Raw genomic sequence first — 72,089 nt, forward strand, 5'->3', positions numbered from 1 at the left:
TGTTGCAAATAATTTTCAGTATTAATGACAGGGAAACGCTTATGAAATTATAAAAATTAATAATAAAATTTTGAACGGTCATTTGGAGCGACACGGCACGGTTGGTGCTGACGAGCTATAAGAGGTCGTCAATATTTTTTAACGATTTATAAAAGTTCTGAAAGTTTGGTCTGAGTTGTGTAATTATAAAATTGAATAGAAAATGCAACGATCGTGTCACGTGGATATAAAACAGGAAGAGGTATATCTGAATGTATTTAATGTTTAATTGATTATTAATCATAATTACGATCATGATATAAGACTGTGATATATGAGTATACACAGGCCTAGAGGTGTAATATAATTACTTATATCACATGTTATATCCTCTAGATATATGTATTTACACTATCTACATCATTATAAACTCGTAAAATACTGATATATCCCATATAATCATTTTATAAAAAGCCCGCACCTTAATTTCCGTAAAATTAAAATAAATTGTTTTTTTTAACTTAAAATTGATTTAAGCTAATACGACTTATCTTAAAGAGAGAAAGTGAGAAATGGGGTTTAACGTCCACTCGACACAAACTAGGTCATTTCGGGACTAACATAATATGGTTTAATTTTTTTATTTCAATAATTCGCTTGCGCTTAGGGGTCTTTAGCAGTGGGAGGAAACCGGAGGACCCGGAGAAAACCCACGAGGTTGGACAGGCGACCCTATTCCTTGTCACGTACAACCGGGGAATCGAAACCTCGTCAGTTGACTCAATAGCAGACCGTATGATTCAGCGCGCGCGTGCTAACCATTCGCCCCCCCCCCCCCCCGACTTATCTTAAAGGTACATTAAGCAAGATCTAAATCTGCCTATTGCAGGTGTTTGTTCTTGGCTCCAAATGTTATGTATATTATTAATTTGACACTTATTCACATCGCAAGTCTATAATCAATTCTCTAGGGCATTGGATGGCAGTGATTTAAACGGATTAAAATGCGATCGCCATTTAATGATTTAAATAAAAAATGGAGAAACGATAATAAAAAATATATGCCACATCTTGTCAAAACTTCAGTGATAATGTGGCTCAGAATAAAGTAATTTGAATGAAACTTTCAGTATATTCATTTTCATTATCTAGCAAGAACGAATATCTCTCAATCTAAATCTTACATAATGCATATTTATGCGAACTAAGTCTTGACGAATAGGGCGTTTTAAGATATGGTATACATATTCGATAAATTTGATTTTTTTAAGAAATCGATGTGAAGGATTTTAATTCAAGTTTTCGTGTGTATGGAACCTGGTTACACATAGAATGAAATAGGGTTACCGTCCACTTAACACAAACTAGGCCATCCCGGGAGTCGGGACTGGCATACGATATATGTTTCGATCGCGAAGTCCGCTAATTGCTATAAAATTATAATTTTGGCGATTAAATGTGAATCTAGAAGTATTTGGGCGATAACTTTTCCCTGTGGCGATCGTTTATTGGATGTGGCGATATTTATTTTCCACAAAAAGTTTTCTAAGCTTAGTTTAAAATTCTTGTCTGTTTTTTTTTATAAACAATATTTTATTCAGATTTGTATCTGAATAGGGATTGGGGAACAAATATACAAATAAACATGTCAATATAAGCTATGGTTAGATAGTTGCCCTTGAGATGACCTCTAGAGATCACAATCAACATGCCACATGTAATATTATTGTTTATTTGTTTATAAGATCAAGAAGACACCTGTAAATATTTTCACCTGAGCTTGAACCCGTGCTGATCATTTATTCGGTTTCTGCGGCTTTCATTTAATATTATTGGTTTGTTTATGACCAAAATGTTTCTGGCGTGGTTTAACCTTGTCAGTGATGCAAGACGGAGGGCCTGGCAAGGGCAGCGTCTAAACTTAGGTCCCGTATTGTCTTACACGTAAAAGAATTGAATTGCTGTCCGGCCAGAATTAGCGCAGTAGGTCTAGAACAGTAGGACCCCGCCACCACTTAATCATTCATCCATTATGACCAAAAGTTACAAATATGTTGGATGTTTAATTGATATTTTCCAGGTGAATTATGTTAAGATACCCAGAAAACAAACTTGTTAGTCTCGAAATATATTATATTCATATACGTAAACAATATATTATCCAAAAGATTGCGACAATGTTTTTGAAGTGTCATATAGGCCGTTATAACCCATTTCATTTTATTTATTGGCTTGTTATTGTCATTCTGACCCCTTTCTAGGGATTTTCTAGCGTTGTTTCCGCTTGTTTAGTCGTTCGGATGGGGGATGAAGAACCGTAGGACATTAAATCCCATGTCATCATTTATTACTTATACAAATTGAGTTCCCTTTTTATTAAAAAATAACAAACATGCCAAACGCATTTAAATCCATCATTTACCCACCCATTTATAATTATAAACGAATCCAATGCCGGATTTACAATAGGCTTGACAACCCTCAGGGTCTAGGGTGGTTCCCCCTTGTCAGTGATGCAAGGCGGAGGGCCTGACAAGGGCAGCTGTATAGTCGTTCGGATGGGACAAAAAACCGAGGTCCCGTGTACCCATTGGCGTGCACGTAAAAGATCCATGAAATTCGATATAAGAGTAGGCCGTAGCGCCGCTGTCCGAACAAAATTTCCCCCATAGCACACTATATGGAGTATGCCCGTCTTTATTAGCTCAGTTCGGGGTAGAACAGTAGGACGTTAAACCCCATTTCATTTCATTTCTCAAGATCCAGGGCCACGTGATATAATAAGCCTTACTTACACACACTGTAGTCTTAACACAACCTTCATCATCGTCCGCTCTGCTCAGTTGTATTTAAAGGACAATATTGGTGCCAGTCATTATCACATATGTGATAGAACTGGTTAAACACATTCCAAATATAATTTTAACACAGAGATCATTGCTACGATAGCTGAGTAATACAGGTTTCCTGAATCGGAAGTGACGAACGCCAAAGGAAAACACGAATCATCCATCTATATTACTGACTGATGTGACGAGTGATAACAGATACACGGTCGAATTTCTGCTCACTAATAATTCCTTCTAAGACCAAAAGTTGTTATATGGGACTGTAAGAGGATACCTGACCATTCAATACAGTAATTAGATAAGAGAACACGAGCAAAATAGAAATAGTCCGTACATTCCCTTGTTTATATTCATTCTACACCTTATAAAAACATGGTAATGCACGGACTTTTTCTGTTTTTCTTTCGTGTTCCCTTATCTAGTGTCAGTCAATTCTTTTTATGAATTGTCAGATATCCTCTCACAGTCTCACACAACTTTTGGTCTTGGAAGGAATTATTAGTGAGCAGAAATTCGCCCATGTATCTGTTATTACTCGTCACTTCAGTCAGTTATATAGAGGGATGACTCGTGTTTTCCTTTGGCGTTCGTCACTTCCGATTCAGGAAACCTGTATTACCCAGCTATCATAGCAATGGCCTCTGTGTTAAATTTATATTTGAAACGTGTTTAATTAGTTTTATCACATATGTGATAATGACTGACACCAATATTGTCCTTTAAAACACACTCTCATCTGCCTCTAGTTGCAAGGGTGGGGGATTGGGGGGGCCTTATAACTTATAAATGGAATAGCCTAGGCCCCCCACCCGCTTTATCTACGGAAATCAGGCACTATCAATCCAGGCCCGTAACTAGGGAGGGTGCAAAAGGCCCCCCCCAACGTGAAAAACTGTCGACCATAAAAACAATAGATACAGCACCCCTGAGAACACTTCCCGCCCCCTCGTTGCCCTGAGCTAGTTACGGCCCTGTATCAATCCATTTGGTTTTTCATCCATGATCTATAAACCAGTGACGTTTTATTTTCCATCCATTCACCCATCCATTTATTCATAACTAGCGGTTGACCGGGCGCTTCACGGGTTGTGCCCGTAACTCCGAAACCGGAAGTAACATCAAGCCTATACTACTCCCCGTTCCGAGCTACCCCTACACTCCAAATGTCAGCCCCGTGACATCCCTAGTGTAGTCGCCAATCCTGAACAAACAAACAAACGACTGTCACAAATATTAGTATAGATTACCAAACTCCAATAATATTAATATTTTTCTATATTTACAGATGCCCCCACCCTTTCCGAATCGGTTGTTCAACCACCTAAAACAGAGGTCAAACCCACCATGGGTGCTCCTGTTACAGAAAACCCATTTACATCGGCAGCAGAAAACAAAAATCCCTCATTTGGCCCGCTGCCCGGTATGCCACCAATGGGTGGTATGCAAAGACAGAACGGTATACGATCACCCATTAACGGCATGCCACCAATGAACGGTATGCGACCACCCATGAACGGCATGCCACCAATGAACGGTATGCGACCACCCATGAACGGTATGCGACCACCCATGAACGGCATGCCACCAATGAACGGTATGCGACCACCCATGAACGGTATGCCACCAATGAATGGTATGCGACCACCCATGAATGGTATGCCACCAATGAATGGTATGGGCGGTATGCCCGAACAAATGGGCGGTATGCCCGAACAAATGGGCGGTATGCCTTGGCAAATGAACAACGGTATGCCCGGACCAATGAACGGTATGCCCCCACAAATGGGCGGTATGAACGGACCAATGAACGGTATGCCCGGACAGATGAGCGGTATGCCCGGAGCAATGAACGGTATGGAAGTTCCTCTACCAAATCCTTCAGGAAAATGGGTTGATCGGTCTAAAATGAATTTGGCACCCACTGGTACCCCGACACGTGGCGATGCAGATAGCCAAAGATTCAATTTGGAAAAAATGATGGCAATGAGAAGAAATCTTGAGCATAGTCGTCAGAACAAAACAGTCAGACTGGGAATGCCTCCACAAGGTCATATGCCACCTGGAATGGGAATGCGACCTGGAATGGGAATGCGACCTGGAATGGGAATGCGACCTGGAATGGGAATGCCACCAGGAATGGGAATGCCACCTCAAGGTCAGATGCCAAATGGAATGGGAATGCCCCCTGGAATGGGAATGCCACCACAAGGTCAGATGTCCCCTGGAATGGGAATGCCACCTGGAATGGGAATGCCGCCACAAGGTCAGATGCCACCTGGAATGGGAATGCCACCACAAGGTCAGATGCCACCCGGAATGGGAATGCCACCAGGAATGGGTATGCCACCTAGAGGTCAAATGCCACCTGGAATGGACAAGAGTCACAATAGCGGTTTCGCTAACGAAGGTTCGTACATTTTTAGATAGAGCTAAAGCTGCTTGCTAACGACAACGGCTAAAATATCTTCACTTTGCATACACGTGTTTATTGATTGTCGAATACTTCATTCTGTAGTCGGGTTTTGCATAGTCAACAAGCTATGTAGACAACTTCCCCACCCCTTTCCGGTTCAGACGGTCACGTGAGACCAAGTTAAAGCCCCTATGGTTCACCAACAACATTTATAAAATCAATAGCCATCATAACATGAACTTTATGATATCTACTGTAAACTGCTTCTCAGCGAGATAACGATCGGCGAACAATTATATAGGCAACACGATCTAGGTTCTACTAGGGCGTTCAAGTGTTAATGCCAGTACTTTGTTGACATCCATTTTGGGATGCGACTGGGGTCAACCCCCAAGATCCCCCCGCCCCTCCACCAACCCATCTCTACAGCTTTTTGTCGTAACACAGTATTTCCTAGTGGTGAAATGTATAAACTTGTGCTATATTTACAGTTAAGTCTATGATGACGCAGGAAGCTGGTAATATTAAAAGTATGGTTGAGTTTGAAAATCACCTGAGTACCGCCAGAAGAGAAATACTGAAAGAGTTTTATACAGATCTGCTTACTAGGTAACTACAGCCATGTAATAGGGTTTAACGTCCTACTGTTCTGCTCCGACTGGGCTAATGAAGACGGGCATACAGTGTGCTATAAGGACATTTTGCTCGGACCGTGGCACTACGGCCTACTTTTATATCGAATTCCAACTGTCAAGGAACCTCACAGTGTAATAGACTATAGTAACTGTTATCCACAGTGTTTTATTTGACTGTTTCTCGGTCGTTTGATAACGGCGCTGTATAGAACTTGACAGGGAACTTTCTTTAGAACTTGTCTTAAGTATTAGGAAATTTTGATTTAGAACATGGGCCGAGGAAAATGATCTAATTTAGCTATTCAGCTTTCATACATTAATCCACATCAGTCGTTTATTGTCCAAATCAGCGGCGCTATAAGCCACGGGGCTTATTCTATTAAGGCAGTCGAACCCGTTAATCCCGTTTTCCACTCGTCAGGGATAGTCGTTCTGATATGACACCAATCCGAACTTTAAAGTCCACCGTGTAGAGATATAACATCAGGTGCGTGTCGAGAAAGAGATTGCGAGGTATTGCTGCCGTTTTGGCTCACCCCACTGTATGCACCTAAAAGAGCAGAAATATTGTCTCAAACCCAGCCCCGTAACCAGCCCCCCCCCCCCGCCCTGTCAAATACAGTGTCCGTAGATATTACAGCAGCCTTGAGAACACATTCCGCCCCCCCACACCCCTTGTTGCCCTAAGCTAGTTACGCACCTTCTCAAACCTTCAGATTTTATGAAATTCGCGGGTACTTCCCCGTGACCTGACATCACACTTGTCGCTGTCTCCACCTTGGACCCCCTCAAGTTCCTGGACATGACTATATTAAGTGTAATTATGAAACGAAAATAGAAGTGAAATAAAATGGGGTTTAACGTCCTACTGTTCTTCACCAACCGGGATAATGGACGCGAGAAGCAGAAAAAAGAATGCTACAAACTGTTTTGTGTAACGTGTAGGCAGTACTGATATATACCCGCCTTTCTGTACAATTCCCCGGTTGTTTGTGACAAGGATCAGGGTCGCCTGTCCAACCTCCTGGGTTTTCTTCGGGTTCTCCGGTTTCCTCCCACTGGTAAAGACCCCTACGCGCAAGCGAATTATTAAAATAAAATTAACCATATGTTAGTCCCGGAAATGCACTAGTTTGTGGCGAGTGGACGTTAAAACCCATCCCTCTCTCTCCCTCTCTCCCTCTCTCTCTCTGTACATACGATTGTCACTGGTGGGTTTGATATGAACAATAACACTCGGAAAGAGGTTTGCCGAGTGGAACAATAATACACGAGGCCTACTGATATTAATTTTATATTGATGAAGACACATATTAATTTTATATTGGTCTTTGTTTTTTTCCAGTCGTGTTATTGATAATGTTTATAGAAAGAAAATGACCGATGAACTGAACGCTATAAAAGCACTTGACAACCAAGTTGGCATGGTAACTAGAAGTGCTATGGCCGGTATGGGTGCGCTAGATTCCGGTATGATGGCTGGACCAGAGGGCATGCTAGCTGGACCACCAGGAATGATGGGCCCACAACCAGGGATGATGGCTGGACCCGGAGGAATGATGATGGCTGGACCAGGGGGAATGGTGATGGAGCCACCACATGGATTTTTGGGTAAACCACAAGGGATGATGGGGGGACCTCAACCAGGGATGATGAGGCCACCACCAGGTATGTCGGGGCCACTATCAGAAATGATGGCATCACGACAAAGGATGATGGGACCACGCCCAGGCATGATGGGACCACGACCAGATATGATGGGACCACGCCAAGATATGATGGGACCACGCCCAGGCATGATGGGACCACGCCCAGGCATGATGGGACCACGCCCAGACATGATGGGACCACGCCCAGGCATGATGGGACCACGTCCAGGTATGATGGGGCCACGCCCGGGTATGATGGGACCACGCCCAGGTATGATGGGACCACAACCGGATATTATGATGGACAAACCCACTTCTACTACTGGAAATACAGAATCAAAACCCACAGGAGCCCAAAAATAAATCGCATAATCTAGATATTTGAAGGCAATTTTGTTTTAAAATCTCAAATTTTGGCATTTTATAACACTGTACGCATGTCTCGCTATCCAAAATGACATGGAAATTGAGTAATTTACAAAAAAAATCTGCAAAAACCCCAACATGCAGGAATAAAAATTATCGAAGTCTATCAATTCCAACTTAAATTATGACCATTTAAAGTTTTATGCTGTGACGATTTTACCATTGATATCACGCCACCATCTTTATCTGTCTTAGACAAATAAAGTAATAATAATTGTAGGCCTATTATCATTCTCGTTCTCAAACCAGTTTTTGACTTTTGAAATATCTGGTGCTGTTAATTAACCTCTTTGTCCCAAGATGAATTGATATGATTGGCTGTAAAACAGACGATATAATAACCATAGTAACTGGTGAATATATGTATTAACATATTGTAAATAGTCACTAACAAAAAATAAAACAAATATAGTACCACGTCCGATTTATTATATTTTATACTATATTTTATAGTTGTTTCTCTGGTTACCATAGGCGACAGCAGTCCTCGTATAAACGTGTCCAACGATACGAATTTCAAGGAGAGTAAAAGGGGTGTTGGCGGGGAAATTAGTCCTAAATAGCTTAAAGCTGTACTTTGTAAGATTTAAATACAGAGCTGTAAAATTTCAAAAATAGAATATATTGAAAATTTCATTCGAGTTACTTATTTTGAGCGAAGTTATCAATGGTTGTAGCTTTGACAAGACCTGTTCATTGATCGTAATCGCCGTACTGGTCATTCAAGTTTTAGCCTCGCTTCTTCTTTTTTGAATTAAAATTCTTTCAATAACGCATAACTTGTGAACGCAACAGTGGCTACAGGTTTTAACAAATATTTTCTAATTTTATTCGACGCATGACAATGGGAGGATGACCGTATATTGATTTTCTCTGTTCTCCACCCATCTACTGCCAAATATGGATGATTGTTCTATGTTTATGTATCTCCTCAAATATGTCTTATAGTTGACATTAAGATACCTTCTCACGTACAAACTTGTAAATAACTTTGCCCCCATCGCCGAGAACCATTGCTAGGTACACCACTGTTCAGTACTATCAGCATGATCATTGTTAATGCGTTAAAAAACTGATAAAATCCAATTACCAACTATTTTATATTATGAAATATATTATCGTGCTTTATTATTTTACATTATTTAGTGAAGTAAGGCAAATACTACCGATATCAGGGTGCCAAAGGTGCCTTGCACAGCCCCCCCCCCTCCCTCGATATCAGTGTGCCAAAGGCGCATCCCCCACCCCCATCTCCCTGGCTGCTATTCAGCACATTATGTCCATGTGTGGAGCATAATACATTATAAATTGGACATAAACAGGGGCAGAGCCAGTGGGCGGGGGGGGGGGGGCCACCCTGCTAAGCTACATAAAAAATATTGTAAAACAGTACTTTATGAGAAAAGTGTAACGGTCATGTGCTTTATCCTTTATCATCAGATGGTGGGATGGGATAGGCATTCAAAGCGCTCAATAATAATATAGACATGTGTGATATCACAATTAATGCTTTGAATCAATGAAATTGAATCACAATGTGATCTTATTACTTCACAATAAAAATTGAAATCAAACAGGTGTTGGATTTTTCTCTTTAAAAAGCTCAATGTTTGTATGCCTACCTAATTTAGTGAGGATGATGGCATCTAGTTACTCTAGTAACGAAATATGAGAGTCCTAGTACCTGGACTCTATCCGTCCAGGTCTTAGGACTAACTAGGACTATCATATTTCATTACTAAAGTAACTAGATGGCATCATGCATTGTCAACTCTTAAATTTCCTTAACAGGACCATGTCAACCTGCCCCTGATAAAACAACTTTTTTTATATTATAAAATATATTTTTGTTTTATTATAAAAACTTTGTACATGGATGATCATATCAAAATCTATATAATATTCTCTATATCTATATAACATATATATTTATAAAAAGCTTTAATTGTGTTAAAGAGACATTTAATTTATAAAACAGAATATTAAAAAAAAACGATATCTGTTAAAAAAAAAACCTAAGATATATTTTACAGTCAAACATCACAGTTTTATGTTATATTATGACACGTTGCTATAGCTACAGAGGGGTAATGTTACAGGTTGAGTTGCTATAACTATGGAGGGGTAATATTATGTTGAGTTGCCATAGCTATGGTGGGTGGGAGGTAATATTATGTTGAGCTGCCGTAGCTATAGGGGTAATATCATTTTGAGTTGCCATAGCTACAGGCATAATATTATGTTGAGTTGCCATAGCTACGGGGATAATGCCTGATCAGTTTTTCAATACTCTCAATTCTGCCAAGTTGAAAATACTTATGGTTGAGGAATCGAGGACAGGACATACCCAATCAGTGGTTATTGTTGATTTAGGCCTATATCCAGTTGTTGTTGATTTAGGCCTATATTCTGTTGTTGTTTATTTTGGCCTATATAGTTTATTAAGGCATACATATATATACAGTTGCAAAGCAGTATGAGTGAAGGTACATTAAATTCAAATAAATTGCAATAAAGCTTTTAAATTTGTTACACTACAGCGAGAGTCAAGTATTATAAAGAAATAACTGTTCAAGTCTATTGTGTTTCAATTCAAATATTTTTTTAAGTCACACTCCAATAATTAGTTATAAAGGGAGTAAATGAGACATGTGGTCAGTAAGTGACAAAAAATACACAAATACATAAATTTATGTAATGTTGACGTCTTTAGCATTTAGAATTATTTTTACAAGTAAAATTTAAAATTGGTAGTAGCCTATATATGAAATATAAATTTTTCTATGTAAATAACATGTTGAGATTCTTAGAATAAACAAATATAAATCATGTAAAATGTGATACGGAGATGTACAATATTTTACATGTGGAATGTACAAATATAACCATATGATATAATACAGTCAAGAAACAATAACAGATCATTTCATTGGTCTATAACAACGACCTTTTTGATTTTACTGTAAAAATTACCCAATCAAAATCCATTTAAGTATTTCCAAATCCTTATGTACATGATATAGAAATATTTTAGACTTGATTATACAAAAGTTTGATTAGATAAAAATTTCATGGACAGATTATTAAAATATAATATTGGAATGATTGTAGTACAAATCATTGAATCAGCAGTTTGTCCCACGTTTATTAATATGTCACTTATATCTATCTACATATCAAACTATCTAATGTTGGATTTTCTTCATATATAAAGTTTAAACATTATTAGTAGAATAGAATAGTCTGTTCCCCAATTCAAATTCAGATTTACTGAATAAAAAGATTGTTTTATTATAAAAATAAAAAATTGATATAACATACATTATAACACATTTTCATGTAAATTCATAAAGTCTAAATGTCATTTAGGATATTATCATTGGTATTTCTCATAAAAATTAATGTTGGAATGATTTTTGTAAAATTATTTAGACAATAGATACAAGAAGGTGAAGTCCTGTGTTTAGTAAAAACAAATGTAATATTGAAAGGCTGATTAGCATCATGACAATCAAGTCCTGTGTTTAGTAAAATCATATGTAATGTGAGTTTATTGTGTAACAATATCAACCTTCAAATACACTATACTAAATACAGGGTACCTGTTAGGATATTACACCAACTATTGTTATTAAGACTTCCATGTTGTGTACCTTGATTTAAACAAGTTGTGTTGATATTTTCTTCTTGTAATTTTTTGAGTAATAAAATAACATTTTCACATAAACTAGAGGACGTCTTCATTCATCTTTAATTCAAATCATCACCTGAAATTATATAACAATATAACCATATTAAATTATCAGAACACTAAAGGGAGGTAACTCTGCCTGAATTTATCATCACTGCTTTATGAATCAAATCTTATATACCCAAGTAAAAGTTTAAGACAGATTTCAAAATCAAAATACATCTGGTGCTATTATTATAAAATGTACAAAGTGTGCAGGAATAAATAGTACAGGTCTATCGGAATTATTTTAAATTCTGGAGACTAAAGGGAAATAACTCTATATCAATTTAATTTCAATAATTCAGTATTAATAACACAGTGCTAACTTGTTACACTTCAAAATACTTATTAAAATAATAATTGTGCAATTAAAAACAAAATAAAAAAATATGGACCGCTTAAGAAGATCAATACAATAAATAAAAATAAACAAACTAATTCTAAAATATTAAAATATCTTTTAAAACAGAAAGCAAACTATAAACATATGTGTTATAAAAAAACCCAAAAAAACTTTCATCTGAAAATATATAAAATCTATTTTAAAAAAGTAAAATAAGAAAATAAACTGAACTAATTGCTATATTTTTTTCTCTAAAAACCTGTTTTCTATATTTAAAAAAAGCAAATAAGTTAAAAACAAAACTAAATAAAATAAAAAATGCCCCAACACATACACTGTAACATAGAGTAAGAAGCACATCATCTGTTTCAAAATATTTCCAGTAGAATTTCTTCCACTCCAAACATGCATAATGAACACTGACACCAACTGAATAAGCTAATATTATGAAATAAGTTCTGTCTTTCAAACCAAGTGAATATATAAACTAACCAGATGATGATCTAACATCAAATATATATTATGTATGAATATATACCAGCTCTGTACAGCCATGCTACTAGTAATTTCCTTTCTTAAAGATGCATTATGTAAAAGCTAAATCTGAGTATTGTAGGTCTTTCGCTTGGACTTAAATGTTATATATATAAACAATTAGACATTTATTCACATGGCAAGCCCATATTCAACTCCTTCTAGATCATCCAATTTAATTTAAAAATGGATAAAGTAATTTGAATGAAATTTTCAATATATCCCTTTTTTATTATCTGTTTTTTTTACTATTATAGCCAGAATTGTCAGCTCTTTATCTAAATCCTACATAAGGCATCTTTAATATTTTGATAAATACAATACTCGGGTCATTTGAGATCGACATATGATAATTCTTATTTCTATGGTAAGGTGCGCAATGTGAGGGAGGAGAATTTTGCCTGAGCAGAGCATTTCCGTCTAATCATTTTCGAACAACATGGCACAAAAAATTGTAAATTTACTTATAAAGGGGGAATATGTGGAAACAGCCCAACCTAAAAAAAAAATGAATTTAACAATCCCAAAGTACAGCATCCATTATAGCGTGGATCTTGTCGAAATAAAGGATTTGGATGGCCCAAGGGGGTGGGTGAGGGGGTGGGGGCATGGTCCAATGTCCTCTATTAAATTGACTATTGTTATCTCTAACTAGTATACTGAAAGAGAAAAATAATTAGCAGGTCTATTTGAAATTTAAATTCCTATTAAAACCTCAACATAGCTACGAATTACTAAATTAAGAATCAAAAAATATCTAAGCAAATAAAAACACATGTACCATACATGCATTGGGAAATCAAGTTCCCAAAAGCTAAATAATGCAATTATTTTTAAAAAAAATATAGAGATCTTTAAAACAAATATCTTTTAAACAAATAGGCAGATCTTTGAAAAAAATAAAGAGATCTTTTTAAAAAAATAAAGAGATCTTTAAAATAATAAACAGATCTTTGAAAAAATAAAGAGATCTTTAAAATAATAAAGAGATCTTTAAAAAAATAAAGAGATCTTTAAAAACAAACAAATAGATTGTTTTAGTTTTAACGAAAAAAGATCGTTCTAAAAAGGAAATAGCAGCAAAAACAATAAATAGCTTTAAATTCATGCAAAAACTGAAATGCGATATTTATAAGGTATTTTTCGCTTGCCCTTCTTTTGACCCATTTTGATATCCATTGACATGACTATTTACCCATGCAGAAGACTAAAATAGAATTCCTCTACCTTTTTCATTCATATTATAAATAAAGTTCCTATTCATGAATATTTTAACACATTCATGCTAAAGCAAACTATTCTGAGATTTAAATTTTTTTAAAAACTAGTCCCTATTCTATACTCTGATCTTACCAACAACGTATTCATACTCCACATGTCTACCTCGTTCTCGCACTTCTACATAAGTAAATATAGTATATACATTCATTCTTTATAAAAACACAGTTACTATATTATATTATATTTGTCCTAAATATCTATATCTATAACTTGATTCAATGTGCATTCCATAAAGACATTCACATGTGCAATTAAATTCCTATGAGATAAATTCAGTGCATTATTTTACTAAAGTTACGTGAAATAATACTTAGTGATTAGAAATAACATTTATGTGAAACAATACTTAATTGAAATAATATTTAGTGATTTGAAATAAAACTCAGTGATTTGAAATAAAACTCAGTGATTTGAAATAAAACTCAGTGATTGGAAATAATATTTAGATATTAGAAATAACATTTATGTGAAACAATACTTCTGTGAAATAATATTTAGTAATAAGAAATAAATCCATGTACATTGGATGGAAATTGTTTTAAAGTATAAAATGTTTTTAAAGCCATAGATCATCCTTTGCATTTTGTATAACTGTTCATGGCTTAACCCATGATAAAATCTACTCAAATTGATTATTTAATTAAGAAAACAAATCAAATATTCGTCCAACACTGTATAACGTCTCAAATTAATCATATCTTTGTAAATTGTTCAATTTACTAAATACTGAATACAACTGACTTGTTTTACAGATTCAATATTTACAATATCGCAGTTGCAACTTGCAAGGAACTTAAAATCCCACAAGTGACAATCAATGGCTTTAAAAATAGGTAAACGAAATACTAACACACTTAAATTAATCATTGATCTAAGAGTTTTGATCGGGAAAACGAACAAATTTACGATTAAATAAATAAGGACACGTCAAACTTCAACTAAAATATTATGTGAAAGGTTACCTTCGTATTCACTGTGTTGATGATATGATATATTAGGTGTCGTAAATCCATTCGTTCTTATAACTAGATGTATACCAATTATAAATATATATATATATATATAAAACTTCTGTGAGATGCATTTAGCAATTGATATACAATGTACATATATATGTAATAAATGCAATATAATATGTAACACATTTACAATTTTAATTAAAGCGACGTTTCATCGAGGGTCCTCTTAACGTTATCGACGTCACTTTAATTAAAATAGTAATTTGTGTTCCATATTAATATACAGTGTTTATCAATATGAAAACTTGCATTCACAAATACAATATGAAAGTAGAGATATTAAACTGCTCATTCTCCAGGATATTTTTATCAATAACCTGCTCATTCCCCGTGGGTTTTATATCAATAACCTACTCATTCTCAACAGTTTTAATATCAATAACCTGCTCATACTCAACAGTTTTAATATCAATAACCTGCTCATACTCAACAGTTTTAATATCAATAACCTGCTCATTCCCCGTGGGTTTTATATCAATAACCTACTCATTCTCAACAGTTTTAATATCAATAACCTGCTCATTCTCAACAGTTTTAATATCAATAACCTGCTCATTCTCAAAGGTTTTTAAATCAATAACCTGCTCATTTTCCACAGTATTTGATAAATAAGACCGTAAATTATATTATTGAACAGAAAATAGCATTATTCATATTTCAGAGAATATTTTTCATCAATAATTGTGCATGTATATTTACCTTGCGATCCTCCTGATTGTCCACCAAAAGCCTCGGACACACTGACCCCACCTCCCGGATGTCGAACTTCAGTGTAGAGACCTTCTGATACTCCGTCATTATCAGCTTGTACTGCCATAGCTCTCATCTCACCTGTCTCATCACCGTGGACTATCATTCTATCACCAGCCATCTCTGCTTCTGAATATATGTTACTACTTCCTCCATGACCTGCTTGACCTCCTTGTTGGACCACCATGGTGCCTCCTTCACCTCCGGAAACAAACGAACTGACACCACCTTGTCCACCTTCCTGGACATGCCTTGCTTGACCTCTCTGTACCAGCATGACGTTACCATGACTACTGCCACCATTGACTATCGTGCCACCACGGGTGCTACCACTTCCTGGAACGGCATACACAACTCCTCTACTACCATTCGTACCTCGACCACTGTGTGCCGTGCTGTAGGCGTAACGGGTGCCATGGAGACTACCGTGCATACTACCATGGACACTGCCATGGACACTACCCTGTCCGTGATGGAATTGAGGTGCATTGTCGTAATGTCTTCCACTGACTGAACCATACGTAGATCCTGCAATATAAATAGAAATGATTTGAAAATTTGGGAATCTCCATTTTTTATTTCAAGGGTGTATGTGTGATTGTCATATAGCAAAAACTTAGGGTAGTTTCAGTTTATTTGGTTGGGTGGTCTAAGGTATGTTATCAAGTCAAGTGTCATGGTTTCGAACCCAGGCTTATTGTAAGTGACAATGGGTAGCATTCACTGCCGAGGCTCAGGGATTTTCTTTGATCTTCTCAATTCATCACACTCCTAAATACTCATGCCTGCAAACAAATTATTGAGATAAAGATACACCATTTAGACTCTATGTAATATCACATTATTAGTTAGTCACTGTGGCTGGCCCACATTATATAGGAATTTTTTTAAAAAAAATTTTTTTTGTACATTTGAAAATATACCTTATATAGATGTCAAGAAAAATATAAACTGACGCCTGTTCATCTTTAAGATTTTGGGCTTACAAAGTTTTGACCTCCAAATTTGTATTTTTCTTACGACATACAAGGATTTTGAACATTTTTGTTTCTGAACTGTGTGATTTACAAGCTTTTGTTTTTGCTAGAGATAAATTGGCACAAAAATGAAGTTATCTTACCAGCTTGACTCTTTCTTTCCTTCTCTAGTTCTCGTTCTTCTTCATCAATCAGAGCAACATATCTATTCAACAGGTAGAGTTTACGCAGTGAGCTACACAACAACATATAGGTAGCATTCAGTAACAGACCTACAGCCACAGCAGCATCACGGTATTTATACCCAGCTAATAATGCTACCAAACACCAGATCACCCACGTTGGTATACTAAGGATTGCGATACCCAGAATCCACCTTGATTCGTAATGATTTCTAGAGCAGGAGAATGTAGCGAAACCGAAAATAACGCACAATACGATTAGTAACATGACATAGATGAGAGACATGATTAGACCAGCATCGTAATAACCGATAGGCGTACATAACGGCCAGATAAAGAAGTTATAATAGATTGTCTGAACTCCGGGGATCTGTAATATCAGCCACTCAGCGTTTATAATCACCTGGACCAACACCAACATGAACACCAGGAAACAGAGTCCGAGAGGGGTTCCGATTTTACTGTACTTCATGGCGGAGATTTCATCCTTATTTCTACATCTCCAGATATCCACCAGCTTTACGAAGAGGACTGCGTAAACCAAAGCGTAGACAAAACCCAGAGCAAATCTTCGTAAACCACAGCTGACGGTAGAGGCGTGGAAGATAAAAGCGAAGACGAGAAGATACATCAGTATTATACCAATCAGTAAGAGGAATCCAAGAATAGTTGTTCCGCTACGAACTGGATAAACCACCAATAGATAGATAAACAAGCATAGTGCTATAAACACTCCAATAGCCGCAAGTGCTGCTACCATCACTCCCCAGATATCTCCAAATCTGTCCGTTCCACTTGGTTCTCCGTTTACAATCAAAATGGCTCCCGTTTTGACGTCCAGGTAATTTCCATCCGATCCTATTACATAACCGCTAGTTGAGGTCACACGAGCGTATTGATAATTGACGGTATTTCTCATGGATGCCATGTCAACTATACCAGTGCCAGCGTCTGTACCAACAGGATATCCAGCCCCTCCAGCACCTGCAGCACCTGCGACACCAATACAAGAACAAGTAACAGTGGTAGGACAGGTTGAAATTGGTATAACCCCAGCTGTTAATATACTAACACCACGATATAATCTACGATCTAATACCAGACTCTGTTGATACAAACCAATCTGAAATATATAAATAAACAGGCCTCAATTATAGGCTTATTCATTACATGTGTATGGATTCCAAGTCTAGAGCCACGATTGTACCTGAAAAGGAGTAGGGTTGCCTGTCCTAAGTCGTGGGTTTTCTCCGGGGCCTCCGGTTACCTCCCACGGCTAAAGACCCCTACGTGCAAGCGAATTATTGAAATAAAATTGAACCATGTGTTAATCCCGAAATGACCTAGAGTGTGCCAAGTGGAGGTTAAACATGATTTTGCTCTTTCTCTCCCTCTCTCTCTCCAAGTCAAGTTGTGAACTTGACTCTGGTCAATCACACAGAGTTACAGATAGATTCAATGTCTGGCGACATGGATTCCATCTCCAACAGGAACAACATGTCACAAATGCTATGTACAAATCAAAATGGTAACAAGCGGTTGCCATACAAGATACCCCCACATTTTGTAAGTGATGGATAGGGAGAGAGAGAGAGAAATGGGGTTTAACGTCCACTCGACACAAACTAGGTCATTTCGGGACTAACATATGGTTTAATTTTATTTCAATAATTCGCTTGCACGTAGGGGTCTTTAGCAGTGGGAGGAAACTGGAGGACCCGGAGAAAACCCATGAGGCTGGACAGGCGACCCTACTCCTTGTCACCTACAAGTGATGGATATGGGTCATAATTCAGAAAGTTACAGTCCGATATGCACAAATATAGACAGAAACCAAGATCTGTTGGATATAAACATACATTTAAGTTTCATCAAAATCAGATCAAAATTGTAACCTCTAGAGGGTCCACAACCTTGATACTACATACTTTTACACTATTTGTGTACATAGAGCAGCCATTTTGTCTGGTAGTTTTGGTCCGATTTTCACGAACTTCGAACTCAACCGTCACCATGGTGTAACAGTGACATATTTGAATGATTTTGTAAATCAGATAAAAATTGTGACCACAAGCTAAAAACGTGATTTTTCGTATAAAAAAATAAGGGCCATAATCCAGAAATTTGCGAACCGATACATCATAAGGAACCAATATCTTTAGGATATGAACATACACTTCAAGTTTCATCTAAATTGGATAAAAATTCTGACCTCTAGAGTGTCCACAAACTAAAAACAAGATTTTTTGTACAATCAAGGGCCTAATTCATGAAGTTTCGATGAAATACATGTCAATATCAAAAGGAACCAAGATCTTTTTGAGATAAACCTATATTTCAAGTTTCGTCAGAATTGGGTAAAAATTGTTACCTGTAGAGTGTCCACAAACAAATTGTGGACGAACGTCCGGACGGACAGGGGCGACAACAATATACATCCACATGAAAATGTGGGTGTATAAAAATGCTAGATTTACGATATGGACGTATAAAAATGCTAGATTTACGATGTGGGCGTATAAAAATGCTATATTTACAATGTGGGCGTATAAAAATGCTAGATTTACGATGTGGGCGTATAAAAATGCTAGATTTACCTGAGAATAGACGTAACGATCTTGTGTTATGTTACGATGGAAGTTGAGAACGGAATAACCAATATCGCCATATCCCGCAGTCGTAAACTTGAAGGTGAAGTTGTTGTTGAGTTCGTCTGGTAAAACGTTAAACTGTGTTCCCAGTACAGTATCGTAGATCAACTGACGCCTGTTGGCCTGTAACGACAAACAAGCTGAAATATCGGCCCTCTTGCTCCCACAGGCTTCAATATTATTCAAACTCTCCGCAATCTGGTAAACGGCAATGATCGTGTGCAAAACAAATGGATCCTGGGTAATCATGGCATTTGTGATTTTCTCGTCGCCATTACAAATGGACGGATATTCTTTACGCACTTTCGAGGTCAGCAGACGACATTTGTGTATCCTCTGGTAAAATTCTTCAAACCAATCGTCAGGGATACCTTGTCTATTTGTCAAGGTCAAACTCATCATGTAGTTTGTAAATGATGAAACCATTTCTGATCGAATCTTTATGGTAATGGCTCCCACAGCCTCTTCTTCATATCCTTCAACGATCTCCATACTATTGGCCCAGTAGTCGCTAGCCAGCCAAATAAATCGTCCAGTCAAACCCTTTATTTTAGTTGCCTGTAGCAATAATCGTGAGTGCTGTGGTTCTGTGAAGAGTATGACAACCCTGGATCCCGCCCGGACGCTTAGTTGTTCTACAATTATCTCCGCTTGACTCAGGGTCGTAGATGAGGAGATGGTGAAAGCCGAACCAAAACATGTCTTCAAGTTGGTTAACGCTGCCTTCTCTATCAGCGTATTATAAGCTGTCATACCATAAGCGCTGTTGGTAACAACAATTGAGGCGTAATCCCAGTTGAATTCTTTCATGACCTGCAGCATAACGAGGGCTTGAATATCATCTGGAGGAACAGTGCGAAGGAAATATGGATGCGCTCGTTTATCACTGAGTCTGACCGAGGTAGCACCTTGACTTAGAGAAACTATTTTATACGGCGTAAGCATACGACTCAGTGGTATGGAATTGGCTGTTGTTAACGCATGGAAGGATATAATGGATGACGGTGCTATGATTTGTCCGTTGCTGTTGGCTTGACAGATACCTTCACCACTCAACAAGCTGTAAATATCCTGCCCTATTCTCATTGGATTAGAGCATGTATCAATGGCGAGACCTCCGAGTTTCAGTGACGCGGACAGACGTTCGTTATTATTGACTCTATTAATAGCATAGAAGAACGCGAGCAGAGTCTGGAAGTTACTCATGGACGCCAATTCTCCACACTTGTAGGGATCGGTTGGTGATTGTAAATGGACATCGGCCACGTAAACGAGATTGAGATCAAATGGAGACTCTTTCAACATCAATCGAGATGGTTCATACTCCGGGAATATACACGGACAGTTGACACCTTCTGTACATTGACCAACAAAGTTCATATCATATCTTATATCAATCTTCAAATAATGGGAATCATTATAACTCCCAACCTGTAAATATAACAAACATATCATATAATTCATATATATCTCAAAAATCACAAAAATTGTAAACGCATCCAAATAAATAAAAGAATTCCAGATCATTCAAGATTTTTTGATGGAAAGTCCCGATGAACTTTCTCGCCAACATCTGGAGCGAACCTGCGACCTCCAGGATAGCGAGCCAGCGTCTTACTCTCTTAGCCACTATGGCTCCTAAGATTGTAGTGCAAAATCAGTAGAAAGTAATGCAGACTTATAACAAAGTTTTTATAAATAAATCTGAGACTTACGTTTTCATATGAATATCTAGAAGCTATGTGTTTTGGTTCGTAGATGTGGTAACCACGGTCACTCTCTCCTGTTTCCATGAAGAAAAATGGCTGATATGTGTCGTCTACGAATTCTGCTTGTTTGATTCCTTGGTATATTCTTTGTTTTCTTTCTCCGCTGTTTCGGAACAATGAACAAGCTCCAATGTACGATAGATCGGGAGTTTGGCCAGGTTGGGTGCGTCTAGAACATAGTTCTTGTAAACTCTTGTGGATTCCAAGTGCAGCTGAAAACACAGCATTGATGACGTAAAGAACGTAAGGATCTTGAATATAGTCGGGACTTCGTGAAATACCCATCATGCCCTCTGTACAACTTTTAGTATATCTAGTGGACGAAGCGTCGATGTTACACTGAAACTGTTTCTCGTAATATTCTTTAAACCAAGGGTTACGTTTATAATTTGACGGAGTTTTATCCTTCAGATATTTATCAAAACCAGGAACATCGGCCGTTTCCACGTCAAAGGTGACGGCCTTACGATTTTCAATCAGTCGATTTATTCCAATCAGCATGTCTGCATCCATTCCCCATTTATCTGTTCCAATGAAGAAATAGTTCTGACGAATATCTGGATTCTGATCGGCAGCTTGTAGGATTACTCGTGGATCGTCGACGAATAAGATAACAATTTTTGCTGAACGATTGGATAAAACTTGTGATAAGGCCTGGTTAGCTTCATTGATTGTTATTGGTCCCTTAAAAAAACAAAATACATAGGCATCCTTAAAATAAAGCATTTTACTACAATAATCAATGCATACTAATTTATAATCACAGTTGAATTTGATGGTATAAAATGATATGAAATCAAATGGGGTTTAAGTACTACTGTTCTGCTCCAATTGAGCTAAAGAGGAACAACGACCTACCCTTCTTTTGAATTCAAACTGTCAAGGGATCTTTTATGTGGACGCCAATGTGGACGCGAGAGCTTAGCTTTTCGTCCCATCCGAATGACTATACGTTGTTTCTTGCCGGGCCCTCTGTCCTGAACAACTGACAAGAAGAAACCAGGTCGGAAAATTTCAATGTTCAATGAGCTTTCTCGATCAACGCAGCGAGCAAACACGTGAGCTTCAGGTTAGTAAGCCAATGTCTTACTCAAGGAGCCACTGTGGCTCTCTAAGCAGTTGTAACAAACGTTTCTGAGATTAGGTTGCATAGCGACTGATTGTTAGAAATTTCTGACTAGCAACCTTCTTCAAGTTGTAGACGACTGAAAAATATTGTATCAACTGCTTTAAAGTGGGAATCACACTAGCCAAATCATTCACTACCGAATTCCACCTAAATCCATTGAGTGGACACACCTTTCGATTGAATCGCCTTTCACGTGACAAGTCACCTGATTAAACATGGCAGCGACCAAGAAAAAGAAAAAATAGCTGCAGCTGTGGAAATTTGTTTAATTTTATGCTGTATTTGAATCCTCTCATAAAATAATAAGCTCTGATTCTTTCTCGGAATTTCACGTTTCAGTGATAGTAGCTATTTTGTCTTCAAATAATCATGTGACTTTCTCGGCATCAGTGGTGATTGGTTAATGAATTCAACAATCGCGTGAACGCCTCAGCAACTAAGTGAATGAAAATTCGGCCAAATATCTGACATGTTTAATTTGAGCGAATCATTTGGCATCAGGGCACTGGGTACACTAGGCGAATTTCGGGGGTGATAGATTTGGCTGAATGATTTCGCTAAAGCGTCCACCGCTTAACAAAGTACGAGCATCTGCATATACTTACATTATAGCCCACAACAATATCTTTTTCAACGCAAATCTTGTTGAGCGGTGCCAATCTCATAAACTCTTCTTTGCCTTTAATTCCAACACTATCAAACGTACTGATAATCTGAACAAAATTATTGTCAAAACGTTTCAAATATGAAATGATGGCTCTAGCCTGTTTATCATCGGCAGGAACTGTACGCAGGAAGTAACGATATTTACTCATGTCACCAAGTTCCAGACTTGTTGCTCCGTAGGTAATCTGTGTCGTAGAGTAGGCGTCCAGGACATCTGCTACTCGAAGAGAGGAATCTGTATCAAATGGTCCAACGTAAACGTCAAATCGTCTAGGATTGATGATCGAGCCATCAGGAAGTTGGAGATTAATGTTTTCACTCATGATGTTGGTGACCAGGTTACCGGCACGGCTTGGATTCTGACAAACGTCGAGACCGATTGCTCCTAGCTTCACCCCTGTCAGCGTGTCTTTAAATATACCAGTTTTATTGTTGACGTAATCAACGGCATAATTAAAGGCCTCGAGAAGCTGGAAGCCATGTTTATCATTAAGTTCCCCACATGTGTAGGGCGTGGCACCTTTCTTATGGACATCAAATAAACCTGTAATTACAATCAAATAAACATTGACAAGTGAAAAGAATAACCGGTCTGTGTAGCTGCTGGATCAAACGATGAGGCTGGTGGAGAGAGAGAGAGAGAGAGAGAGAGAGAGATAGGGTTTAACTATCTATTCTTCATCGAATTCTTAGCGTCAAGGGATCTTCTACATGCACGCTAATATGTACAAGAGACTTCAGTTTTTCTTCCCAACCGAATTGACCCTGTTTGCTGGGAGGCTCTCCATCCTGTACCACGCCAATCTGAGGAACTTTCTCAGAGAGAGAAAAATGGGGTTTATCGTCCACTCGACACAAACTAGGTAATTTCGGGACTAACATATGGTTCAATTTTATTTCATTAATGCGCTTGCGTGTAGGTTCTTTAGCAGTGGGATGAAACCGGAGGACCCGGAGAAAACTCCTCGTCACATATAAGCAGAGAATCGAAACCACGCTACTTGACTCAATGACAGATCTTATAATCTATTTGGCCACCCGGGGATTGGTTAGCACGCGAGCTGTATCATAAGGCCTGTCATTGAGTCAACTGGCATGGTTTTGAATCCCCGGTTGTACGTGACAAGGAGTAGGGTCACCTGTCCAATCTCGTAGGTTTTCTCTGGGTCCTCCGGTTTCCTCCCACTGCTACAGACCCCTATGCCAAGCGAATTATTGAAATAAAATTAGTCTCGAAATTACCTAGTTTGTGTCGAGTGGACGTTAAACCCCATCTCTCTCTCTCTCTCTCTCTCTCTCTCTCTCTCTCTCTCTCTGTGTTTGGCCACCCAACCCCCTCATGTTAACTCAGAGAGCTATGTCAACTATATTCCATGGCAGGGGAAGTACTGTGTATTGTTTGTTCTGTGTTATTATTGTCGTGCAGTTTTCCTGTATTTTTTAACTTATTAATCAAACTGTAAAAATTAACTCACCAATTATATACAGGTTACCCCATGTGTACGTAAAATCTTGAAAATTATTGGATGATTCTGAGCAGACTTGACAGTTATCACTGCATGATGATTTGACATCACGATATTCTGACTTGAGACTGGCTTCGTCACTATAGGATATAACCTTGTTTATCAGATCACCAGCCTGTTTTAATGAAAAAAATTCAACTCTCAAATCTACACAATTTAATATCAACAAGCCAACAGTGAGATTGAAATTTAACAAATTCAACTCTCCGGCCAATTCTGACAATTTAATATCATCAAGCCAACAGTGAGGCTGAAATTTAACGTGCTAATGAAGACAAGGTGTGATATGAGATAAATTTTGCCCTGATAGCGTCGCTACAGCTTACACTTATTGGCATTGTCAATGGCTTAGATTTTTATTTAAATCTGTTGCTATATTTCCAATCCTAATATATACTTCTTTCTTAAATCTAAATGACCCCTGACGCGACCTCCCACTACATCTGGTAAGATCTTCATGTAGTGGAGGCCATTGAAGGTATAAAAAACTAAACAAATTATAGATCTGTATTTTAATCAGATTGACTTTGAACATTTGTGATCCCTTATTTACGGTTAACCGTTTTTAGTTTTTTCACATTTTTGTGATTTTTTTACTTCTTGTATGTTTATTTTACCAATTGTATACTAAACTCAGACTGTCTGTCTACAGTTAGCTCCGCTTGAGAACAGACACTAAGCTAGTTGACCAACATTTTAAGCCCTAAATCAACAATTTAAGTCGAAAACACAAAGTATACTTTGAGAATGTTGTTAAGGATTCATTCTGCTTCCATTTAATCAAATAGAAAAGGTTTATTTAGTATTTGTGTGTATGTCAGACATGAAACGGAGTAGAACCGCATTAGAAAAAAGTATACTAATTTTTAGATATGGCGGCCATTTAGGACAGAGATCTATTCTTAAAGTATGAAATAGATGTATCTCTGTGTGTCGAATGACCAATTGTTCATTGTAATCACCTGTAAGCCTTCTTTGTTGGAATTGAGCTATATAAAAATTCTTAAAGATACATTATGTAAGATTTAGATAAAGAGCTGACCATTCTTGCTATAATAGCTCAAAAATAGATAAGGTAAAATGAAAATATTGAAAATTTCATTCAAATTACTTCATCACTGTTTGTAGTTTTGACAAGATGTATGCATTGTGGTAACCAGGGCACTGGTATATTCGAGACTTCGACCTTGCTTTCCCGTTTTTAAATTAAATTTTCAAATGGTGAACTGTTCTAATCTAGTTAAAATCTTGAGTTGATTATGGTCTTGTTTTGTTAATTTTAAATGTCTAATTAATAGTTTATATAACATTTCAGGCCTAAAGAAAAACCTGCAATAGGCAGATATAGCTCTTGCATAATGTATGTTTAATAATTTATATAACATTTCAGGTCTAAAGAAAGACCTGCAATAGGCTGATTTAGCTCTTGCATAATGCATGTTTAATAATAATAACTAATAAATATCTCACCTTTCTCGTGGCACCAGAATAATATTGAGTTATAGTAAACGCTTGATTACTCTCACGTTCAACAAACTCAAACATTGCTGATCGGATATCCGTAAAATTCATGACGTCCATATTCTGCATAACACGAAGATAAGTGTCAGCATCTGTTCTAAACTTGGAACAAATTGTTTTGTAATCATTTGAACATTTCTCCGTCAATGTACGATGGACACCTATGGATAAAAAAATAAAATATAAGATATTGTGGTTGGTAATTATTTTCACAGGTAAATATTTCCGTCAAAAAAAATGAGTTGTGTTGAATTGGAATGGGAAGAGGGAAACAAGAACTACCATACATATTGTGGTTGGTAATTATTGTCATATAAAGATATTTACGTAAAAAAAAATGATGGCCATTTATTGAGTTGAATCGGAAAGGGAAGATGGAAAAATATTGAATTGATGAAACAACAGCAGGAGCCACAGTGGCTCAGTGAGTAAGTTGGTGGCTCGCTACCCTGGAAGTCGCATGATTGATCCCTGCATTGGCAGAGAAAGTTCATCAAAGATTTTCCGGTGTGGTTCCTCCTTGTCAGTTATGCACGACAGAGGGCCTGGCAAGGAACGACATATAGTCGTTCGGATGGGACGGAAAACCAAGGTTTCATGTACACTTTGGCGTGCATGTAAAAGAACCCTTGACATTAAACACCATTTCTGTTTCTCTCCCATTTAGAAATGGCACCATTTCTGTTTCTCTCCCAGTTAGAAATGGCACCATTTCTGTTTCTCTCCCAGCTAGAAATGGCACCATTTCTGTTTCTCTCCCAGTTAGAAATGACACAATTTCTGTTTCTCTCCCAGTTAGAAATGACACCATTTCAGCACTACTCCTGATTACTAAGTGAATGTATTTTAAGATAATTACGGAGAGCTTACCTTCTGCTAACGAATAAACAGCATTAATGGTTGACAAAGCCCACATATCTTGCTGGAAGACAGAGTCTATAATACTTCTATCAGGATTTGTACACACTTGTTTACTGGTCGTCGGGAGAATGGTTGATAACTGACAGTTGTATTTATTCTCGAAATACTCCCTGAACCATGGATTATTGACAAGGTCATTCGGGCGTCTGTTTCGAAGATAAGTTTCGAACTGTGCAATAGTTGGGGTATTCATATCAAATGAAAATGATCTATCGACAGCAGCGTTTGTTCTTATGGTAAATCGACGATTGGATATAAAGACGAACTTGACACCACCATACATGGCAGCTTTATCCTGTAAAAATCTTTCGATATACATTCCTGGCTCCGCGAAAACGGCAACAACATGGGTAGTTGACTGGTTCATAGAATTCAGAATCAGGCTATTACTGCCGTCTGTCCCAAACTCATACGACGATAAAATACATATCCCATTAGCCTTCAGATATTCTCTATAAGCATCACGTGTACTTCGACTACCAGAGTTAGGATCGTTCAAGGTCATTACATATCTAAAACCTAGATTGTTTGTTAAATCGGCCATACCCTTAGCAACAACAGAATCCGATGGGATGGTTCGGAAGAAAGTATTAAATTGTGTTTTGTCGTCCAAGATGGGAGATGTGGCCCCGGGACTAACTAACGGTACTCCCATTGAACCAAGTATTTCCGACATGTCGATTGTAGACTGGCTGTCATAACTCAACCAGGCTAACGTCTTGTTAGAATGAATCATGGCACCTTTACCGTTATCAAATCTGATGGATGACGATTGGAAAGCGTTGGTTATCGTTAAGGCTCGTCGTGGGTTCATACATCCGTCAAAAGCTAAACCACCAAGTGTTATATTATTGTTAAGTCTAACAGACGACCGCCCGCTGTTTATTTCATTTAAGGCAAAATTAAACGCTTCGACATACTGGAAGCCATTTGTGCTTCTCAAAGATCCGCAAGCAAATGGTGATGATCCTTTATTGTGTACATCAAACATGGCTGGTATGATCAAGTCTCCATCAATGTACATGTAGTCTTGGGACTGGAACATATAGAAACATTGGACACACATGCCTGGGCAAGTAGAAGCGTAATCTGTAGCTGGTGTGTTGTTATAAAACATAACGGTACCAAGCATATCTAACTGTTTGTTTAAATCTCCATATTCTGCAACCTGTAATATACAAAATTTCCTCCATTGGAATATCAGAGTCTTAAATCCTTAAAATTCACGATTAAATTATAGAATAATATGGCATTATAGTGAGAGGGTAAATATAGCCTAATGTGGTATCATTTGCAGGGTAATAATGGTATTATGTGAAGAGTAAACATTATAGTCTAATAATGGTATCATGTGGAGGGTAAATATTTTACCCTAATATGGTATCATGTGGTTGGTAAATATTATACCTTAATATGGTATCATGTGGAGGGTAAATATTATACCTTAATATGGTATCATGTGGAGGGTAATAATGGTATGACGTGTAGACTAAACATTATAGTCTAATATGTTATTAAATTTATGATTTATCTTACCTGTTGGAACTGTTGTCCATTGTAATTATAAAATATATATGGTTGATCTACTTCTTTACCGTTGAATCGAACGATATAATCAGCGTTCTCCGCTGTGAGCGTCACTTTCTTAATATTCTCTAACAACGTGATGCCCTTGTTAGGATCATTCTGGAACTCTCCGCACACGCCCTGATAATTGTCTCCACAGATATTGGTCAGCGTCATGTCGATGCCCTTGGCGATGACATAGATAGCGTGAATGTTCGTCTCAGTAAAGTAAGAGAGTACAAAGTTTGTAGAATTTGTGATGTCATTGGTTTGCGTGTTGTTACACGGACTAACGAAACCTTGTGGATTGGTTGATCCGATGTAACATTGATGTATCTGTTGATACCATTCAGTAAACCAGGGATTAATCAGACTCTGAGTTCCAACTCTTAACCCCTTTAAATAACTGAAATATACAAATATAACATAACCCTTTAAATAACTGAAATATATAACATAACCCTTTTAAATAACTGAAATATACAAATACAACATAACCCTTTAAATAACTGAAATAAATATAACGTAAGGAGCTAAATCGATATTATTTGGGACCTAGAAATTGACACAAATGGGTCTCACTCTCAACGTATATAATAATTTAATATGAATGTATATAAACTGATTTACATTCAAAAGTCTCAATCGAATGGCAATCTCTACTGTCTGGTTATTCCAGTCTACACCAATAGTATTTATTGTGCATGCTCTCCAGATATGAATATGCCGTCACCGTTTGACATGACTTGTGAAATATGTCTAGCCTCGTTCTTCGATTCCCTTGTTACAAATAGCGCTGGAAGGCAATTGTTTTGGTTTTTACTGGTGAAATACGCCAGAAGTCTCAATCGAATGGCAATCTCTACCGTCTGGTTATTCCAGTCTACACCGATAATATTTATTGTGTATGCTCTCCAGATAAGAATATGCCGCCACCTTTTGACATGAAATGTGAAATAAGTCTTAGAGTAAGTTTGTTGCTAGGCGAATGATAAATATCAAAATAACTTACTTTTGATAATCTATAAGGGATGAATGTTTTAATCCAATAGAAATAACACCATTAGCTACATCTTCCAAACCCTTGACGACTGCTTCATCCTTACCAAACGTATGAATACCAAATAAGGCAAATTCACCAGACGCGTTCCTATCTTTGACACCCTGCAGAAAGTATCTATTGTATGTTGCGCCCATATTCAGAACAACAGGTTTAACGCCGCTATTCATTCGCAACTTGTCGATTGTTTTACCACGGTCGGATTCGGCCATGATTGTCGTAACCACACAGATTCCTTCAGCAGCTGCTATTTTGCGGAACTCCTTATTTCCTTTTGTAAAAAATTCATGATCTTGATACACGAGTTGAACATAATGAAAGCCAAGATGTTTCAGCATCATTACGATAGCCCGGAATTCTCCTCCCATACCGTACGACATACGGGTATAATACTCATAATCCAGCAGATCGTCGTCAAAACTACCATATGACACCAGAGGGCGTTTAAAGGTATTCATAAGTTCGGCTATCGGGAAGGTGAGATCAGATGTATGTGAAGCGTGATAGACAGCCAGTTTCCGCGGATCAAGTCTATTTCCGTTTGAATCTTTAATAACTAGACTTCCTTCCTTCACCTGAAATAAAATATGGATATAAAATTTTCATCCTTTGGTCAGGAATTTGGAAATGAAATGAAATGAGGTTTAACGTCCTACTGTTCTGCTCCAGGAATTTGGAACTATAAGAGCAGAATGCATAGAGGTGGGTGGGTGGGGGGTTACATTAATCTTGTGTGAGCGACAGAGAATGTCCACTCGACACAAATCAGGTCAGTTTTCGGACTAACATATGATACAATTTTTTTCAATAATTCGCATGTGCAGACACCAGAAGACCTGGAGAAAAGCCACGAGGTTAGACAGGTGATCATACTCAGGTTGGACAGGTGATCATACTCAGGTTGGACAGGTGATCATACTCAGGTTGGACAGGTGATCATACTCAGGTTGGACAGGTGATCATACTCAGGTTGGACAGGTGATCATACTCAGGTTAGACAGGTGATCATACTCAGGTTGGACAGGTGATCAATTAACTGATCATACTCGGGATGAAAACCATGGCACTAGTTTAAGTCCACTCGACACAAACTAGGTCATTTCAGGTATAACTTATGCTTCAATTCTATTTCAATAATTTGCTTGCGCGTAGGGGTCTTTAACAGTGGGAGGAAACCGGAGGACTCAGAGAACCCACAAGGTTTGACAAGCGACCCTATTCCTTGTCATGTATGGGTCAATGACAGACCTTATGATGCTACACGCACTCCTTTACCATTCAGCCATTACCCCGCCCCCCCCCTACGTTTCTGCACTGAGTAGTATAATGACGACAGACGTACCTGAAATCAAATTTAAAACCCACAATACCTGTGAAAGGATGGTTGTTGCTAGGATACCGCTATTACAATCATCGAACGCCAATCCACCAAGTTTCACCCTCGGTAGCATATTCTGACTTACAACTTGATTTAAAGCGTAAATCATGCCCTCCATAAATTGTAGACCTGATCTTGCACCCTTATCATATTGACCACACGTTAACGGACTCACTCCCTTTTTATGGATCGAGAATACTCCAGTGACAATGATATCTCCATCAATAAAAACATACTTTGTCTCTGGGGGAACACCCAGACAAGGCATACATGGTTGACTTGGACATTGTGATCCCGGAATGGATGTAAGAGGGGATCTTCGATCTGTACTATACATTCTAATATTGTCGACATTCATATTCAGTCGACCACTAACATATGTTCCAACCTGGAACAGACATGAAATTAGAAAGTTTAAAGAAATCTACTGTTATTGTAACAGGAATGTAAATATGTGTAATTGTTTGTATATCTGGGGATGTAAATATACGGTGGTTGCATATCTGGGGATATAAATATATGGTGTGCTGTGATTGATTGCATATCTGGGGATGTAAATATATGGTGTGCTGTGATTGATTGTATATCTGGGGTTGTAAATATATGGTGTGCTGTGATTGATTGTATATCTGGGGTTGTAAATATGTGGTGTGCTGTGATTGTAGAAGAAATGTAAATATGGGGTGTAATGTTTGGTATATCTGGGGACACCGAGTTCGTTGTGTTCTGTGGCATCAAGAGTTTAAATATAATTCCTACTGACTTGGTCATGGGGAATTCCCTTTGCCTCACTTGATAGATGTGTATAGTTTCTATACCTGCGGCAGTATACCCATACGTTAAGAGTATAGTGCCCTTTGCCTCACTAGGTAGAGGTGTATAGTTACTATACCTGCCGTAGCATATGTTAAGAATATAGTGCCTGTTGTCACGGGTTTGATTCTCAACAATAGTATTAAAAGTATTTAAATCAATCTTTGAGGCAGACCAATATATCAATAAATAAACCGGGCTAATGAAGACGGACCAATGATATGCAGTGGCCAGTGAGGTAAATTTTGCCCAGACAGAGAGAGGGAGAGACAGCATTTAACATCCACTTGACACAAACTAAGCAATTTTATTTCAGTGATTCAGGGTCTTTAGCTGTGGTAGGAAACTGGAGAGCACTAAGAAAACCTACGAGACGACCCTATTCCCTGTCACATACAAACTGGGAATCGAAATCATACCACTGGACTCAATGATATAACTTATGATCAAAACCATTTGTCCACCAAACCCCTAAAATGATCTGAGAGTTAATATCATTTACCGGTAATTTTAATTCTAAGTCCATCGAAGGAAAGTAATATTAAAGTTTTCATAATTACCCGTCTGAATCTATATCCGACACTGCCACCAAGTTGAATGTCATTATAATTCCAGATATCGTATGCTGGGTTAACAATATCTCCGTTGTCATCGAACTTAACTCTAGCAGCTGCAAAGTAAGGAGCATATTGATCCGAGGCCAAACTTGGAACTCTTTCTTTCTTACCGTAGATAAAATCAACTTTTTTCAAATAATCCGTGAAGAATTCTTGTGTTGTCATGTTCCTGAGAGCCGGACACATCCCCACAAAGTTGACACCGCATTTTGCCATCTGTGCTTCTCGTAGTGCGTAGGCGTAAGAGAACACGGCATGAATTGCCGGTTCTACGAACGGATCCTGATTAAAGGTAAGACGTTTTTCCCGTTCGGTTCTTATCTGACAGGGTGGAAGAGAGGCTGGCGTGTTAACACCAGTCAAACGGCATTTATTTTGCTCCATATACCAAGCTTTAAACCAGGGGTTTTCAGGTGATGGATTATTCTCGTCAATCCTCACCCAATGATCTTCAAACTCCACGATATATCGTTGTGTTGCTATGATACTGATGACACCCTTCTGGTAAAGTTTCGTCTGGAAATCTTGATTAAACGAAAGACTGTCTGTAAAAATCCACTGAAGTTTTCCGGCGCCTGTCTTGGTTTCCCCCGCATCTAAGATCTGTGTAGCTAGAACTGGACCTCCGAAAAATATGACCCCTGTCGTGTCCGTGGCAATGACCTGATCCAGAGTATCGCTGACATTGTCGTCAGCTGCGTGACGCACAGCTTTAGTGAGACAGATTCCAGCAGCAGCTAATCGTGAGCGTATGGCATCATATGACGCTGATCCAAACGCTGAATCTTCATAAACAACAACCAAATATTTCCAGTTTATTTTCACTAAAACTTCAACAATTACCTAAAAATAAAAATAATCATCTCAGGGGCGGATCCAGGATTTTCAGAAAGGGGGGGGGGATGCTGCCCCCACATGGGAGTGCGACTCACGGCACTCAGTGGGCGGACTGACGGGCAATCAACCAAGTCACCAACCGACTCGTTTCGGAGTAAATTACGATTTCCAACCTAAACTGAATGTTAATTCCTTTCCTGCGAGAATATTTAGGGTAAAAAATTGTTCGCCACCGCACCCTGGCACACACCCCCCACTCCCCACTCCCCATGACCTGTACCTGCATCTTCAGAGACTTAACCCTTTCTACTCTTTTCATCCCATTACCAAAAATTTATTGGATATCGAAAAATTAACCCTTTAAACTTCCCTCCCCTGCCCCCATAATTTTATAAAAATTCAAAACATTTATAGGACATCAGGTCCTCATTGTGTGAAGAATTCATAACTTTCTATGTATCTATGTGTTTATTTTATCGTATGACAACAACACATAATTTTGTAGGAATATTACTGACATAAATTTGAATACCGTACAGGAATTAAATTGGAAAAATAACGCGGTGCACCTATTTGAATGTCTTGTTGACACATGATTTTTTATTGTGTTTCAAAACCGCCAGTTTAAATAACGAAAAGAGTTATGTCCCATATATTCATTAAAAATTGTGAAATCCCAACACTGATCTAAGCCCAAGTGTTATGACAACTTTGAACAGATTTACAACCACCCTACTACTGAGATAACCTAGTATTGAGTATTCTGACATGCTGTGTAATCTGGCAAATTGTATCAATCCCGCACGATGTTGGAATTGACTGAGTCCACGGTATATCAGTGATTCATACTTACATCCATAAGTGGACCATCTGGTGGAACAGTTCTCATGAACGAAGGATATTCAGTATTATCACTCAGAGACGGTGCAGTGGCAGCATGGGATATCATTGGAATATTGAACCGTTCGAAATATTTGGCTACATCCATGGTTGTTCCACTTTCACTGGTACCAATAGCCCCTGTAGAATAAAAGGTAGACATCTAAGTCTCTAACTCAACATTTTCCATAATATTCAAAATTAAAAACACAAATTAGAATTCAATATTGGTCCATTTCAATCCATATTGATGTTTTTATGTTGTCATGAAAATGTGGGAAAATATTTTCCATAATATTTGAAATTAAAAACACAAATTAGAATTCAATATTGGCCATTTCAATCCATATTGATGTTGTCATGTTGCCGTGAAAATCTGGGAAAATATTTTCCATAATATTTAAAATTAAAAACACAAATTAGAATTCAATATTGGTCCATTTCAATCCATACTGAGGTTGTTATGTTGTCGTGAAAATGTGTGATCCTAAAATCCAATATTTAAGACACAATTAACGTTTTAAAATATGGTACACAAGTCTTGTACTTAATTGTTTCGGGCGAAAAACCAATTAACATCGAAAGAATTAAAAAACAAAAGAAATATAGATCTGTATTTTAATCAGATTGGAGAGTGTTAACATCGTATCAACACAATATTTCAGTTAGTTTGACGGATATTGGTTTTCCTTCCACCAATAAAAAAAAGAGAATTTTAATACCTTGTCAACGCAATACCCCCTATAAGTCTAAGACTAACAAATTGGTACTGTTATTTTTGTTTCTATGGTAACATGTACAATTCTAGGGAGGAGAATTTTTTTTGGTTAACAGAGTTCCATTTACTTACCTAATAATAATTTAGAAGGAGAAGAAAGATTACATGCACTGGCCTGAGAACTAAGCTGTGGATAAAATTCTGTAGCAGCTGATATAGCCGCCTCTGTATTACCACATACATTCTTTACTCTCATACCTGATAATATAATAATATAAAATCACTTTATAAAACTATTATATATAAACATTTACTGGAACACCCAGTACTTTACTGGAACACCCAGTACATTACTGGAACATGCTGTACTGTGGAACACCCACTACTTTACAGCGGAACATCCAGTACTTTACTGAAACACCCTGTACTTTACTGAAACACTCTGTACTCTGTTGGAACACCCAGTACATTACTGGAACACCCTGTACTTTACTGTGGAACACCCAGTACATTACTGGAACACCCAGTACATTACTGGAACATGCTGTACTGTGGAACACCCACTACTTTACAGCGGAACATCCAGTACTTTACTGAAACACCCTGTACTTTACTGAAACACTCTGTACTTTGTTGGAACACCCAGTACATTACTGGAACACCCTGTACTTTACTGGAACATCCAGTACTTTACTGAAACATGCAGTACATTACTGGAACACCCCATACTTTACTGGAACATGCTGTACATATGTACTTTACTTTGAAACACCCTGTACTTTACTGGGACACCCCATATTTTACTGGAACACCCAGTACTTTACTATAACACCCAATACCACTTATGTACTTACCTAATTTAATACCAGGTACATAACTATGGTTTAAAGTCTCTCCCCTCAAGATTGTGTTTTCTTTATTCAGTAATTCAAAAGCATATCGAAATGCTTCATATGCCTGTATATCTGTAAATAGATATCATAATAATACAGGTAACTATGCAATACAGGTAAATATACATATAATAATACAGGTAAATATATATTATCACCCAATTATATATTCTACAGAACAGTGGACTCTGTCACATCCGACCTCTGAATACTCCGGCACTCTGTGAAATCCGAAATCATTTTCATGTCCCGATTTATTTCCTTATTATTTCAGCAAAAAAATCGTTGAATAATCCGTACTCTAAATATTCCGAATTACGACATCAATCAACCGTCCCGTCACATGATTTCCATTGAATCAACACTGTATAATCCGACATATTGTAACTATCCCATACGATGTCGGATTTGACAGAGTCCACTGTAGATATCGCTTGTGTGATCAATTTCATATTCTACTGGGCGATATCTACAGTGGAGATATCGCTTTACATGAATTTGATTTATACCCAAAGAATTATATATATTTATTTGTGCATGTTAGAAAGGATTGTGTGATAAATAAATTCTTATACTCGTCTTTTTTGATGTAAAAAAATATCAACACTTGTCGATGAAGTGAAAAAATCTTGACAAAGCCTCGTTCAGGTAAATATATATAATACATAACACAGGTAAATATATACCATATACATCATACAGGTAGATACATTGTATAATACGGGTAAATATGTACCATATATATAATACAGGTAAACTTATACAATATATAATACAGGTAAATATATACAATATATAATAATACAGGTAAATTGGTAGTAACAAGCCCTAGATTAAAGTATTGGGGTTTCAGTACAGCCTAATCAAGTTGAATGGCTAGGATCACTACCTTTAGATTATTTACAATATTAAACTCAGTTTTCAAATGTTTTGAAATCTTAGAATTTCTCACCATACTCTGGTCTGTTACAAAGAATTCCTCCGACCATCGCCGTGGCACCATTTTGAATGACAGCATCAGTGCCATCACTTCGACATGTCTGCTGTATAATGTTATCTTGTCCTCGACATGTGATCACCACAACCAATAATATTACTCCTTCTAATAGCCTCATATTTCCAGACTAAAAATAAAATACAGACTTCAGATTTATAAATTATTTTAAAACATTGTGAATCAGAATCTGTTCATCCATTTTTCTAACAGAAAGTTCCTCAGGATCTTCAAGTCTGATTTCCACTTGGCAGTGGTGCAGAACAGCAAGGAACAGTGTCTAGCTGTTCAGATAGGATGAAAAACTTGGTTTCTTGACAGTTGGAATTTCATGACTGTCCAGACAAAATAACCTAAACTCCAACACCTAATATCTCTCCACATTTAAGTGGGTGATGGGTGATACGGGGGGGGGAGAGAGAGAGAGAGAGAGAGAGAGAGAGAGAGAGAGAGAGAGAAGGGGGACTTAATGTCCACTGACACAAACTAGGTCATTTCGGGACTTACACATCGTTCAATTTTATTTCAATAATTCGCTTGTGCATAGGGGTCTTTGGCAATGGGAGGAAACCGGAGGACCAGTAGAAAACCGAAGAGGCTGGACAGGTGACCCTATTCCTTGTCACGTACAACAGGGGAATCAAAACCACGCCAGTTGACTCAATGACAGACCTTATGATACCGCACACACATGCTAACCATTTGGCCATCACACACACAAACACACACACACAGACCTTATGCTCTAAAGCTCAGGAGTTTAAACCAATCGGCCATACAAGCCCATTACTTAGTGCAGACATTAAACCTCATTTCATTGCATTTCAATTTGAAAGAATGACATGGCAGTGGATTTTCAAAAGGTGTGAACATGTACATACAAAATAATATTTTTTGGTAATTTGTGTCTTAAATATATCATAATATTCAATTGATGGTTATTTAACAAAACATGTATATATAAATTACAACATTATTACATACCATGTTATATAATATAAAATAATCTCCCCTTATATATACATTTAGGTATTAGGGTGTGAACCCTTTATAATCATTCTATAACTGGTGTATATTGTTCACATATATCATGACTATCAAATATTGCATACTTCAATATACAATACCTATTTCAACTTGGATATTTGAAAATAGATATAGTTGCTTTAATTGAGAAATTAAGGAAAATTATAATAGATTTATGATTGTAACATATTCATAATATTCACTGTAATTCACAGATCCATATTCCATATTTTTTAATAAATAAAATATTGAATTAATAAAATCAATATATCACCGTATTCAATATTCAAATATACAAAAGTCATGTAATCTTTATATATCCCCCCGTTCACAGTTTAAATCTGGCGTATATTGACCGATGTTTCACCAATTCCTAAAACTAGTAAATACACGCCTGAAGGCTGAAGTCACCATGCACAACCACACCATTACCCCTCCCGATATCAAAACAACCAAATAAACATAGCAGAAAATAAATTAATATCTTAATCAACATACCTGGAAATACGGCACCAGGTAAATACAACTTCAAAGGAACCGCTGTTCCCGAAAATCACTGCTGTATTTTATTTATTTCTCCGTTATTCCGTCCCTCGTTTTTGTCATCCCTGGTTGAGTTGTTGTCTCAGCCCAGCCCGTTCTACTGGTCTATCATTGAAGACAAGTTTTCTATAAATAACCTGCCCATACCTTCTATTGTTATTATACAGCTATTATAATAAACCATTCACACACATCAAAACCCGTCTAACGAGTTTTACCGTTTTAGACACACCGGTATCCAGTCTTTTGTAGGCGCAATCATTTAGTCCCGTGAAAGAATTGTATAAAATACCAACCCATATTATCGCACTTAAATTGTCCACACCCCGCGAAGCCCACATCTTTATAAATGATATAATAACATTTTGCCATTTGATAATAAATATAGTCGCGCGTGTTCATTACGCCATTTTTACTCAATATTAAAGGTGCATTTTGTAAAATTTAGATAAAGAGCTGGTCATTCTTGCTAAATTAGTTTACAAATAGATAGGCCTAATAAGAAATGATCGAATATATATTGAACATTTCAGTCAAATTGCTTGGGGGTGGGGGGGTTAACGTGTGCGCGTTGTATCATAAAGGCCTTTCTTTGAGTAAAGTGGCGTATATACGTGGTTTCGATTCCCCGCTTGTCCAACCTCATTGGTTTTCTCCCGGTCCTCCGGTGTTCTTCCACTGCTAAAAGACCCCTATAGGCGCAAACGATTTATTGAAATACAATTGAATCATATATTAGCCCCCACCTCTTTCTCTCTCTCTCTCTCTCAATAAAATGTCTCGATTATCCATTTTTAAATTAAACTATGAACTGGCGATCGCATTAAAATCCCCATCATTTGATGATCTAGAGAGTTGATTATGGGCTTGTCATAATATTAGATGTGTAACTAACAATTCATGTAACATGAGAAGCTAGAGAAAAAAGACGTACATTGGGCAGATTTAGTGCTTACTTAATACATCTTTATTATATGCGCGTATCTGAATTTAGAATTTAGAGAAGCATGTGCTTTAGACACCCAAAATATAACAGTTTTCAGCAGAGAACGATTTGGAAACAAACTGATATCTCTTTGATATAAGAATCTAATGAAATGGGGTTTAACGTCCTACTTTTCTGCACCCTGCAGCCAGGGTAATGCATTAGGCATACGCCGTGAAGTGTGCTGTATGAAGGAAATTTTACCCACTGGATCTTTATCATGCTTTTATTAATGGAATAAACGGGGTCGCGGGTTTCGTACCATTTGTCAAACCCTTCGCCCTCTACTACGGTTATAGGGAAAGCAGGCAAGAATTTCCCGAAGATATAAAGTCAATCAATTGTAATTCGGCCATCCGTCCCATCCGAAAAAAGTACGTTTTTCCACGTAAGGTCCACAACCATGTTGCACAAGGGGAAACCAGACGGCACAATCCCGATGAAATTCCTCGGTCAGTTAAACCAGGAATGAACCCCGGAAGCGCCTGGTAGGCCTAGGTCTAAATATTAAGGCCATCTGTAGATTTCGTCAAGATCACGAGATGCAAACAGGGCTAGCGCTAACCCGGAAGCGCCTGGTAGGCCTAGGTCTAAATATTAAGGCCATCTGTAGATTTCGTCAAGATCACGAGATGCAAACAGGGCTAGCGCTAACCCTAATCCTACACCTAACCCTAACCCACAATCTCGTCAACAATCACGTGCCCTAACCCTAATTACATCTCGCGACATGACGAAATCTGCAGGTGGCCTTAATATTTAGACATAACCGAGACACCTGACATTATCTACCTCGCAAACCGCAATGGAAACCATGAATTTACAAATAAAAAAGAAAACGACTTTTATTTCATTTCTGAGATGAATTTATTTTTATTTATTGGAAATATAAAATACCAAAACCAAGTAAAACTGATATAAAAAAAAAACGACCAAGGCAGATGCGTATAGTTAGAGTTTAGTTATAAATTTCAGAAGACCTGTTCTGTCTTTCTCTACAATAGACCTCATTGTCTTAATGACATAGCAAGCCAGCTAGTTCACGTATATTTCAAACGTTAGTACGTATTTAAGGCGATTATATTTGAATCGACCCTCTTTCTTCATCAACAACATTTCAACATTATGTCTCATTCACGCTGATAACTATAACCCTAATCACAACCCTAACCCATGAATATTTTGGGGGATATGAATTCAACTGAAGGTTCAGTATTATTGAGTTAGAAAAAAGGCATAATTAAGGTATTTACAGTTCTGTGTACATGATCCCTCAATATAGGGTTAGTCGGTCGGTCGGTCGGAAAATCTGTTAAAATATATTTGTCCCTCTCGGACAAAGCTCCGGAAAATATTACCGAAATTTCAATGCTGCAATTATCTACAGAAAACAGCGACAAGACATAGTTATAGGGTCTGGGCCTAGTTACATTAGAATGATTAGTAACGGCTTCTTATGGGACTCTAGGACAGAGTCGATAAGAAGCCGTTCCTAAAGGAACTAGTCCGGGCCATGAGAAAAATATTTCGGGTCGGCGATCTCGGCTCATAAACATAGGGTCGGTCGGATAACCGTAAGCACGCGTAGGCTTAATTCATTGCGTAGGCTTAATTCATTTTCGCCTTACTATTTTTTTGTAAGCAGAATGAATTACCGGAACATAAGAAAACAAGTGAATTAACATTGATATCATTATATTCCATTGTTATTTTGATTCAAAATAATAATAATGTCATAACCCCTTTTTAAAAATAGATATTTTGTTGACTGCTTTATTTTGGGTTATTACCAATTGTTGCCAGTTGTTGGCATATAAACCAGGCCATAGTGGTTGGAAACCCCAGGCCCGACGCTAAATCCCATTTATTGCTCTTTACAAGTATATTATTGTAAGTATCTATCTCCCATGCGAGTCTCGCTGTCAGTGTGAACACTGCAAGGAAAGACAACTCTGGCAGAATGGATAGTAACACGTGCCCCCAACCCCCGATTCCCACGCAGCTCTCGATATTGTGAACACTTCAAGGCAAGACAACTCTGCTTGGGAGAATGGGAAAACAAGTTAATGCAAAAAACAAAGTAGGGCACACAGTCCCAAAATATTGCCCAAAGTTCGAAGGAAAACATTTCCCTAACATCTGAGCCCAGATCCATGTTTCTGTGAAAAGTGTCATTATACAATGCTTCGTAAAATTGAACATTATTACATCTAATCTAAGACGCAGCATTATTTCTAAAATTACAACAAAGTATGTGGTTTAGTTGGAACTAGTAAACATAATTCATGTTGGCATTGCTGTTTCGCCACATGTTGGAATTTCCTATACCTCTACCTCTTCTTCTATCGTCAATAACTTGAGATCCTAACCTGTCCGAATGTAGGAGACCCTGGCTGGATCTGCTCGGTGATTGATGTCTAATGTGCGAAGCAAGATTACTGAAAAGCGTTCCCTGGTCACCCTGGTTACCTTGATTCACCATTCGTTGTTGAAAACTGGCCCGATTCCCTACGCCTTGCACAATCATGGAATTTGGGTTATTCTGGCGCCAAACTTGTCCATTTTGCTGTGAATTCTGCACAATCATGGAATTTGGGTTATTCTGGCGCCAAACTTGTCCATTTTGCTGTGAATTCTGTACAATCCTGGAATTTGGGTTATTCTGGCGCCAAACTTGTCCATTTTGCTGTGAATTCTGTACAATCATGGAATTTGGGTTATTCTGGCGCCAAACTTGTCCATTTTGCTGTGAATTCTGTAAAATCCTGGAATTTGGGTTATTCTGGCGCCAAACCTGTCCATTTTGCTGTGAATTCTGAACACGACCCGCACTTCCAAACTGATTACGATTGTTTTGTCGTTGGTCTACCATGTTGCCTTGGTTACTGAAGCTATTGCGTTCAAATAATTGTCCATTGCCAATATTACCATTTCTATCGGCCAGTGCCATTCTTCTCCCTCCATTCATTCTTTCATGGCTGAGAACACCACCACTGTCTGTTTGTCTATGGCCTTGATTGTCCAGACGTCGCTGTTCATTCCATACTCTATTCGGTGGTCTACTCAAACCAGCTGAAAAAGAATATGCACCCACAACGTCAGATAAGTCATCATTGCAATATCTCACTAAACACTCGGTCCCAGGTTCGCTACTAGTCTTCGACCCAGAAAGCCCCCCACCCACCCACCACACACAGACACACACACACACCTTATCAGCGATGCAAGACGAAAATGAAATGAAATGGGGTTTGACGTCCTACGGCACTACGACCTACTCTTATATCGAATGCCAACTGCCAAGGGATCTTTTACGTGCATTCCAATGCATACATTGTCCCAGGATTTTCATCTCATCCGAACCACTAGGCAGCTGTCATTACCAGGCCCTCTGTACTCCTGCACCACTGACAAGAGGAAACCACGCCGTGCTTAAGGTAGAACGTGAAGCCCAGATACCGACGGAAACGCAACTGTCCGGTCAAAATTCATTATATATTATCATTTTGTATTCCACCTTCGACAGACAAAGCAAAGAATGAAGCCAAAGCCAGTGAACAAGCTGACGTCCACGTAGCATTTCGTAAAAAAACAATTAATCGTAGAGAGCTTGGCCCATCACTAATAAAAACATCACATTACATATCAATTCATTGAAAAAGGAAAAATCAGGTTTAGCTGATTTAACTTGAATAATAGGAAATGATTTTACTCCGTTGATTGATTGATTGGCGTCATCGTCTAGGACAAGCTGACTTTGATAAAAGATCATTAAAAAGATGATTTTTAAATGTCATTTATAAAGATGAGTTCACGTCATTGATAAAGATGAGTTAACGTCATTGATAAAAGTTGATTTGACGTCATTGATAAAATGTGATTTAACGTCAATGATAAAGATGAGTTAACGTCATTGATAAAGATGAGTTAACGTCATTGATAAAAGTTGATTTGACGTCATTGATAAAATGTGATTTAACGTCAATGATAAAGATGAGTTAACGTCATTGATAAAAGATGATTTGACGTCATTGATAAAAGTTGATTTAACGTCATTGATAAAATGTGATTTAACGTCAATGATAAAGATGAGTAAAATTAACGTCATTGATAAAAGATGATTTGACGTCATTGATAAAATGAGATTTAACGTCATTGATAAAAGATAAAAGATGATTTGACGTCATTTATAAAGATGATTTCACGTTATTGATAATATGGTTCAACGTCATTGATAAAAGATGATTTAACATCATTGATAAAAGATCCTCCCACAGGTTCCAGCTCCGTGAAAACGTTGTCATTGGCGATTTGTACAATTGATTCCGTTTTTAATAGGTTTATTTTCCTTGCCAGTACCGCAAACCTGACCCTCCTTGAAAAAGGCACTTATCGGCTAACGTATGGATTCCAATCTAGATTGCCCCACCTAATATGAAACACCACTCACCGTTTTGTTCACGCGTGTTAAATGTTTGAGCAGAGCTGACCACAATACACGATACAGCCACAAAACAGGCTGTAATATATATCTTCATCTTACTGAAATATATTAATATGTTAATCAATCTTTACATTATTAAAAAAAACCATGAAATCAATCATATTACTGAAATATATTAATATATTAATCAATTTTTACATAACAAAAAAACCATAACGAGACTTAAAATCAAAATCAATCACGTTTCTTCTTCTTCTGTTAGTGTTTAACGTCCGCTTCCACCGAGCACGATATCGCAGACAAGTTGTCTTATGTACTATGATTAGCGCAGGGGTCTTTTCTTTGGGAGAAAACCAAAGTACGTGGAGTAAACCAGGGCATAGGCTCACATCAGGGATCGAAACCACGAGCGCCCCCCGCCCCCGCACCCTTAATCACATTTCCTTTTAATTTGGATGTTATGCTACGTTGGCATGGGATCGCGTGATCTTATTGGCCAATCGAGTGTCTGTTCAGGTATGCAGGGCTGCGCTTTGTGGTGGATTGGGAAAGAGAGAGAGAGAGATTTTAACGTGCACTCGACACAAACTAGGTCATTTCTGGACGAGGTTCGACAGCCCACCCAACTCCATGTTCCATACAAGCTGGAAATCGAAACTGCTTAACCTGACACAATAACAGACCTTATGATCTACCGAGTACGCGTTACACCATTTTCTGCACCAACTGGGTTAATGGAGACGGACATGCGCCATACAGTGTGCTATATGGGGAATATTCCCGGATAGCGGCACTACAGCCTACTCTTATTTCAAATTCGAACTGTAAAGGGTTCGTTTACGTGCATGCAAATGTGTACATGGGACCTCGGTTTTTCATCCCATCCGCACGACTAAACAGTCATGCCCTCCGTCCTGCGCCACCGAATAGGGGGGACCACGCTGGAAAATCCCGACACGAGCCCGGGACCTCCTGTTTAGCGAGGCAGGTGAGCCACGACGACTCTCATACATCTACAGATAAAAGTGTTATTAATTAAAAATTGAGAAAACTTGACGGGATTAAAGTAAAACAAGGCCTAAAGGCCCATCTCAATATAAGAGCAATAAAACATTATAAATAGTGTATCCTTGAAAAGTTTTAATTTATAATTCTCCAAAATCTGAGACCATAAAACATCCCCATTTAATTTATAATGAGAGGAAATTTATTTTAAATGTTATGTTAAGTCCTCTATTACCCTCTGGGAAATTTTTAATTTTTGTTTTAACTTCTGGCGATGTTTGATTGACGTATAAAGTACGATAAGCTGTCAATCAAAATCAAAGTAAATCTAAATAACGAAACTGAACAGATAGATTAATGAAATGGAAGGGGGTTGAATGCCCTTATTTCTGCACCATCCGGGCTATTGAAGATAGATTGTGAGGGAAATTAGGCCTTGGCAGCAGCATTTGCGCCTTCTTCGAATTCCAATTGCGGAAGAGCACAGGAGCTAGGTCCTTTGTCCCATCTGAACGACTGGACACCGTTCCTTGCCAGGCCCTCCAGCCTCCAGCACTGGCACCAACCTGTACACGGGACCTTGGTTTTTTGTCCCATCTCAACGACTAGACCCTGCTCCTTACCACCCAACCCCCTCCGCCCTGTACCACTGACAATGGTAAACCACGCTAGGGACCCTCTCAACCAACGCCCATATTGAAACCAAGCCAGTGCCTATAACTCCCATAGACCGATACAGACAAGACAAATTATACTGTATATTTTTCAGAGCGAATTCGTCCGAGTATCCACCCTGTGACGATGACTCCAGTATAACCTTCAAACAATCCAAAAACAGAATCCCACACATGAATCCCACTGCTATAGACCCAAACGGCGCAAGCGAATTACCGTGAAATAAAACTGAACCATATGTTAGTCCCAAATGAGCTAGATGTGTCGAGTGGACGTTAAACCCCACCTGTCTCCCCAACGAAATCGCCCGTCTTCATTAGCCCAGTCGGTTCACAGAAGTAGGACGTTTAACTCCATTTAATTTCAATTCTGTTCCAATAAAATCAACAATTTGATGTTTGGTCAAGATTACATGAACACCTTAACAGAACACAGTTTTTATGGGAAACAATCACTGGTTTTATTCTAAAAGCACGACGTTTCGACAAGTATCCTCTTATCGTTATCAAGCACAGTTGATAACGATAAGAGGTTATAAGGTCTTTCCCAATCGCTAAATGCCACTTAAAGATTACATGGACACCATCTTCAGCCCGAACAGAAACGAAGAAAGTGGTTAAATCTCCTCATGTCACGCGAGCGTGTAGATTTACCCAATATTAAAATAGCCATACCAAGGCAATAAAGATGAGAAAAACGAGTGAAAATATTTAGATTAAAGTACGAAGTCTAGAATTAAAAAAAAAAACGAAGTCCGTCAATCGATGCGCAGTTGTCCAAAGAACACGCATACCAAGTTCCATGTGGATCCGTCTTGAATTGCCGGAGCGTTAGGCTTTTTTTGAATAGCACCACGGCCAAGAAGAAGGAAAAATAAACTCTACTAAATAAAGGAACGTAGTGAAGATGTAACTTTACCCATGGGTTGTTTTGAGACTCGCGAGAAATACATGTGAAATATTTAATAAAAAAGTTAATTACCAACCTTTGATATGCGGTATATCTCACCATTCTTTATAGAACGTTAATTATATACTATATATACTTACTCTCCTACCGTATACTACACCATATAATCACGTGACATATCAATCAATCACTCACTCCATGTCACTGATCTTCTCACGTTTTAGGTGTAAGATGCGAGGGTTACGATGATGACGATGATGGGTATATTGTTCGTCCCTATAACAATGATTGATGAACAGAGAGGTGATTATCACCGGAACATATTTGACACCTATAAAACTAGGGTCATCGTTGGCATTAGGTCTAAAAGATAAGGCCAACTGCAGATTTGATCAAAGGTCACAAGGTGTAAACTGGTTTAGCGCTAACCCTAACCCTAACCCTAACTCACAATCTCGTCAACAATCACGTGCCCTTACCCTATTTACATCTGGTGACCTTGGCCAAATCTGCAGTTGGCTTTACTATTTAGACTTTACCGGTGATGGTTGTCCATTTCAAAGGTACCGCGGTGGTTCAGTGAGTGACGCGCTGGCTCGCTAACCAGGAGGTATCGGGGTCGATAGCTTCGGTGTTGACCGAGAGAGTTCTTTGGGATTTTACAGCGTGATTTCCCCTTGTCGGTGGTGCAGGCCGGGCAATGGACAACGTATAGTGGTTGGGATGGGACGAAAAATCGAGGTCTCCTGTACACATTTGCGTGCCATAGCGCCGCTGACCGGGCAAAATGTCCCTCATAACACACTATATGGCGTATGTCCGTCTCCATTAGCCCAGTCGGAGCAGAACATAGGACTTAAAGGGACTATCCCGATTAGAACAGAGTCTCCAAAAATTGAAGTCTGATTACGTATGAAATTTAAGCACCAAAATATATAGAATGGTGGATTGACCTTGTCTCAAAATTTCAGCTCAAAATATTGAGTCGTTTGGACGTGAACGTCAAAACTGCTTATCCGGACACGTAACCCTTTTAAGATTTCGGGTCAATTTTTTCGTTGGGTGACCTGATAATCGATTCCCGTTTCTTGAGAGGCCTATACAGTGAATGACCCATGTGCCGTACTTGATAACGGACGGTAATTATTTTTATAAAAAAAGGTCTGGTTTTATCCAGACATTGTATAATACAGTTTGAGACACCGGTCTCCATTTCCAGATGAAGACTGACGGATTTAAGTTGTTTGCAAACGTATCACAAATATTGAGTTACTTGCTCGGCCCATAGGTAGAGGGTTTTAAGGCATTTTAACACAAAATTAAGCAGATTTATTCTCCAAAACATTATCGGGATTGGCCCTTTAAATACAAGTTACGTCAGAAGTTTGTTTGATAAAGACCAGAAACCTCCCCTTTAAACGTCACCAGAAATAAACTTCTAAAGAACATGGATAACTTGTATGTCATGAGTTTTCGTCTTTCATCCACATGCATATATTGTGACCATTTACGGAACCCTTATGTGCTTAACTTATTACTCGATTGGTTACTATGGAAACCATTAAAAACTGGCAAAACACCTGGTTGTGAAGTAGTTATTGTCATGGAAACAAATTTCCAATGATCAAGAGAGGAAATAACAAATCGTTAAATTCTTACTGTCATCGGATTCCGGTACTCATCTTCTATTTAATTGCCATGGTAACCAGTGATGTATATCTGCATTCTTTATGATGAACTAACTATAGTATATCTATTTGTCTAAAACCAGAGAAGATCGTTCTGTCTCCAGGAGACAATTATTTATACATGGATATTCTTTGGATTTGGCTGTGATCTGCAGGAGACAATTTCAGAGTAAAATGTTCCAGAGTTAGAAGGTGTATAAGGGTAGGTAGAGAGAGAGAGAGGGTGGGTGGGAGAGAGAGAGAGAGAGAGGGGGGGGGGGCAATCTTGTATACTGTTTTGTGTTCTTGTTGGCAAATGAAAATGGGTTTTGACGTCCTACTTTTCTGCACCGACTCTAATATTGAATTCCAATTGCCAAGGCATGTTTTAAGTGCACGTCAATGTGTACCCCGGCCCTCGGTTTTTCGTCACCGGCGTGCCTTGTACATTGGCGTGCACGTAAAAAATCCCTATTGTTTAAGTGCTTTGACATAAAAACATATATCAAAACTATTATTGCTCCTGCACATATTTGATTCGGGTAGCCGTATAACACAACGCTAAAGCCCAAGAGAGTTTCAAAACAGTGCGCACGCCAGAGAGTTAAACCCTAGTAGGGCAGTGCTACAAAGACGTAGGGTCACCTGTCCAACCCTATGAGTTTTCTCTGCCCCCCCCCCCCCCACACACACACACAAGATCCCTACATCCAGGCGAATTATTGAAATGAAATTGAACTATCTAGTCTGAGTCGAGTGTATACTGGAATGACCTTTGTTATATTTCTGTCTGAAAGAAACTTATATAAAACCTGTGAGAAGACGTGTAGACATGCACAATGTATTATTGATTAATAATAACTGTTGTATTAATGGACATTAGAAATGGTTTCCTGTAAGAATATATCTATAGCTTAATTAATGCGTAGGATGGCTCTTTGCTTCTTCTTTTTTTAGTGAAGTAAATATACGATTACTTCTTTTTAGAGCGTGGTTCCCCCTTGTCAGTGGTGCAGGATGGGGGGACGTGACAAGGGCAGCTGTCTAGTCGTTCGGATAGTATGGAAACTAGGTCCCGTGTATATATATTGGCGTGCACGTAAAAGATCCCTTGCAGTTGGAATTCGATAAAAGAGTATGCCCTAGTGCCGCTGTCCGGGAAAAATTTGCCACATAGCACACTTTATGGTGGGCATATGCCCATCTTCATTAGCCCAGTAGGAGCAGAACAGTAGGACGTTAAACGCCATTTCATTTCATTAATCTTTGTCATCTTCTCAGGACACCAACCCTTGCCATCTTCTCGCGGCATCAACCCTCGAAATTTTCAGCATGGTTTTCCTTTGTCGACGGGGGACCTGCAAAAACCAGTGTCTAGTCTTTTGGATGGGTCAACGAATCGAGGTCTCGAGGTCCCGAGTACACGTTTGCGTTCGAGTAAAAGATCACTTTCATTTCGGTTCCATTTCATTTGGCAATTTGAACACCCCCATATCGATAAGTTTTATTATTATTTCAGACGGGTTACTGGTAATAACTAGACGCCATCATGTCTGATCTAAACGGTAAGTATAAATCATAGTTATTCTGAGTTCGATTAGGGAACGTCACAAATTTCAACACTTGCGACCAAAGATCTCGACCCAGCCGACCCGTCCGCGCTGACGGAGTAAAGTGTTGACCTACACAAATAACCAACATCAGGGCCTAAGTGAGAGGGACGCAATGACGAGCTTTGCGTCATGGTTTTGAGATTTTGCGCTCCTCCCAAATGGCAAAAAATCACATCATAATAATAATCATAATTCCCAACCAGTGTCAAACATATACCGTGGGTCAGATATGCTACAAATCGACTCTACCATGTTCTACACAGTCCAATATCACCCGGCGGCAATGGGCGGGCCCTCCATCCAACCCCTGCCTCCTTCGCACACACATATAAATATTGTTTTTTGGGGGCCCGGATGGGATTTTGTTCCTCATGCAAAATCATGGACACCACGCCTCTGGCCAACATTTATTTTATCATTTGCCTTTGGCGGCGTCGTTCAATCTATCGCCAGTTCCGCGGGATAGTTGTTTGGACGCAAGTATTGAAATTTTGCGACAGTCCCTCAGATTGAATAGCTCTCATTTGTTTTAAAGTTGCCGATGCAGCAAATAATAAAAATGTGCTCATACGAAAATTATATGCAGCAGTTCACTGGCTCTAAGTCAATGTTTGTAATTAAGTTTGAATAGGTGAGTTTTTAATCGAGATTTCAAGAAGTTACAAATGTAGTTCAACTGGGAGCAAATTCCATCTTTCAACAGCGTCAACAGGTTGCACGAATCCACTTTGGTATCACTAGCTGATCGAGATTTTTTGAACGCAAATGTTCGAACTATATCACCCTCGTGATTTCTCCTAAAATGGGCTTCACCACGCGACAATCGTCCAATCTTAATGGGAAATAACCGCTCTTTCTGGCTTAACCCTTTCGCCTGAATGATGTTGAATACGACATAAATTCGTATAGACATAGTTTTAATATTGCTTTTTTTTTTATTTATTTATTAAAGTAATATCTTCTGGTTTTTTATTTTTATCATTAATATTTTTTAGATTTATTTCGTCTCCATCCTCGTCTGAGTAAAAAACTAAGCAACGACGAACTGCGAGGAATAAAGAAATACGTAGACCAACAGGTATTTCATCAGAGCGGGAAAATAATAAGCCGTCTGCTTTATCTAGAAACGCAAGCAGACGTGAATAAAACACAGCACGAGAAAGATGTGGAAACGCTGTCGTCGGAAATAAAACAAGAAAGAACATTCTCTCAGGAATACAAACGTGAATTTACCAGTTTATCCAATATTCTCCATGCTAGAGATGCTCGCCATCAGCAACATCTGCAGAAATTAGAAGACGAACTCCGCAAAAAGACACTAGAATTGGAAGATAGAGACATTCGTTGTACGGAGTTAAAATCTACGATTCTTTCAAAAGATCGATTAATCGCTGAACATAAAGAAACAATAACAGAACTCGAAACGATGTGTTTAAAATTAGTCAAAGAGCGCGAAGATTCAAACGAAATTAATCGATTATCGAACGATATTTTGAAATTAAAATATTCGATGAGCAACAAAGACAGGGCTTTGAATAATTTACGTAAACAGTTGGACACTACACGGCCTACGCCCAATAAAATGGCGTGTGATGGGATTCATTGTTCGTCTGCTAAATATTTGCAAGAATGTAAAACACAGCTAATAGCCAAATGCGAAGAAACGGCCATTTTGAATTTTCAAATAGAAGAGGGTAAACGTAAATTAAAAGAACAGAAAAAATTATTGGATGGTCAGCACCTGTCAGCTACTTTAACATGAATAAATGAATGAACTGGGTTTTAACTTCCTATTTTTCTGCTCCAGCCTGACTTATGAAGACCACCTTTTAGATGAACTATATTATACAGTTCTTGAACAAACTTTATTGGTTGTGATTTAGTCTCTTTAGTTTTCAATTTACTGGAATACAATTACTGTTATTACTGAGCGACCACGTTTCGACTAGGCTTCTCTAGTCATTATCAAGCAATGATAAAATATGTATACATGTACACAACAATACTTAGTCAATGCTGACCAACCAGAGATACCTTTTAATTACATGTACCTAAAGAAGACCCTCGTTTTTTGTCCCATTCGAACGACTAGACAACTGCACCACTGACAAGGGGAAATCCCCTCGGAAAATCACATTGAACTTTCTCAGCCAATGCAGGGATCGAACACGCGACCTCCAGGCTAGCGAGCCAGCGTCTTACCCACTTAACCACCCTGGCTCCTAATGGAGACGGACATATGCCAAACAGTATGTTTGTGCTACAAGGGAAAGTTTGTATTTACATCGGCTCTTACAGCCTAATCTTATTTTAGATTCCTACTGTCACGTATTCTTTTACGTTCACGTCAATGTGTACATGGGACATTGTTTTTTCATCCCTTCCAACTGACTAGACCCTTGCCGTGGAGTTTTCTAGACTAATACCAGGATCGAACCATCCTTCTGGTTAGTGAGCCAGCATCTTACTATTTCGAGGCCTGAATGTGTCGTGGAGTTTTCCTATGTACAAATAGAAATAAAGTTATAAATCCTACAATCTTTATTATCACAGTATAAAATTTACATCTTTATCTTATATTCATCTGTGTCAGGAATGTTTAGATGGTTTGGGTCGTAGTTCTGATAGTCCATGAGCATATTTACAATTGTCTGGTAACCGTGGACAACCATCTGGATGATTATCATGGAACCAACACAGCATTGTTTTAAAATATTCCTCAGGGTTGATTTTATTTGTTTTATTTTTTTGTTTTGGCTTCGTTCCCCACGGATGATCGCTGGATAAATCTCGTAATCTAACAACTCCACCAGTTACTGAAATGAAATGAAATGAAATGAAATGTGTTTTAACGTCCTACTGTTCTGCTCCTATACTGGGCTAATGACGGGCATACGCCATGCAGTGTGCTATGAGGGAAATTTTGCCTGGGCAGCTCCCTACTCTTATATCGAATTCCAACTGGCAAGGGATCTTTTACGTGCAGGCCAATATGTACACGGGACCTCGGTTTTTCGTCCCATCTGAACAAATAGACAGCTCTGTCCTGCACCACGGACAAGGGGAAACCATGTCGGAAAATCTCGATGAACTTTCTTGCCCAATGCAGGGATCCAACACGTGACCTCCAGGCTAGCGAGCCAGCATCTTACCCACTTAGCCACTGTGGCTCCCCACACCCACTAGTTACTGAAAGATACAAAAGAACAATGAAACTGATGTTCCAACATAGATCCCAAAATAAATAGATAACACTCTTTAAAGATGTATTATGTAAGGTTTAGATAAAAACCTGGCCGTTCAAAAACAGAATATTTTTTTGTATGGCTTAATGAAAAAAGAAAAAAAAAATTCCCAGACAAATTTCCCCCATAGTGCACTGGATGGTAGTCTTCATTAGCCCATTTTGTTTTCATTGGAACCATACACTGTAACCCAGGTATCATTTAATTTTGTGTATCTAGCACTAATTTCTTTCACAATGGTTTAATATCTAAACTATATACACAAGATTAAATGATACCCGGGTTACAGTGATACGTCAATAATTGCAATGATTCTTTTTCAGAGCATGATTATATAAAGCTGGCTTGATAGTTAATATGTAACAAGAGAAATTGGTTAGATAGGCGACTCTACTTGAAATAGTAAATATTCAACAAACCTTGAAAGATGTGATTATGATTCCGTAATAAAGTTTGTAAACCGCCACATTCAGATTTTAATTCTTGAAGAGTTTCACCAGAAAATAAATCAGCTACTGAAGCCAGTGGTAAACTACCTGAAAAAATACCCAACAAAACATTTAATATTGTGATAATATTACCAAACACTGGTAAGAAAAAGCTGTGGAAAATCCCATTTTTATCCACTTTGATTTTATCAAGTGTAAAAGTTCCTGGCAAGGAAAGTTTCTAGTTATTCAGATGGGACAATAAAACGAGGTCCAGTGTACACAGTGGTATGCAGAATTTACGTAAAAGAACTCTAGACATATACAATTCAAAATAAGAGTATGGCCGTAGCAAAATGTCCCTCATATATAGCACACTGTATGGCTTATGACCGTCTTCATTAGCCCAGTCGGTGCAGAACAATAAGACGGTAAACACCCATTTCATTTTATTTCAATTATAAAAGGTTTTAAATTCTTGTATAGAATAATGGTCTAACCTCCTCTATTCCACACTGTTTCATGTTTCGTTGTTACTTTATCATCACCACAAGATAAAATCTTCTCAAAAACAACATGTACTATTTTCTCTTTCGTTTCCTTAGAAACACTTTGACAGTTCCTGGCAATTTCTTTATTAGATCTCGGTTGAAATTTCTCAGTCCATTTATTGGAGTCTGTTACTGCACTATCTGCAATTTTCCTTTTTTTATTACTACTAGTATCACATTCTTCAACAGTGGTAGGGTTATCGCCCTTGTCACAAGGTTTATCAGAATTATCTCCCTTAGAGCACCTGTTATCTATAAACAATGTTCTTTGTTCATCTATAGAAAGTTCATCTGTGATATCATAACTTCTAGTTCGACCAATAAAACACACCTGAAAAATAAAAACGGGAAATATTACAGCCACTGATCATCATTACAATATATATATATTCAATATTGTGGAGAGTTACTAATAGGACCACACTACACGCAAAACAAAACTGACAAGATAAAACTGCGGACAAGACAGAATACATAGATATTGCAAGAAATAACCAACAAATATCAAATCAAGTGAACGTATCCGGGAACCAGCCATAAGTGTCCACTGCACTGTACAATCCTAGGCCTTTAAATATGCAGGCTTCACTCAAAATGAGAGAGGCAGAGAGAGAGAGAAAAACAGGGTTTAACTTCCACTCTACACGAACAAGCTCAATTTTGGACTTTTATTTAAAAGATTTGATTACGTGTAGGGGTCTATAGAGCAGTGGGAGGAAACCGAGGAGGTTGGACAGGCAATATCACTCTTTGTCGCGTACAAGTGAGGAATTGAAAGCACGGCACTTGACTAAATGACAGACCTTATGATCTAAATCTCATAGATTAAATCATTCAGGTTTGCAGGAAGTTTATTTAACATCATCTTACTCGTTTCGTTGAAGGAATACGCAGAGTATCTTCCTCAACATTAAATCCACAGACTCCGCCCACTTTCTTTACAAACTGTAAATATGTCTGATACTGACTCTCACCGACACCCCGTTCATTAAACTTAGAGTCAAAATCATGGTGACAGCACGGTAATACAAAATAACAGCAGTTATACGATGATCTGAAAATATTCAAATAATAATCTGTTTACATGATCAAATATATAAAACATAATCATTTCACAGAGATAGAGTAATTGGGTTTAATGTCCACTTGACACAAACCAAAAACATGAATCAATTGTTCATAGGAATCTTTGTGAAAGGAAACCAGAGGTTAGTGGAGTAGAACAGAACGATACCACTGGGGATACCAAGAATGTGTGGATGCTCAAGAAAGAGAGAGATGGGTTTAACCTCCACTTGACACAAACTAGGTCATTTCGGGACTAAAATATGGTTCAATTTTATTCCAATAATTTGCTTGTGCATAGGAAACCTGAGCACCCGGAGAAAACCCAGGCGACCCTACTCCTTGCCACATACAAGGGGGGAATCGAAACCATGCTACTTGACTCCATGACAGACCTTTTGATCCAACATGTTAACCATTCAGTCACCCAAACCCCCGACCTCATTAAACACAATGAATATATTTCATCTGTCATGGTTGGTTGGAGATATTATCAATCTAGTATTATTCCCTATGTGTTTCGAATATATACAAAGATACTTTTATTCACCAACAACCAGTAAAAATGTTTCAGGATAACAGGATAATAACATACCTAGCTGTCATTACTGGTATCCATGGAGTTAATTCATCACTATGGTTACCAATCAACCAATCGTATTGAGGAAATAGGGTCTCACCAGATGGAGTAATAGCTTCTTCCTAATTTAATACATCCAAAAAAACAAAGGTTATAAAACTTTGACAAAGGACACAATTCAGTATTCCATATAACTGGTCTTTGTTTTGTTGATTTACGAATTTTTTAGGAATAAATGAAATGAAATGGGGTTTAACATCCTACTGTTCTACTCCGACTAGACTAATGAAGACGGGCATACGCTATACAGTGTGGTATGAGGGAAATTTTGCCCGGAAAGCAGCGCTACGGCCTACTCTTATATTGAATTCAAACTGCCAAGGGATCTTTTATGTGCACGCCACTGTGTACACCGAACCTTGTTTTTCGTCTTATCTGAACGACTAGACAGCTGTCCTTGTCAGGCCTTCCGTTTTCAGGAATAAGTTTAACTCAGTGAGCCACTGTGGCTGTTATTAAATAACTGTGGCTGTTAATTATTAGTATATAACTGACCTTCAATTCAACCCCAGATCCATACCAATCCCAGATGTTTCGTTTTCTCAAATCTAATCCTACACCATGATGCTAAAATAGATGTATTTTTACATAAGGCCTCAAGTTGTTTACAATTTAAAAACTTAAAGATACATTATGTAAGATTTAGATAAACTAGAGCTGGCAGTTCTTACTATAATAGTTCAAAAATAGATAATGTAATTTGAATATGTTGAAAATTTCATTCAAATTATTTTATTCTGAGCCAAGTTATCACAGTTTGTAGTTTTAACAAGATGTGTGTATTGATTGCTTATTATCGTAACCATGGTACCGGTATGTTCGATGCTTAGATAAATACTTAAATTAAATCATTAAATGGCCAAACCGTTCGAATCTAGATAAAATCTCAAGTATCTGATGGCATCAAGAGTTGATTATGGTCTTGTTTTGTTAACAAATGGCTAATTAATAGTTTATATAACATTTCAGGCCTAAACAAAGACCTGCAATAGGAAAATTTAGCTCTTGAATAATGTGTCATTAAAAATTTAAATAAAACAAATACCTGTTTTGTATTTTTATACACAATATTTGATGAAATTGAAGTTTTAGTATTTGATGAACAGAATGTAAAAGTTAAAGTGAGAGTAATTATAAGATATATAAAATCTCACCCCTTCAGCTGATAAAATATACACCAATAAACCATTACCACATCCCAGATCAACAAATGATTGTTTCTCTTTTATACCCTTTAATTCTCTGTCTTCTTTCCATACTAACTAGAAATATATAACACAAAATATATAATACAACATACATGTATATAATACACGATATACAATACAAAAGATATATAATACAAAATATATCATACATGATATATAATACAAATTATATCATACAAAATATATCATACAAATTATATAATACAAAATAAAGATATATTGCCAGGCAACAAAACATAAGCCCACAGCAGCTAAGTCGCCCGAGCAGACATTTCTTTTGTTATTAATGAAAACATTCACAAGACACTAAAATCTGATTAGGGGTATCAACCTGTTAAGTAATTATCCGAAATGAAAACATTTACAACATACTAAAATCTTATTACGGGTAACAACCCATTAACTAATTATCAGAAGTCATTAGAATTTGTTTTGATTGTTTGTCTCATGAGCTTAAACACTGTGTATAAATGTATATTAACTCTAGCCTCTAGAACGTACTCTGGCAATAATTATCGGAAATCAGATATCAACTTTAGCTTTTAAAGGATCCACAAGACAGGCAAAGGTGGACCGACAGACGACAGTATATGACCACATTTTGTATAAAAATAATGTGTTGTCTAAAACTTAAAAATTTGAAACTAAAAGTTTTTGAACAGAACCACCAAGTACTTTGTGTTTTTAAGTCTTTTTCCTGAAGAAATAACCAGGATAATCACAGGTGTTTTCAAAGAACAGAAAATAAAAATTTGTGTGGCCTTTAAACAACTTACACAGGTACATGTACATACCAATAAATATGTTGCTATGGCGATATCTTCATAAACAAATTTCTGTGGATCTGTTCGCTCAGGCCAGACCTGAAAAAACATTGAAAACAAACATTGGAACTGAAATGAAATGAAATGAGGTTTAATGTCCTAATGTTCTGCTCCGACTAGGCTAATGAAGACAGGCATATGCAATACAGTGTACTATGTGGGAACTTTTGCCTGGACAGCCTACTGTTATATCGAATTACAACTCTGTCTGGCACCACTGACAAGGGGAAACCACTCCGCAATAATTCAACAAATCTTTCAACACTGAAGTTTGTGGGGGAGTGGGTTGCTGAATGGTTTAACACAGGCGATTTAGATGAAAAAGTCTGACAATGAGTCAAATAAAGTGACAAGGAATTACGTCGCCTGTTCAACCTCGTGGGTTTTCTCCTGGACCTCTTGGTTTCCTCCCACTGCTAAAAACCCCTCCGCGCAAGCGAATTATTAAAATACAATTGAATGACAGATCAGTCCCAAATTGACCTAGTGAATGTTAAACCTCATTTCATTCCAAAGTTTTGCCTTGAATCCAAATGTTGATGAAACTAACCTCGACAAGTTTGAGTCCATATTTCTGTTTTAAATGGTTGTATAGTTTATTGTATTCATCCACCTGCACGAGACGTAAAGACGTTTGACCTGTTCGTAGTTTATCTTCCTCCGCCCATCGAGAAATCTTCACCAATAAAATCTCTTCTAACCACATTAAAGTCACATGACCATCTTCTCGACCACTTCTTCTTTCCACATCAAGATAGATTTTACTAAATAAAAAATAGAGAAAAGAACCCAAATTAATGATCTACATGTACAAGAAAACTTCATTCATAAAAGAGAAATGTTTTATCACAAAGTTTTATGTACAGTAAACTTCTGTTGAAAACATCTTTTCGTGTCCTGTGAAGGCTCCACATTTTCTACTTTATTCTGTGCTTTTAAATAAAATAGAAATGTATCATTTTTGTAATATACATGTTTTGAAGTTTTGCAAAATTGGTACAACTTTTCTTGGAGAGAAAGCAGTTACAAGGTATATGACATTAGGTAACTGAGTTATCATCTATCTGTTGTGTCGAGTTTTAAACTCATTTCCCAATGTCATCAATCAAATGAAATACCTGTAGGTAGATAAAGTACAATCACTAGTTTAGCATGGATGTTTATCAGGTGTGCTTATATTCATAGATTGATCTGTCCTGTCTTTACTTGAAATATGGCAGGCTGATTTACCCAATACTACCTAAATACTACCTAGCTCATTATTGTGAAAACCCCCCAGAATAGTTGATCGTTCAAATCATACCAGTATCGGCAATATCAACTTGACGACCATGATGGATAACTTTAAGAAGGCGGTGCTAATTATGTACTGTTATTATATTACTTACCTGTTGTCTTTGCCCTGTTGAAAAGAAAAACAATAATTCATCTCATCATCGATGTTTGTCTCAATTCGTTCTTCACCATTTTCCACATTTATTCTACAAATTGGTGTAAATGTCACTTTCTTGTTGACATGGTCTAAAATATAAAAAAATATTTAATATTGATAGGCCATACATGTACATCTCCTTAAAATAAATAATTAGCATAGGGACTTTACCCTCCTTTCATTGTTTATTACTTGCAATGTCCGTGTAATCTGTCCACAGGTTTCTTTTCGTAGATGTACAGTCTTTGCTTCACCTGTTCTTACTATATGTATAGAGAGAGAAATGGGGTTTAATGTCCACTTGACACAAACTAGGTCATTTCGGGACTAACATAAGGAACAATTTTATTTCAATAATTCGCTTGCGCATAGGGGGTTTTAGCAGTGGGAGGAAACCAGAGGACCTGGAGAAAACCCAGGATGTTGGACAGGTGACCCTATTCCTTGTCATGTACAACCAAGGAATGGAAACCATGCCAGCTGACTCAATGAAAGACCTTATGATACAACGCGCACACGCTACAAATATTGTAATAGGAGATACCAGACCAGTAGGCTATCGAGTACCGTACATCAAACAAATCTAATGTACCGTATTATTTCTACGATATTCTCAACTCACCATATTGTACTATTTCTCTAAGAGTTGGATATTTATCAATTTGTTTCGGTATCAAATCTCGAACGATAATACAATTCTGGCTATTATTTTTATTCAGATCTACATCGCCAACACAATCATTAAATGGGTTTGTCTCCCTTTTACTAGTGAACCGTAAAATAAATTTCTGTCCAACTTTATTCAGATTTCCTTGTACTTCATCATTTGTTGCTTCATAAATAATTTTACCACCAACCAATCGTCTATTTACCACGTGTGGTTTGTTGATGAAAACACTCAGTGAGTCCAGAAATCCAGACAATGAACCACGAGTTGAAATTTCTTTTCTTGAAGCAGATTTTGTGATCTCAAGTTCGTCCATAGTTTCATAGACCTACCCTATCAACAGACATAAAAACTATAATTTTGTGTTGCAATTGTTTACATCATGGGGGCTGACATTTTAACTTTGCATTCTGGGATATTAAGTTGTATATAAGTATTAAAATAGGACTCAGACCAGGCAAAAACAAATTCTGCAAACTCACTTTCTGTTCTTTACACTGAAGTTGTCTAGAATGGATTCAGATTCATTAAGTTTCTAATGTTTGTACAAATAAAACATTCCAAACAAATCTTTCAAAAACTGATAGGTTTTAGATCTCTTAATCTTGTCTGATCCAAAATCTAATAGTAGATAGAACATTGACAAAAATTCCAGCGGGTTGTTCGAGTATAAACAGTTTGTTAGAAATGGGGCCATATCACAACACACTCACTTAAAATAGAATTTATTATTTAGCAGATGAAGACACAAACCCACATTCCAACCATAGCGGCATTTTAGTTAAGGTGCTGTTTTTTTATGGTACTAGTCACAAGTACTAGTAGTAGTGACATACAATAGTCTATAATAAGAATAAAACTAAAAATGAAATGGGTTTTAACATTCTACGGACAATGTTCTGCTCCTGACTGGGCTAATGCAGTGTGCGATTAGGGAAATTATATCAAATTCCAATAAGGCATCTTTTTTATGTGCGTGTAAATGGGTACATGGAATCTCGGTTTTTCGTGCAATCCGAACGACTATGCATTGTCCCTTGTGAGGCCCTCTACTCTGTCCTGCATCACTGCACAAAACATTAGGGACCCAACCCTGCTAATTTTTTTGACTAGACCTGGTGCATGTAAATATTGACTACTAGAGTTTCCTGAAACAATTATAGAGGAATATGATGTTCTTTACGTTGAGTTATATTTATACATTTATACTTCAATTTTAAAACTAACAATCCCTAAACAGCCTCAGAAAGATCTAGTAGGCCTACATGTATACCGGTATAGCAGCAGTCTTTATAATAAGGTCTGTCATTGATTCAAGTGACATAGTTTCAATTCCCAGTCTGAAAAGGTGCAGGGTCGCCTGTCCAACCTGGGGGGGGGGGGGGATTTCTCTGGTTTCCTCCCACTGCTGAAGACTCCTACACACAAGCGAAGTATTAAAATAAAATTGAACCATTATGTTAGTCCCGAATGACAACATTTGTGTTGAGTTGCTAATTAGGGGTTTAGAATAAAAAAAACCCCGCTAAACTTGCCAATATTTGATTCATCTGGTTTTGTTTTGCAGATTTAATCCTCAGCAAATTCAGAACACTTAAATTATGATCAAGACTACAATCGAGAGAAAGACTTGAACATCAAGATGTGTTTACCGGCTTGTTGTTGTGTTGTTGAGTTTTTACCGTTTATATGTTTAGTGACGATTCCGTTGTATGGATCATTTTGTGGTGTTGATGTTATTTTACGTTTATCTATTCTATTATTGGTTCATTCGATTCTCATCAACTACATTCCTAAACAATGGGTAATATATTCTGTTATTGACATTTTACCATCTAAACAATGGGCAATATATTCTATTATTGATATTTTATCATCAAAACAATGGGTAATATGTTCTGTTATTGACATTTTACCATATAAACAAGGGGGGTGGAACGGCCGAATGGTTAGCGCGTGCGCGTTGAATCATAAGGTCTGTCATTGAGTCAAGTGGCGTGGTTTTGATTCCCTGCTTGTATGTGGCAAGGAGAAGGGTCGCCTGTCTAACCTCATAGGTTTTCTCTGGGTCCTTCGGTTTCCTCCCACTGCTATAGACCCCTTCGCGCATGTGAATTATTAATAAAAATAAAATTGAACCTTGTGTTAGTCCCGAAATGACCTATTTTGTGTCAAGTGGACGTTAAACCAAAGGAGTCACAGTGGCTCGCTTACCTTGAGATCTCAGGTTCGCTCTCGGTGTTGGTCTAGACAGTTCCTCAGGATTTTCTATCATGGTTTATCTTTTGTCAAGCAAGATTTAGGGACTGACATGGATAATGTCTAAATTGTTTGGATGGGATGGAAAAATCAAGGTTCTGTCCTTGTTAAATGATCATCAATATGAACTGCATGTCACCATGCTAGTTTTAGAATACATGTGGATGTGTTTACCTTTATAACACGATCGTAAGGCCTAATACATTTACATACGAAACATGCAAAAATAGACTGTTTTCTTTCGGAGGGGTAGTAATTGATGACATTTTCCCCTAAAATTGACTTGTGCTCGTCAAGTGTTTATAACGCCAGGAACTTTTCTGACAAATGCAATTTTCATCATGTAGTTAATCACGTGACCAATGATCTCTAGGTTATTGCAAATCTGATAATTAATTTATGTTTGATGTATTTTTCAGGTATCTATTGTTCCATACAGTCAAATATTATTACTGGTTGTTCTAGCCTATCTACCTATAAACATAGCACCATGGCCGGTAGTCTGGATCTATCGGGTCATATTACATGTTACAGAACCAGTGTTATTGTGGTTAGAGATAATTCTGGTACAGAACTATATTATGAGATGTAGTCAGAGAGTTATAGATGAATGGGACAGTGATGAACCAGCTACAAGGGTATATATAATACATATTTATCTTCGCCTGTCCAACCTCTCTCTCTCTCTCTCTCTCTCTCTCTCTCTCTCTCTCTCTCTCTCTCTCTCTCTCTCTCTCTCTCCCCCCTCCCTCTCTCTCACACATATTTATTTGAATATTTGGGAGAGCCGTGGTGGCTTAGTGAGTAAGACGTTACTTCGCTAATCTGGAGGTCCTGTGTTTGAGAAAGTTCATCAGGATTTTCCAGATTGTTCCCCTTGGCCCATCACCATAGCAGACACAAATAACCTTTGTTTGACACTACGCAATCTCGTGTCACCTGGGTTGATGCAGAACAATAAGACGTTAAAACCCATTTCATTTCTGTGTCCCTCGATTGCAATTCCATCAATTCTTAAAATTCAGGACTGAGATAACAGGGAGCCACGGTGGCTAAGTGGGTTAGATGCTGGCTCACTAGCCTGGAGGTTGCGTGTTTGATCCCTACATTGGCCGAGAAAGTTCTGAGGCAAAATTTCCTCCCTCATAGCACACTGTATGGCGTATGCCTGTCTTCATTAGCCCAGTAGGAGCAGAACTGAAGGACGTTAAACCCCATTTCATTTCTGAGATAACAGTCGAGCACAGCACCTTCACATAAAGGGAGATAATCGGTGTACTGATTTTGTGCATCACTGCATATTTCTGCCCATTCCGTACTAGATGTTTATTTGACATATAAATTGTATTTTTTGTGTTTCAACTGTTTGTAGGTTTTGTTAATTGGTTTTTCATCTGTTTGTTATTTTTCATCTGTTTGTAGGTTTTGTTAATTGGTTTTTCATCTGTTTGTTATTTTTCATCTGTTTGTAGGTTTTGTTAATTGGTTTTTCATCTGTTTGTAGGCTTTGTTAATTGGTTTTTCATCAGTTTGTTATGGTATAACGGCAGCATTTGGTTGGTCGATCTACACTGAATCTTCTAGTATACACATCTGGTATGATTTTATTGTCTTATATTTACTGGGGTAACTGGGACAGTATTTGATGGTAGGGTGCCCAACACAGTCAAAAGTTGCACTTTTGAAAATTGAACTTACTTCTGCTAATGGTCAAAGCTAAGTGGAAGCTTGTTATATATATGGGGAGTTGGATGGCCAAATGGTTAGCGTGTGCGATTGTATCATACGGTCTATCATTGATTCAACTGGCGCGGTTTCGATTCCCCGGTTGTACGTGGCAAAGGAGTAGGGTAGCCTGTCCAACCTCTTCGGTTTTCTCCAGGTCTTTAGCAGTGGGAGGAAACTCAATCGTTAGGCCATGTAACTGTCCAGGCAAGATTAACTATAAGTTTGTCTCAAAATGAACCCCACTTATTCCTTAAAATAAAATAAACAAAAAGACGATTATAAAGGATCAGGCTCAGGTTAAGCTTGTATTGTGCTGGTGCATCAACAGTGAAAAGGGGGTATATTCTGTTCATTGTCCATCACACTTACACAAATACAGTATGGTAGATGTAGATAGATAGATTTAGCACAATCATATACATTATAATGAATAAAATCATAAAATTGTGAATATATATATTTTTTGTAAACGATTTGAGGACCTCTTTAATATTATAGCACCTGGCTACTTCAGCCCAGTCAGCCTCCCCCTCCCCCCACCCATTTCAATTCAGTCCTGTAAAGGATGAGTTGGGATATGAATTTATTCAATTTAATATGATGTTGTCGTTTATTTCAGGTGTTTATTGTTTGTTATAATTATATTCATCATGATACATAATATGATGGTGATAGCTCCACAAGGTAAATTGTAATGTAGATGATTTATAATTGTGATGTTTGTAGTTAATCATTTAACCTGAATCTAATATACTGGCCGACACGTCAATAAATATAACACAGTCAGGTTCCATATTGAATCCTGCATTAAACTGACACCAGCTGTAGCGCCTCAAAGAACTAGTAGTTGGTCCTATTATACTGACTACTATTCACATAGGCGCTCAATGATACAGTAGTTTTGGTCTGTCCAAAGATGGGGGGTTGGATGCCGAATGGTTAGCGCATGTGCGTTGTATCATAAGGTCTGTCATTGAGTCAACTGGTGTGGTTTCGATTCCCCGGTTGTACGTGACAAGGAGTAGAGTCGCCTGCTCGACCTCGTCCTCCGGTTTTCTCCCATTTGCTTAAGACCCCTATGAGCAAGCGAATAATTGAAATAAAATTGAACCTTGTGTTAGTCCCAAAATGACCTAGTTTGTGTGGAGTGGACTTAAACCCCATTTCTCTCAACGAAAAAACATGTGGGCAGTGAATTTAATAAGGCTTCGATACTTGTGATAAATGGATAGCGATTAAAGACAACATGGTCTTGTATATGCAATGAATTCTGGTCCGACTTCGCACTTGTTGCTAGGTCGTGCATCAGCGAAGTGACGTGACACAAACATGACTTCTTTTAATAGACTTTTTATAGCAGAGGTACTCCCTTGTGAAAACAGTGTTTTGAGAAAGATTTGAAGCAAAATTTTAATAGATTAATTAGTTTGAATATGTTTTTAGTCCAACCAAATACATAATCAAATCACACAGTTTAGACGTTTGTACACCGGAAGGTATCTTTAAACTGCCATGTATATTTCAGGTATATTAAGTGATGCAGCTTTCTGTGGATTATGTTCTGTGTTTGTTTTATATGCTATGATTCAAGAAACTAATATAATACAAAACCCTACATCAACACCGCCATCTTGGAACAGGTAGAGTAATCTTATATAATACAAAATCTTACATCAACTCCACATCAATACAAAACCTTGCATCAACACCGCCATCTTGGAACAGGTAGAGTAATCTTATATAATACAAACTCTACATCAACTCCATCTTGGAAAAGAAGTTGTCAGAGGATAATCCAACGAGTAACGACTAATTAAATGGATTCTCCCCCAGCCAAGTCATGTGACAAACAAGATTGCTTAAAATAGATGAGGGGACTTTCTTTCCGATTAAAATGTTATGAGTGGAATTTGAAGAAGACTTTTGATGGATAAATTAATTGGAATATGTTTTTAGTCCCAATATCTCATCAGATCACAGATTGTGCGGGGAAAGACACCTTTCAATTCATTTCTGATAATTTTATTTCAGGGTTGAAAAATCTTCTTTTGTGCAGATTCTACTTTATATTTTGAGATTAAAGATGGGTGAGTTAACAAAAGATTTTTGTCTGCTACTGTAACTTTTTTATTTATAATTTGGAAGATGTTATTTAACCGTATGTTTATTCCACACTAAATTTTATATTATTTACATCAGGGGACCCGTGGTAGGGTTGCCGAATTTTAAAATTGTGTGGTTTAGATCAAAAGGTCTGTCAATGAGTCAGGTGGTGTGGTTTCAATTCCCTGTTTGTATGTGACAAGGAGTAGGGTCATCTGTCCAACCCTCGTGGGTTTTGTCCAGGACATCCAGCTTCCTCCCACTGACAAAAACCTGTACATGCAAGTAAATTGTTGACATGAAATTGAAGCATATGTTAGTCCTATCACGATCTAGTTTATCTCTGTCGATATAATTTAATATTTTATTTAATTTGTACAGTTTATATGAATATTTTTGTGAATGATGCACATTGTATTACAATTATGATAATACAAATGTGTACTATTTGTTTTCCTTCAGAATATGCTGTAGAAGCTATACAGTTATTATCCAAGTTTTTGACTCCATTTTTTCTGATCACCATGGCAATACGACTATATAGTATATTATTTATCATGGATAAAGTCAGTGTAAATATTTTACAGGATGAGGAGGAAGAGGTAAAATAATAACAGCTTTTATTTCTTGATTAAAGCAGATGATCGTCAGTTTTCAGACAATATCAGATTTTTCACCGCTAAAATTTACTCAAATTGATTATTGAACATTTGGGGTTTTGGATGGCCAAATGGTTTGCATGCACGCGCTGTATCATAAGGCCTGTCATTGAGTCAACTGGCATGGTTTCGAATCCCCGGTTGTACGTGGCAAGGAGTAGGGTCGCCTGTCCAATCTCGTGGGTTTTCTCCGAGTCCTCCGGTTTCCTCCCACTACTAAAGACCCCCTACGCGCAAGCGAATTATGGAAATAAAATTAAACCATATGTTAGTCCTGAAATGACCTAGTCTGTGTCCAGTGGACGTAAAACCCCATTTCTCTCTCTCTTTATTGACCATTTAACTAAGAAAGCAAACCTAAGATCTTCCGGCCTTGATTCAATTTACGCAAGACTTACATGTATCAGTGGTGCTGGCTTCTTTATATTGTCTGGCAGAGCAGTAGGACATTAAATGAAATGAAATGAAATGGGGTTTAACGTCCTACTGTTCTGCTCCTATGCTGGGCTAATGAAGACGGGCATACGCCATACAGTGTGCTATGAGGGAAATTTTGCCCGGGCAGCGGCACTATCGCCTACTCTTATATCTTAATCCATCTGCCAAGGAATCTTTTACATCCATTCCAATGTATACACGGGACCTCGGTTTTTCATCCATCCGAAGGACTAGACAGCTGTCCTTGTCAGGCCCTCCGTCCTGCATCACTGACAAGGGGGAACCACACAGTAGGACGTTAAACCCCATTTCATTTCATTTATATTGTCAGCACATGATGCCTAATCTTGCAACATTTTCACTTCATTTAATTTAATGAAAATCTCAATATGAAAAGAGACAGTTCCTGTATTGATGGTGTGGGTTATGTTGACGGTAGGGAGCCTCGGTGGCTCAGTAAGTAGGACACTGACTTGCTAACAAACAGGTCTCATGTTCCCTCCCGGTGTTGGCCGGGAAAGTTCCTCTGGAGTTGGGGGGGGGTTCCCCTTCTACGGATAGGGTGAATTTGAATTGTATTTGAAAATAGAATAACAATTCTACTAAAGGGAGAAGTTTGTCTTTGGAAATAGAATAACAATTCTGCATAAGGGAGAAGTTTGTATTTGGAAATAGAATAACAATTCTACGAACGGAAGAAGTTTGTAATTCGGAATAGAATAACAATTGTCATTGTGAATCTTGTTCAACATTTATTTTATTTTATTTTTTCAGGAGTCATCATTAATATCAGAAGACGAACTGTTATATGATATATCATCATGGCGATCACCATTACTGGTGAAATTAGCTGTTATATTTATGTTTACGCAACTCAGTGTTCTATTTTTACTGGAAATCAGTGGACAGAGGCAAATTGATACAAAATGGCTGCCATGGTTAAACCAAATATGGCCAACACAGATATTATTTGGACGTGTATCCCAACTTTTTGCAGTTAATGGATTTTATATGTGGAGACTTTTTTGTGCAGATGATTGGACATGGTCTGAATGGTTATAAGATTCTCATGTGAAGATAAACTAGAATCTCATTGGTTGTTTTATATCATGTGATGTGAGAGATGAATTTGAATGGCTGTAAATACTACTATTAAGGCCAAAATATGAAATAACTGTGTTTATGTCTTACGGTTACCCGACCATAATCACAGACCCTAAACTCTTTTCTCTCATTTCCCAGGCCCTATAACTTGGTCGAGACATTTTGGTATTAACTTCACGAGCCTTACGCAGTAATTAAGCTAGAAATGCTAGGAAATAGAAAATAACAGCGCCACAAGAAAAAAAAATGATAATAAAAACAAATAGGAAGATTTTCCTGTTTTTTGGGAGGACATAATAATACTACTATAATAATATGCTTTTTTATGGTGCTTTAGTTTATAGTAGCTGATTTAAAATGGGAATTAGTGCTTTCGAACATATTTTGATAGAAGTTTGATTTGACATTAGGCCACAAATATTAACGGATTGTCTTGAAACTTTACACACATATTCCTGGTACACTAAGGATGATGCCTTTTGTTTTTGGTGCATTCCAGACACCCAGGGGCAGAGCCATTTCCAATTTTTGTGTGTACCACCTGAAGACTACAATTCTTGATGGGTCATCTTAGAGACTTTATTTATTACCGTAACAACGGTAGTAATGACGATCGAGGCTAGCCTAAAATAGAATCACTCATATCTCGGTTCAGAGTGAAGCAATTTGACTGAAATTTTCAGGATGTTCTGTTTTCATTATCTATTTTTTAACTATTAAAGAGACAACTACTGGCAGCTCTATAGCTAATCTTACCTAATGCCCCTACTTCTTCAAAGGGAGAATGGCACCTACTGATGTAAATACATGCCTGATCCACAAGGGCAATGTCACGCCCACTTTGTTTTGGAATAGTTTATCTGTAAACACATTTCAGACTGTAATTCTTATGAGATTTTGTTCAGATTAGACATGATCATTCATTTCAACTACAGGTTGCAATAGTACCTATTGATTTTTGTGTATGTCTGTAAGTAAACATGCTACAGGTTGTAATTTTTAACAGGATGGAGCCTATTGATTTTGGTAAAGCCATTTCATATTTTATTTTCGTCATTTTAAAAACTACCATTTCGACCAAAGCAGGAATGTGTGAACTTCTCATGCAGTGTTTCAATTTTTGACAGGATGGAACCTATTGATTTTGGTACAATTCCAGTGTTGGCCAAGAAAGTTAATTGTGATTTTCCGACATGGTCTCCCCTTGTCAGTGGTGCTGGACAGAGGGCCTGTTATAAGGACAGCTGACTAGTCGTTCAGATGAGACGGAAAACCGAGGTTCTGTGTACACATTGCCATGCACTAAAAGATCCCTTGGCAGTTATAATTCGATATAAGAGTAGGCGATAGTGCTGCTGTCCGGGCAACATTTCCCTCATAGCACACTATATGGGATCTTTTACGTGCACGCCAATGTGTACACGGGACCTCAGTTTTTCGTCCCATCCGAACGACTAGACAGCTGTCCTTGTCAGGCCCTCCACCCCCCGAAGAGGATTTTAAACACTAATAGAAGAAGTAGAAGTATTAATTAAGAGATATACATGTATATACAGATTTAGTTTTTTATAACTTTTGTTTTGTAAACATTTTTATCTTTTTTTGACAGAAATAAACATTATTTTTTAAAGTAGAAATTTGACATTGGAGACGGCATTGGAATAGAAACACTTGAACTGGAAGGGGGATAAACTATATTACCCAGTAGACCATAGGCTTGTGTCAGAATCTAAGGGGAGATAACTTATGTTGCTTATATTCTCTGTGGTCTGTCATCTGATGGTTTTCGGGGGGGGGGGAAATGGCTGAATGTGGACTGTATTATGAGGTCTGTCATTAAGTCAACTGGCGTGGTTTTGATTCCCGGGTCTTACATGACAAGGAGTAGGGTCAAACCTTCTGGGTTATCGCTGACCTAGTTTCCATTTCAGCCCCACTGGCATTACCATCCCTATCAACATGCCTGATCACCAGAGTAAATCACAACCAAGACGATCTGGTCCAAATAGTAACTTACAATGAACAGGCCCCGGTCCAATAGAAATTACAAACAAAAGGCCACGGTCCCAATAGAAATTACTATCAACAGGTCCCGGTCCCAATAGAAATTACAATCAACAGGCCCTGGTTCCAATAGAAGTTACAATCAACAGGCCCCAACCCCCAGAGTAAATCACAACCAACAGGCCCCGGGAGTAATTCACAATCAACAGGCCCTAGTCCCAATAGAAAATTACAATCAGCAGGCCTCAGTACCAATAGTAGATTACAACCTGCCGGCCTCAGTCCCAAAAGAAATTTGCATCCACAGCCGAAATATTTGTATGGATCCATTGATAAAATCTTTATAATTTCTTGTGCCTACAGGTTTTTAGCAGTGGGTGGAAACGAATACCGGTAGACCCGGAGAAAACACGCAAAGTTTGGCAGATCACCCTGAATACTTGTCACGTACACGTTGACTCAAGGACGGAATTTATTGTCTAAATTGCACACATAATACGATTCGACCACCCAACCATGCCGAAATAAAATAGAGAGAGGTTTAACGTCCACTCAAACAAACTAGGTCATTTTGGGACTAACATATGGTTCAATATTATTTCAATAATTTGCTTGCGTGTAGGGGTCTTTAGCAGTGGGAGGACCCAGAGAAAACCCAGGTGGTTGGACAGGCGACCCTACTCCGGGAATCGAAACCATGCCAGTTGACTCAATGACAGACCTTATGATACAGCACGCACATGATAACTATTAGGCAATGAAACCCCACTCCCCCCAATCCAACCCGCCTCCGAAATAAAACAACAACAAAGTCTGGAATCAATTAGTTATATATACACTTGTTTTATTATTTTTTAGAGTATTTTGTAAACATAAAAATATAAAAACTAAAATCTCTATATCAATTATATTATTATTATACATTATAGTTCTAATAGCTAGATCCATTCTGTACACTATTCAGCAGTTTTGTGCAAGTGGGGCCATAAAGGAATAAAATGTCTATTTGCATGGTATGGTGTCAAAAGCAGTCTATTCTTTCTTCAATTACAGCAATTATCACAGCAATGATCTGAGTCAAATGAATTCGATTTTATTTTAACCATTTGACCCTTTATATGAACCAGAATGATATAAAAAATCGACAGGTTGTTTTTTTTTAAAAAGTGTCACCCAAAGAACAACATCAAAAAGGGGGACAAATACCAAGTACATGGAACAAGTCCCTGATTAAAAAAATCAGTCAATTAGAAAAAATAAAAGCGAAAATTGTCCTACGATGTCCATCTGGTCTTACGCATGTGACATCCTGCTTCTGTCCAGATATGAACCCAAGAAATTCCACAAATAAAGGCAACTCGGGGGCCATATAATATTCTGTTTTTTACTTATATATTCATAGCTAGGATAAAAACAAAATTATTTACAAAAATTGGATAAAAAATATAAAAATTATTTTAGGTAGATAAAAGATGGTTTGTTATATGTTCATATAAAATAATTACAAGGAATGTGTTATATACACATCCAGACATCACCATGGATACCTTTTAGTATATACTCCTACTCTTGTTGGAATATTTTTCTTAAAGACTTGGTCATTATTATAGCAGATATATATAGCGATATTTAATAACTGTCCCCACTGGTAACAGTCTAATAAAATATAAACATTAATATAGCAGTATTGAAGATATCAAATATAAACATATTACCTTATTGAAGATATCAAATTTGTGACCCTTTTTGAGCATTACAATGAATTATGTGATATAATACTTGTATTAAACCCTCTGATATATATATATATATATATACACAAGTATGATAAACAGTTTTACAATAAACTCAACTGATTTAATATAAACTATATTATCATTCACTTATAGCTGACAACTCTGTAGTTTTATAATAAGCTCAGCTGATATAATATAAACTATATTATCATTCACTTGAAGCTGAAATTCTATATTTTATTTTAGAAAAAACACTAAGAAAGAGACAGAAAAAATATTTAAACCTCATGGCAGAAAAATCATAATGTTTTCTGACCCCGCCCCCAAACCCATAAACGGAATTAAATGAAAGCATGGTGTCAGGTTAGTAGCTAAATATTATAATCAGATCTATATTCAATAAAAATAGTTTTAATATTTCAA

The 72,089-nt window shown here is 37.6% G+C and overlaps 4 protein-coding genes across 5 annotated transcripts; 2 read left to right on the forward strand and 2 right to left on the reverse strand.

Annotated features, from left to right (window-relative positions):
• Positions 1–4,316: 4,316 nt before the first annotated feature.
• On the forward strand, positions 4,317–9,408 carry LOC126823822 (protein pygopus). The gene is made up of 4 exons (XM_050552842.2): positions 4,317–5,235; positions 5,733–5,850; positions 7,222–7,670; positions 9,392–9,408. The coding sequence occupies exons 1-4, from the start codon at positions 4,317–4,319 to the stop codon at positions 9,406–9,408; spliced, it is 1,503 nt and encodes a 500-aa protein (XP_050408799.2).
• A 548-nt stretch (positions 9,409–9,956) lies between these two features.
• Positions 9,957–38,370, reverse strand: LOC126823421 (uncharacterized). 2 transcript variants are annotated; one of them, XM_050552256.2, is made up of 20 exons: positions 38,233–38,370; positions 36,667–36,838; positions 35,676–35,786; positions 34,954–35,079; positions 34,078–34,244; positions 32,331–33,230; positions 30,950–31,345; positions 29,532–30,154; positions 28,490–28,925; positions 26,903–28,121; positions 25,982–26,193; positions 24,461–24,626; positions 22,925–23,529; positions 21,137–21,874; positions 19,368–20,852; positions 16,732–17,893; positions 15,561–16,139; positions 14,805–14,867; positions 13,915–13,959; positions 9,957–11,718 (listed from the first exon to the last, which is right to left on the reverse strand). In XM_050552256.2, exons 2-20 carry the CDS (start codon positions 36,827–36,829, stop codon positions 11,702–11,704), a joined length of 9,213 nt encoding a protein of 3,070 aa, XP_050408213.2. In that variant the 5' UTR covers positions 36,830–36,838; positions 38,233–38,370; the 3' UTR covers positions 9,957–11,701. The 2 variants fall into 2 exon arrangements, with proteins under 2 accessions (XP_050408213.2, XP_050408215.2); XM_050552258.2 differs by lacking the exons at positions 13,915–13,959; positions 14,805–14,867.
• Positions 38,371–52,098: 13,728 nt separating this feature from the next.
• Positions 52,099–60,035, reverse strand: LOC126824419 (probable tRNA (uracil-O(2)-)-methyltransferase). The gene is made up of 11 exons (XM_050553643.2): positions 59,591–60,035; positions 58,925–59,057; positions 58,087–58,300; positions 57,507–57,575; positions 56,659–56,766; positions 56,000–56,071; positions 55,460–55,566; positions 54,670–54,853; positions 53,749–54,130; positions 53,240–53,356; positions 52,099–52,391 (listed from the first exon to the last, which is right to left on the reverse strand). The coding sequence occupies exons 1-11, from the start codon at positions 59,949–59,951 to the stop codon at positions 52,165–52,167; spliced, it is 1,974 nt and encodes a 657-aa protein (XP_050409600.2). The 5' UTR covers positions 59,952–60,035; the 3' UTR covers positions 52,099–52,164.
• A 271-nt stretch (positions 60,036–60,306) lies between these two features.
• On the forward strand, positions 60,307–69,550 carry LOC126824572 (uncharacterized). Its single transcript, XM_050553812.2, has 9 exons — positions 60,307–60,421; positions 61,203–61,439; positions 62,314–62,532; positions 63,399–63,490; positions 64,242–64,306; positions 65,148–65,262; positions 65,654–65,709; positions 66,188–66,327; positions 67,597–69,550. The coding sequence occupies exons 2-9, from the start codon at positions 61,278–61,280 to the stop codon at positions 67,882–67,884; spliced, it is 1,137 nt and encodes a 378-aa protein (XP_050409769.2). The 5' UTR covers positions 60,307–60,421; positions 61,203–61,277; the 3' UTR covers positions 67,885–69,550.
• The last annotated feature ends 2,539 nt before the right edge of the window (positions 69,551–72,089 follow it).

Source organism: Patella vulgata, chromosome 6, assembly GCF_932274485.2.
Source record: "Patella vulgata chromosome 6, xgPatVulg1.2, whole genome shotgun sequence".
Classification (NCBI taxonomy): Eukaryota; Metazoa; Mollusca; class Gastropoda; family Patellidae; genus Patella; species Patella vulgata.

Excerpts from the sequence above, each read along its gene's own strand:
- LOC126823822 (XM_050552842.2), top strand. The coding sequence starts at position 4,317 with ATGAACGGTATGCGACCACCCATGAACGGCATGCCACCAATGAACGGT. Across the intron at positions 5,236-5,732 it reads TAGCGGTTTCGCTAACGAAG|TTAAGTCTATGATGACGCAG; the intron begins GTTCGTACATTT and ends CTATATTTACAG. Across the intron at positions 5,851-7,221 it reads TATACAGATCTGCTTACTAG|TCGTGTTATTGATAATGTTT; the intron begins GTAACTACAGCC and ends GTTTTTTTCCAG.
- LOC126823421 (XM_050552256.2), bottom strand. The coding sequence starts at position 36,829 with ATGAGGCTATTAGAAGGAGTAATATTATTGGTTGTGGTGATCACATGT. Across the intron at positions 28,122-28,489 it reads ATGGACAACAGTTCCAACAG|GTTGCAGAATATGGAGATTT; the intron begins GTAAGATAAATC and ends TGTATATTACAG. Across the intron at positions 14,868-15,560 it reads ACAATCAGGAGGATCGCAAG|TTATAAGAACGAATGGATTT; the intron begins GTAAATATACAT and ends GTATACATCTAG.
- LOC126824419 (XM_050553643.2), bottom strand. The coding sequence starts at position 59,951 with ATGGACGAACTTGAGATCACAAAATCTGCTTCAAGAAAAGAAATTTCA. Across the intron at positions 59,058-59,590 it reads TAGAGAAATAGTACAATATG|ACCATGTCAACAAGAAAGTG; the intron begins GTGAGTTGAGAA and ends TTTATATTTTAG. Across the intron at positions 58,301-58,924 it reads CAACAGGGCAAAGACAACAG|TAAAATCTATCTTGATGTGG; the intron begins GTAAGTAATATA and ends TTTTTTATTTAG.
- LOC126824572 (XM_050553812.2), top strand. The coding sequence starts at position 61,278 with ATGTGTTTACCGGCTTGTTGTTGTGTTGTTGAGTTTTTACCGTTTATA. Across the intron at positions 62,533-63,398 it reads GTGATGAACCAGCTACAAGG|GCTTTGTTAATTGGTTTTTC; the intron begins GTATATATAATA and ends ATCTGTTTGTAG. Across the intron at positions 65,263-65,653 it reads ACACCGCCATCTTGGAACAG|GGTTGAAAAATCTTCTTTTG; the intron begins GTAGAGTAATCT and ends ATTTTATTTCAG.